Source organism: Vanessa cardui, chromosome 21 (assembly GCF_905220365.1).
Source record: "Vanessa cardui chromosome 21, ilVanCard2.1, whole genome shotgun sequence".
NCBI classification, from domain to species: Eukaryota; Metazoa; Arthropoda; class Insecta; order Lepidoptera; family Nymphalidae; genus Vanessa; species Vanessa cardui.
The window spans coordinates 958,583-1,019,160 of record NC_061143.1 but is presented as its reverse complement, the minus strand read 5'-3'; the positions used below and the strand labels follow the sequence as shown (position 1 = coordinate 1,019,160).

Sequence of the window (60,578 nt, the reverse complement as noted above, 5' to 3'; positions counted from 1 at the left end):
TAATGCTACAGACAGTGAAGAAGATCCAACTCCACAATTGGTTTCGTAATAACACAAAGTTTCTACGCCTTCCAGATGATGATAATAATGAACATCCACGGAAGACCATTACTATTGATTTTCATGAATGTGATTTTAAATAGCAACGGTGCAAAATAGAAAGTTTCTCCACGGCTATGTGCGGGGATAGCGAAGATTCTGGATGTTCTGCATTACTTAGTGATGTAAGGTCCGAATAATTGTACTTTATGCACTAATTTATTAGTGCAGAATCGATGGTACATTTTTTCACTTGATTACTATCAAGCTGTTTCGTTAAACAACATTTTTGGGCGTCTTATCATAGTTCAATATAATAAGACGGCCAAAAATTATTACTAATTGGGTTTTATGTGTTATGTCTCAAATTAATTATCTAAATTATTTGAAAAAAACATTTAGCCTACAAAATGTATGCTTTTATTAAGAAGTCCTTACAATATGAATCGATGACGAAGTCAAGAATGATTACTAACTAGCTGATTATTTTATATTACTTAGTTCATACCCATAATTTACTCGGTGGTAGGGCTTTGTGCAAGCCCGTCAGGGTAGGTACCACCCACTCATCAGTTATTTTTCCGCCAAATAACAGTACTCAGTATTGTTGTGTTCTTATACTCTCTATATATATACTCAGTATTGTTGGCACAAGGGACTTAACATCTTAGTTGCCAAGGTTGGTGGCACATTGACGATGTAAAGAATAGTTAATATTTCTTACAGCATCATTGTCTATGGGTGATGGTAACCACTTACCATCAGGTGGCCCATATGTTCGTCCGCCAACCTATACCATTACAAGGCATAATGCCCTTTAAATCTCGTGGTACGTTTTCAAAGATTTCGTAAGGAAATTTTTGGTCGTCATAATAAAGAAGCTACTCACAAAACATTAACTTAATAAAAAGTGAAAGAAAGGACCAGGGCTAGGGATTATATTACCTATAAGCCCGTAATTATATTGACGTATTATTAAATGTACCTTGACAATATCCAGTTCGTTGAAGCCGTAACCCCAAAGGGCAGCCGCCAGAAGGCTCATTGCGAACATTTGTGTCATCGCCACAGAGTTGTTCAACACGCGCCCAACGCTCATGAAGAAACCTTTATTTGAATAAGAGAAATATTATATTAATTACTAAATAAATTACAATCAATACTATTCTAACATTTTAGACATAAATTCATTACCGCAAGCCTGTACTAATTGTGAAGCTTATCAAATAATGGCTAAATAAATAACAGTTTGTATATTTCTAATCTAATGAAGTATAATAAAATTATTTTTATGCGGTTTAACTGTAAATATAATTTTAAACGAAAAGTAGGAAGTGGGAAATTAAGTTAAAAATTCTTACTTAAACTGGCTTGTTTCACAAAAGTACTATTTTAGCGTTATATCTAATGATGATATATAATTGTATATAAATAATTTACTGTTTTCCTTGCCGAACTATATTTATAGATATATCTTATCCGAATAATTACTTGTAAGAGCCTACTCGATTAAAATATAATTCGTTGTTTTTATTTTTAATCAGTATCAATAAGGCTACTTACTTCTATCATGTAAAGGCACGGCTACTCTCTGTATTCCATCCACTATGGGCACTGTTTTTGGTACAAAGAAAAATAGCTGTATTAGGTTCACTAGAAACCCTATTACTATTCCAGCGGTCTGCAGCGGCATGTTGTCATCGATCGCGCCCGTCAACGTCTTGTAACCCAAAACAAGTGGTACCACTCTAGAAATCAAGAGAGCACCTGGAATAAAAAGACAAATTTGATAAAGATTAATCGAATTTAATCTACTTTTTTATTCTCTTGTTAAAGGAAACTGGAGTATTAACTCTCAAACTTCTTATTGAACATGCTGTTGGCTTCTATTAAGTTAAATAACCATCTTGAAATGAATGTAAATCGAATTTATTTTAACTAAGAAAACTTTACAATAAAACATTTGGATCGTTGATATTTTAACTCTACAGACTTTACTCAGATAGCCTACAACGAGAAAATAAAAACGGACGTGCATTTTTGGACATTGAATTGATTATATTTCGGTCTCTTATTCTATTATTCTTATTATTCTGTATCCAAGCAGAAAGAAGGTGTTACAAGTTTGTCTTTACTTCTTGTATTAATAGTACATCAGTTTTTATGGAACATATTTATACATTATTTATTTAAATTGTATGAACATCTATATTATGTGACGCATTCAGAGAACTGTTTGAAGAGCATTTGCCTGCAGTATAAATACAATGTCAGTGTCTTCTACTGGTGACCAGTAACTAATGATACGTCAGTGGCACCGAAAATATCACACCTGTTACGTTGTAATAACAAAACAGCCTGTAAATTGCCACTGCTGGGCTAAAGGTCTCCTCTCCCTTTGAGGAGAAGGTTTGGAACATATTCCACCACGCTGTTCCAATGCGGGTTGGTGGAATACACATGTGGCAGAATTTCTATGAAATTTGTTACATGCAGGTTTCCTCACGATGTTTTCCTTCACCGATGAGCACGAGATGAATTATAAAGACAAATTAAGCACTTGAATCAGCGGTCCTTACCTGGCTTTGATTCCGCAATCATCGGTTAAGATGCACGCGTTCTAACCACTGGGCTATCTCGACTCTAACAACACTATGCTAACTTAAAATATAATGTACACTTACCGTAATGGACACTGGCGCGAGCCGGGGCATATTCGTCGGAGTAAGCAACACTGTGGCTCCAACAAGCCACACGGGAGAGCACGAAGGCCACGCATGAGATTATAACGATCACGAGACGGATTATGGAGCGAGCTGATGTTCCACGAAACGCAACACTGTTGTTTGAATTTGCCGCATCACACAGCTCTGAAAACATATAATAAATAATAAATAAATAAATATGGGACAAAATCACATACATTACTCTGATCCCAATGTAAGTAGCTAAAGCACTTGTGTTATGGAAAATCAGAAGTAACGACGGTACCACTATATATATGATAAAATACATTATCAACTAATAAACTCTAAAACTAAACTATAAACTGTAGTTTTCAGATAATATGACCTAGATGGAACCAGTGCTGTCCTAGAGCGTACCAAACGATGCAATAGAATCTGGTAGCCAGCAGGGATTGCCAAAATTCGCAATTAAAGTATTAAATATACATTACTCTGATCCCAACGTCAGTAGCTAAAGCACTTGTGTTGTGGGAAATCAGAAGTAACAACGATACCACAAACACCCAGTGTCATCAAATTATTTTTTCCGTTGTTTAAATACTTAAAACATATAAAAAAAATCAAACACCTCATAAATCTTTTATATCATTTTAACTTGATCTAATTATTTATCTACAGACTAATTAGGATTATGTTTAATGACTCCATTATTAATTACATGGACGAATAATTGAAATAAATTTTAGTTCAATAAAATTGTCTTGAATCGTCCATATTTTTTAGTCCAAAATTATTAGAAATATTACCTGATTCCTGTCTCTCTAATTTCGATGGCAGAAACCACCATGTTACACAGGTCAATGTGACAGCAGATGTGTAGCTGATCAGCAGAGTGCGTCGCTTCCTAAATCCGCACCAGGAAATGAACGGCGCCACAATCGCTTCGAATATCGAAAACACTATTATCATGAGATCTGAAAAATACATTTAGCTTGAGTTTATCCGTTTAGCGTGACCCAGATTCAAAGGGCACTATTGTTTCTAATCGTAGTTTAGTTGATCAGACAAAACCAAATGACCTTTCAGGTCAAAACTAAAAGTTAACGAAACTTTGATCGGCGTTTCAGCCACGAGAATAAGTAATTCGTGCAAGACTTTAAAAAAAAGCATGTCTTCTTCCATACTTCTCTGTCTAACTTCATCTCACAAGTAAGTAAGTCTTTCTTTCGGTTTTCACACAATTCATCCATCGTTTCTTTGGTCATCCCCTTACTCTCTATATATTTATTTATATTTATCACAAGCTAACAAATACAGTTAGCTAGCATATTTCAAAATTTCAAAAATCAAAATCAAAATAAACTTTATTCAAGTAGGCTTTTATAAGCACTTTTGAATCGTCATTTTACAACTAAGTGAAGCAAAGCATTAGCTATTAGCCAATGAAAGTCCCGACAAAAACGGTCCAGCTATTCCAGAGATTAGCCGGAACAAACAGACTAAAAACTGTTATTTTCTTACACGTACCATATTATACCCATGCATTTAATAAAAAGCATAATTTTAATATTACGCAAAGACACTTCAATTTTATTATAGGTATAATTTATTATTAATAATAATTAATATTTACCACCGAGATAGGAAGGTAGTTCTCCAGCCTTTATATCCTGCTTGATGATTTTGTAAGAGCACACCTCTCCAAGTGTGGCGGTGAGCGTGATCCCCAAGATTATACCTCTTAATTTTTGAGGATTAAAATTCTTCCCATTACACCAAGAGGCTATGCGACTCCGCACTGAAAAAATACCTTAAATATTCGATATATTTGAAATTATTTGTCCATACTATTAAAATAATTGAATTTGAATGTAAAGTTTTATAAAAAAAATTATGGACGAGTCAATACAAAATATGTAGCATTTAAGAAATTCAAGAAAATCGATATAATGAGGAAATGCTAACATTCTTGCCACCATTCCACGCGGTCAAGATCTATACAGTAATTATTTTTAATTCATATTTGTATATTTAGATAAATAAGCATTTAATGTTGTTAACTTTATGCATTCTAAGCTATGATGGTATCCATGTTCCATTGGAGATCACCTTTGTCTTATCCCAGTCGGAATCTCTAGTGCTCAAGTCTACTACTATGTTTGGTTGCTTTTAGATCAAAGATCACCCAATTTAACTATGGGCACATGAGAAATAACATCTTAGTTTCCAAGATTGGTAGCGCTTCACCGATGTAAGGAATGGTCAATATTTCTTGCATTACCAATATTTATGGCTGTGTACTGATCATTAAGTTTCCCACTAGCCCTATCTTTTATACCTAATATAGAAAGAAAAATATTTGGAAAACTAAATCCATTATTGATATTTACCCGATGGACGTTCGAATATTCTCTGTTGCTCCATTTTTTCGTTATCTTGTTAGTTTTTTCAAGCTCAGTCTTGTTTGTTCAGGTGTTATAAACTTTTAGTTTACTTGGTAAATTTATTTCGTTTTTCCTAAAACAATGAAAATAATCTTCGTTAATTCTTCGTTTTTGTAGAATTAATTTATAACAATGGCAGTAAGCAACAGTTACAGTTAACAGAAATGACATCTTCCTACTCTACGAAACACGAAAGTCTATGCAATACTAACTTTAAAGCTACTAAGAATAACACAATACCTTTTCTTTGCAAGTCAAAGTATAGTATATGTGATAATTTTTCTATCATGTATAATATTATGGATAATCCATAATTATTCATAACAGGAGATCCCCATGCAGGGATTTGCCCAACAGTGGCCTTTACAGATTGTTTCTGTAATACTTGTTGTAAAAGTTCTTTATCTACCAAATCAAGTTTTTATTCCGTAGCTATTGTTATCAGAGCATATCATTTTTAATAATAAATAGATATGTAGGTTGGAAATGGAAAACAATTAGATATAGGTACTGAAATTTGGTCAATGTTTGCTTCTTTCGATGAAGTAATGCGGAAAGTTTGTTTCCATCGTCAAAAAGTAGTACATTCCAATTGATAATCGATTATGAACTAATTACAATATCTTTCTTAAATATTCGAATAAAGTATATTTTCCACTGGACTAGGGCTTCCTCTCCCTTTGAGGAGAAGGTTTTTGGAACATATTCCACGCTGCTCCAATGCGGTTTGGTAAATTCGCATGTGGCAGAAATTCATTGAAATAACATGCAGTTTTCACAAATTGAGTACATGAAAATTTATTGGTGCTCGCCTGGGTTTGAACCCGCAATCATCGGTTAGGATGTACGCGTTCTAACTACCGGGTCATCTTGGCTCTTAAAAGTTTATTTTGAATTTTTATTCAACATCATAACATAACAAGTGCTTTAGCTACTTACATTGGGATCAGAGTAATGTATGTGATGTTGTCCAATATTTATTATTTATTTATCTCTTCATGTGCTCATAATTATTTTTAAAACAATTATCGACAACGAATTCAAATACGTTTTCTGTTTCATGTTCGTATGAGTCATACAAAAATTTATCTGCATACATAATAATTATAATTGTCATTAAGCAAATTTATATAAATATGAGCAAGTCATGACAATCTTATTTACAATCATGACCGCGTGAAATAGTGAAATTAATGTTATCTTTTCACACATTTAATCGCAATTCCAAAACTTCATGACAGAAAAGGCACCCAGGGGTAATATTCAGTAAATGTGTAATAAAGGTTTGGTTTTTTTTATGTTATAGTTTGACGGTCGAGCTTACGGGTCACCTGATAGAGAGTGGTCACCATCACCCATAGACAATGACGCTGTAAGAAACTTTAACAATTTCTTACATCGTCAATGTGCCACCAACCTTAGGAACTAAGATGTTATGTCCCTTGTGCCTGTAGTTACACTGGCTCACTCACCCTTCAAACCGGAACACAACAATACTCCGTACTGTTATTTGGCGGTAGAATAATTGATGAGTGGGTGGTACCTACCCAGACGGGCTTGCCCTACCACCAAGAACATTACTTCAAGGTACAACTTTTATAACTGCAAATGATATTCAACGACACTTTCCAAGCCTTTATAAGATAGATAAAGCGAGGTAACGCCAATTATAACAATACTAGTAATCGCCCGCGGCTTCGCTTGTGTTTTAGGGTGTTGGTTGTCATGTGTTAGGCAAATAAAAGTAGTCTTTGTCTTTTCTTTGAGCTCAAGTTTGCTTCATACCAAATTTCATTAAATTCAAATTAGCGGTTTGGTGGTATAAAATCGTCGAACAAAGTTACTTTCACATAATATTAATTCTGATTATATTAAAGTTGAATTCAGCTTTGAAATCTTATAAAGAAATATTACTATTAAATTTTCGTCTTTTATGAAAAAGCCGAAGTTATTTTTAAGCTGTAGGTCATCCTGATCCTTTAAGACTCCGGCCTTATTCAAAAAAGATTCTGATTTTTTTATTTCGGGCTATCGACCCAATACAAAAAAAAAATTAATAATAAGTAATGAAAGCCGATTACTGTACCAGCTATTTCTTATTCTATTTCCTGAACCCTTAGCCCTATCTCATCTTCACGTCAGTCAGAACTTTATCTTGATTGATTTCAAGAATGAATGAGATGTAAATAGATATACGAAAATCTGTGGCAAATATATTTGAATAATATTTATGACATAACATGAGTAATATTGGTCATACACGAGATACGACTTGATATGTAAGTAAAAACTTATGTTCTATTCCAACTATAACAGGAAAAAGGCCAAATATCCAACATTTGACAATAAATTATCATTCGTCGAGATTCGATTTCGATAGAGGTACTTTTTCTGTAGAATCTTTGAATGTTGAACCGTTTTTGGAACATCTCGTTAAATCTCTAAACATAAAATTATTCAAACATTTGTGTGTGTGGTTTTTATTTGTGCCAAAAGGGCGCAGATTAATTTGCAAACGCGAGAAGCCGTGTATATTCCATTCCAATATTAACAAAAGCCAAATAAACAGCATTTGACATTAAATTGACCCAATATTTTTGGTCGAGAGCTTAATTAATATACAATATCCACTATGGATTTGCGAAAAAAATTTAGAACGTCGTCGAAACTGTAATCAGAATTTTCGAAGTAAAATTAAAGTGGAAATAAGTGCTTAAGTGCACTAGTGTTGCATTATATATACCATAATCTATTTATACGGCACTATATATCTAAGTTAGTAAAAAAAACGTATGAAATACATAAACCTAAGGTTCTATTTGTCAGTTTTTATCTTTTTTTCTACTTCCATTATAGGTTATAATATGTGCTTGTCAAAATAATCAAATCCAAGCAACAGCTTTTTTTTAAGTAGGCTTTTAGCCTTAGCTCTTTTGAATCATCATTTAATAACTATATTAAATGAAGCCATCGGTTCGGAATGTGGATTCTACTGAGTAGAACCGACATATATACCGAAACTCAGTAGTTACTCTTTTTCAATATTTAAAAACACAAAATCAACCTTGGAACCCTTTTCAAGCGCGTAACAACTCTTTCATGTACAAAATGTAACCGATAGACGATGGATCTCTTCTACTTAATTACTTAGACCGTGAAGACCAAACTACTTAAAATTTATTTATTAACTACGATCAGAATTTATTAGTCGTGGATCCATTATGATATAGGGCCGGACACGCATCCGGTTCCCAGTTTATATTCGACCTAGGACAGACATAGCCCCCAGGACCCGAATGGTTTCTGGTTCTAAGACTAACTTTGAACTTTCCGGGGAACAAATCGGAAAGTTTGATCGAGGATCTATCGATAAGGGATAGCTTAAGGGTATAGAGAACTTATACTAATGCCGGCATTGGTCCCAGAAGTGTTGACATCAATAATAGTGCCGAATCTAGAGAAAAAAAAACTCAAAATAAATAGGCTAAGACCAATCAAAGGAAAAAAATAACCAGCTTGAAGAAAAACAGCACCTATTCATATCAATACTGAATAAATTCGAAGCGATTTCTAAGCCGAAACCATGGTGACTGTCCGTCGTGGTAAGGTTGTAAATTCGACTCGAACGCAAACACGAATAAATACAAAAATATAAGATTTTATAATAACATGGTTATTTTCATTATTTCAGCTATTAATAACGGTATATTTACCATGTTTTTTATTTTTGTTTGAGACGAGAGGAGACGTTTTGTGAACAAGACATTCGTAGATAATGTCGAAATATCGAACACCACCGAACAAAAATACAAAAACATGGTAAATATCCCGTAATTAATAACTGTAAATCCAAAAATATTCCCAAAGAAAGACTTATGAATTGAATGACATTTTATCGAAAGCAGTTTTGCGATTACTTGAGCGTCAATACAATCTGTGTCTGATTAGACAACAAAACGCAATGACTCAATTCAATATGACGCTGCTGGCTGCCAATCAAAAATATGAAGATACTATTGATCAAAGGAGCTGGCTTTAACATTCACAAAGGCATATAAAATAACTTTAACAAGTGGGCCTAAATATAAAAGCCTTCGATTATAGGGGCTCGAATTAAGATGCTGACAATTGTTTAATTACGATAATACACGAGACTTTGTTTCACTTATAAATACACACACACACAGACATCCTACTAAATATATAAATTTATATGATGTCTGTATTATTTTATTTCATTTATTTATCATTTTGTATAATGAATCAATGTTAAAGCACAAAAATGTAATGGAAATGAAGCATAAATATGATAAAAATTGACTTTTTTACAATAAGTTTAAAATTGTTTCCATCATAAAAAAGCCATTTTTATATGTTTACTTGGTAGGTCTAAAATCAAGATTATCATTTTTATAATTAATTATTATTTCACTAAGAATTGGAATTGAAATTTAATAGGAAATCATCATCATTGTCCTTATAATGTTAGCACCATAATACCGGAACAATGTTACTTTTTTTTTACTCTTAGACCGATAAACATAATTCATTAGTCCACAATCACTGCATGATTTTAAAAAATTAAAAGTATCAGTATTTTCTTATATTTAATATGACGATTTAAGCTTTTTAAGAACTAAGAATGAGCTTCGATAAATTAGCTAATTTTCTCTTTATAAAGAAAGTATTATATATACACATGAGTGGCTCGAGAAATACTCAATTATAAAATTAAAAAAAAAACTACGATTTTCTCAAACGTGAAACATTTCTATCAAATATGTAGTTTTTCTTTTTATTAAAAAAATTACGTATAAAAACTCACCGTCCATATTCTATGTACAAAATAATTCCAAAGTTGTTTACATGCTCTATAATCACAGACTATAAAAAAAGTGTCGTAGAAAAAAAAAACTTGTACAGTCGTTGTCTCGATTCCGTTATTAAATGAGCCTCAGTCGAAGACACAACACGTGTTATACTAAACACCAGACTGATAACAGTGCTGTTACTTTCGGATAGATTGTGGAATTATTTATCAACATTTTTTTTTTTATTTAATAACTTTCAGCCATTTCTACGAATCAACGCCACACTGACAGACGCGTTATAAAGTTTATCTCACTTGCAATCATGTAAATAAACCCTATATTATCCGCGTTGTAATTATCGTGAAATTATCGTTAACAATAATATTATCTAATTAAAAGCTTAAAATTATTAGCTGTTTATTAGAAATGGCGAAATTAGGAACTATTATCAAAATTTACATTACAATTTCTTTTTTCATTTTTAGCCTTTGTATTACTATGAAAAAAAAGATAAACTAATTAAGATAAACACATGCATATGCAAGGATTAAAATACATTAACTCTAGATACGCGGGTGTACTTAACCGACATAACCTCAACGAATAAAGTAGGTACGTTAAACTTAATACTTACTTATAGTCATCATCCTCCTGCCCTTATCCCAATATTATTTGGGGTCGGCGCAGCATGTCTTCTCCTTCCATACTTCTCTGTCAGACGTCATCTCACAAGTAACATCCTTTCTAACCATATCCTCTTTCACACGATTAATACTTACTGACTCCATACTATAAGTAATACTTACTTATAGTATGGAGTCAAATACAAAAATCTAGATTTAGATTGTGTAATATGCTGATTATAGACATATTTCAAATTGCAGAAATTTATGCGAAAAAAAAAACATTTCGAAACGTAGAACAGACTAAACAAAGACTCAATTTGCTGATACGTACGTGAGAGTACATTTTACGCATATTTGTAGATATTTCAACCTTTTTAATGCAATCTATATTGGAAACTATATTTAACAAATATTATATGGTAACTTTTTGCTAGAACCTCATTTATTTTTCGCCAATAAAAAACAAATTTAGCAGAATAAAGTGCAGAAACACCGATGCACTCTCTATTCCCTTACTTTCAAAATTCTACGGGACGTCATATAATTGGACCGGAAAGAGTTCAAGCGTTAGAACTACGACCTCCTTTCTAAGGCTCCCAAGACTTTCAAACTATAACTGAATTTTTTCCTAAAGAATAACTTTCTATCAGCCTGAATGAAATTCGGAAACTCTGAATCTGCGACATTATGTCTACTATCTGTAGACTAATATATCTGACAACATTTAACGGGGGTATGCTAATATATTTACTAACGCGAAAAGCATAAGGTTTATGTTATTACTGGAACTGCTATCAGCACCGGATTAACTACGTAGCAAGAGTAACAAGTGCTACACGCCCCGCACGAAATGGGGCCCATTGTAACCCATTCATCTCTGCATGAGCGTATTTTTTTTAATAATCTATATACTATCATCGGCTTTCGATTGTTTATTTCTTATCAATATTATTTATTGACAGGTAACCCCATATTAAGCTTTTGTAGTTATCAGAACCCAGCAGGGTCTATAGTAATCTACAAATAAATGAACTATTAATTATCCACCAAAATGTATAATTGGCAAATATGAACTGAGTATTGATTTGTTTTCTTAACACCATATACTGAAGAAGACACAGCAGATAAGACTCTATTCCAGACTTGACTTTATATCTTATACATCTTTATACCTTCAAGAATAAAGCGTACTTCTTCCTTAAAGGCTGGCAACGCACCTGCAAGCCCCCTGGTGCTACATTAGTCCATGGGTGGTGGTAGTCACTTTCCAACTGAGTCTCCTGCTCATTTAGTATAATTTAGAAAACATACTGTGATAAGCGATTTTGATGCTTCTTTATTTCGACTATTGTAACTATTATAGTAATTGTCGCATACTATTTTCTAATATTTCACAATCACGTTCTGCGGTGAGGTTCAGTTATCTTTATCATTCGAAAATTATCAAAATTACTCATTTAGTTACACAGACTTATAAAGATAAATGACATTGTTATAAATGCTTTGGTAATTTATATTAAGAATGACTTCATAATTTTTGTAACTGGAAAAACTATTAAACCAAAACAAATACCAAAATTTCACTATTTAATAGTAACAGCCCGTAAATTTACCACTGCTGGGATAAGGCCTCCTCTTCCATTAAGGAGAGGGTTTGGAATATATTCCACCACGCTGATCCAATACGGGTTGGTGGAATGCATATGGGGCAGAATTTCGATGAAATTGGACACATGCAGGTTTCCTCACGATATTTTCCTTCACCGCCGAGCTCGAGATGAATTATAAACACAAGTTAAGCACAAATATATAGTAGTGCTGGCCTGGGTTTGAACCCGAAATCATCAAACTTTAGGTTTTATCTACTCGGCAATAAGTCTTTTTTTTATTGCCTTTTTGCATCATCACTTCATTTTGATGTATTCAATTTGAGTTTTTAATTCAACATCCCAAATCAAAAGTATTTATAACCAAGTTAAAAATGATATGTTTTGAGATACCATGTATTTATATGAATTTAAGTATCGAAGAAATAGAAGATAGGTATTTCAAAAAAGGTCATTTTATCAATTCTAATTATAATATATCAGAATGTTTTAAAAACAATCAATTATATTAAATCGGATCGGAATTGCGATTCAACGGGGAAATGCTGCTAGCATTCTTGCCACCATTCCACGCGGTCAAGATTTATACAGTAACTAGTTTTAGTTCATATTTGTATATATTTAAGCATTTAATGTTATTAATTCTTATGTTATTAAAATATTATATTAAAGAATTACTTATATATGGATTGGCTTTATAAATGAAGAAAAATCCTCGGATACACCAACATAACCTACATATTTCAAATTATTAGCAGCGTTTTACCTGAAATAAAACGCATATTAAAATACTTACCTATACTGGAAGCTTTAGTATGAGATAGCATATCCGTTTCCGTCGAATTCGTACCAGTTTCCGGGCACTTTTTACCCCTAGTGGCGCCGCCTGGTGGTCGTGTGGCAGGTATAGTTTACGTTTATTTCTGCCACGCCATATTTTATCATTGGCTAATTATAACCAGGCAGAGATATACTTAAAGCTTCCAGTATAGGTAAGTATTTTAATATGCGTTTTATTTCAGGTAAAACGCTGCTATTAAATTACTTGACCGTAACTGGAAGCTTTAGTATGAGATTTGTTTGTTATCGCCTGGTGGTGCCACTATTAATTAACATATAATTTATTTTAAAGTATATAACGCCAATGTGACAATAAATAAAAACAAAATTATTGTGATACTTTATTTAATTAGTAACAAAATAAAATCAATTAAATAAGTAAAATCATTTATAAAGGTAAATTATCACTTAATCAACAATTGGTTCAAATAATTCACTCACATTATTAGGGGTATTAGTAACAATAACTTCACGTTTATAGAATTTCTGGAATGCTTTATCTGACTTCCAATTTCCGCGGGCTAGAATTTGCTCTATAGGATGATTTTCCAACCAACTTTTTGAAGCGACCGCAGAACGAACACTTCCAGGCGTGGCAGTTATGTCGGCTTCTTTAAATAAGGATTTAATCCAACCTGCAATTACTGTGCGTGAAGCAGGTTTTGCTTTACCTCTAACTGTAACAAAGAGATTAAATGATTTTGCATTATTGCGTTTTTCACTCAATAAGTCTATTGTTCTTTCCACCCAAAAAATAGGATTGAGGTTATTATTATCAGAGTTTAAAAGTAGTTTCCATCCCGACTGTCTGTATTTACTATTATCGGTTTTTGAACCAAAATGAGGCCAATATACTATACTTTGATCGGATTTTATATAATGTTTTTGATCTATTCGCAGTAAAGTTAGGTCGTGTATGCGTCTACCGGAACAACAACAACAAAATAGCAGTATGGCGGGACGTTTGAAAAAGATTGTTACAGTCTATTCTATAGTTAGTTAGGTATGAAGTGAGTTTACTGACATCCCATACACTGGCTTGGATGGCACTGGATTTTTTAAAGAAATTGATTTTAAAATATGTTTAACTAATACATTTGAACTTAACTACTTGATGATTCTTTATTACATAGAGTTGATACAACTGATTTGTGTAAAAGAATTGTATTGTAAGATAAGTTATGAATCAAATACAGATCTGATAAGAATTGAGCTAATTGCGCACCTGTAGGGTTTTGCATATCGATGTTCTTAGCAACAGACCATGAACACCAACGATTCCAAGCTACTTCGTACGTCTTTTGCGTAGACTTTCGCCAAGAATTTTTAAATAATAATAATTGTTCTGAATTCCATGTACTTACCGCCTCGGACCACCTCCACATTTCCAGACCTCCAGGATGATGTTCTCGACTTGGGGAGGTGGAAGTCCCGTCGATGTGTCGACTAGATTTTCCTGTAGGTTCCTCAGTATTATTGGTGTTGTTAATGCTCGCGCTTTGAGGTCTGGACGCCAAAATACTTTCTCCCATCGAGGATCTACAATTAGAAATATTCCTGTCGACTGGTTTAATTGCATTAGAACTTTCGGGATCAGAAATGGTGGCGGAAACACCCACGCGAGTGGGTAATTCCACGGAGAACTGAATGCGTCGTGAAATAGGGCTTGTTTGTCTGTCAGATCTCGAGACACATAGTTGTGGACTATGTGAGCTTTTGGAGAGGCAAACAGATCTACAACAGGGGTTCCCCATTTTGCAAATATGAACTCCACTGAGGCTGGTAACAGGTGCCATTCTGGTAGGCGTCGATGGCGTGAAAGGTGATCGGCATGATTGTTGTATTTCCCTGTTATGTAATGAATGCTGAAATGTTAAAAAAAATGAAATGAAAAAGCTGGTTCTGATCTAAAAGACTCAAAATTTGATGTGTGATTTCTGTTAGCTGTAGTGATTTTGTCCCTCCTTCGTTCCGTAGATAACAAACAGTTGTTCTGTTGTCGCTTTGAATGAGTACATAACTGTGTTTTAATAATTGAATCTGGCTTTGGATTGAGTAGAGTATGGCTAGCATCTCTTTTGAGTTGCAATGCATTGTCTGTTCCTCGTTTGACCAAGTGCCCGAGAGAGTCATATTGTTGAGTTGTGCGCCCCATCCCTGGTCTGACGCGTCCGTTGTCAAGAAGTTTGTCGGAGGCGGGTAATGGATAGCCGTGGATAAATGACAATTTTGAGTCCACCAAGTCAGTTCGCTTAAGGCATTTTGAGTGAGCGAATATCTTTTGATTGAAAGTTTTTGTATTGAATGTATGGACCTTAGCAGTTGCCGATAATTTAGTCGACCTCGTGGTACTACAAAACTGGCAAAATTTAGTAGTCCCACTATTCTTTGAAGATCTTTTAATTTTATCGTCATATTTTTGATGGCTGATTTTGTCATTTTGACTATTGTGGCAATCTTGTCCCTTGGAAGGGATTTTAGATTTATCCATTGGTCCCACAGGATACCCAAGTAGACCAGACTTTTTACGGGATGAAGAATCGATTTCTGAAAGTTTATCTGCCAACCCAGATTTTGTAATATTTCTACTGTTTGTTGCATATGATTGCAAAGTTTGTGAACATTTTGATGTACGATTATAAAATCGTCTAGGTACACTAATATTCTCATACTGTATCTTTGTCGGAGTATCTGGGCCACCCAAATCGTGAGTATTGAGAAAGTTTTGGGTGCTGTGTTCAATCCGAATGGCAGGCATGTCATTTCCAAGTGTTCGTGGTCGTACACTAGACGTAGATAGCGTCTGTGTGACCTGGCCACGTTGACATGGAAATATGCTTGGGATAAATCCACTTTGCACATCCAGTCTCGAGGTTGCAAGAAGTCGGGTATTCGGTACATATTTATCAATTGAAATGGCTCGGTGACTACATAGTCGTTTAATCGTTTTATATTGACAATTGGTCGAGCAGATCCGTCAGGTTTCGGAACTAAAAATAGGGGGGAGACAAAACTTGGCGAAATTTGAACTACTTTGAGTATACCCTGCTCTTTCATTTTGCAAATAATTGTGGACATTTCTTTTGTTACTTGGGTCTGGAAATGGATATCTTTTAAATTCGGAAACAAGAGTGGTGGTTTTTGAACAAAGGGGATTCGATAGCCTTGAATTAGTTTTAAAATTATTTTTGTCGCACCCATTTCCTTCCACTGTAGAAGAAAATACCTCAACTGACCTGCTCGAAAGGGACCCGAGTCATTGTTTGTACCGTTTTTGTCCCCTTGAACCTCGTGTAATTGTACGTCCTCTATTATATCCACGATCGGGCCGCGAGCCTCGGCTGGGAAATAACTCTCTTGGTTGGTTCGAGACAGTGGAGAATTCGTTAGAATTTTGACCACTTACAGGAATATTAAATCTGGCATCCCGCGAGAATGCATTATTACAATGAATTTGCGAATCATTGTGTGTGTCACGAGTAGTAAAGACTGACTCATGAAATTACGATTATATAATGTAGTTATAATTATTGCTATATTTGGAGTCGGTGTCAGCCAACCTATACTATATCTATCAAAAAACAATACGAGAATACTTTAAGAAATATGTTTCTTACAAATTACCTTTTATACGAATTACCTTTTATACTGGGTCAATCAAAAGGGCTCGTATCGCTTCTTTCTTTTGATTGTTGAAGCGTGTACCCGTGGCTGACACCGGCTCCAAATATAACAATAATTATAACTACATTATATAATCGTAAATCGACTTTTAAGTAGTCTAATATTTTTCATTTCATTTTACCTAGGAGGACTCTCAAAAATATGTTGAATATGCAATTATTTTTATTACTTTTTAGTACATTTTTTATTTGTTTTAAAATAGTGTTTTGTTTGAAGTCGGTTTTTCTTGTTGTTAAAATTTTATTTATTACAGGCCAAAAGGCTTTACGAACACCCCCAGCCTTTTCTAATGCATTTGTAAAAGGTTCAGAATCAAAAATGTACTTATTAGAAGGTGGAATTCTATTAAGCGATGCTTTGAGCAATGGATCTTTAGCTTGGCTTGTTATGGATTCGCGGCGCATTTGAATAGTTTCTGCCCTATGACCACAAACTAATTGCAAAAGATCAGATGAAACTTTATTTAAATCACCTTTTTGGAATAGTTCATCAACTTTAATATTCAAATTATCAAAATTAACTTCGGTATTTTTAGCCCACAAAAGAAGATTATGAATACTTTCTTGCAAACATTCCTTTTGTTTTAATATAGAATAGGTAATAGCTGCATAGGATCTGTCAGCTAATGCTAAATAGCGAAGGGAGTCGTATATTTTAACCTCCTCATTCGTCTCTAAATCAACGAAACCGGGAGTATGATTGTACATTTTTTGTGTTTCTGCGTATCTTATTTCTGACCAAGATGGAGAACCTAAATGCTGCACATCGCTTAACATTTTCAAAAAAATTTCTGATGTTCTGGGAACAGGTGGTTCTTTTAACTTTGTCTCGATATCGAACGTAAAGTTTTGATTCGAATTTTGACATTCATTATTAATACATCTTTCATTGCTTATATCTCGGTGCTCAAAAAGATTTCCACTTATTCCAGAACAAATTGAAACATGGTCCATGTCATTACAATTTGCCTCAATGTTTGTTGCTTCGACGGAATACGAAACGCCAATGATAAAATATGGCGTGGCAGAAATAAACGTAAACTATACCTGCCACACGACCACCAGGCGGCGCCACTACGGGTAAAAAGTGACCGGAAACTGGTAGAAATTCGACGGAAACGGATATGCTATCTCATACTAAAGCTTCCAGTTACGGTCAAGTAATTTAATAGTCTCTATACAGGTATTTTTCTTTAAACAAACGGAATTTATAGGACAAATGTATAAACAATATTTTGGGTTAGTTATTCAATGTCCGTGTGATACGAGTGTAAGGCTATCGTCATCCTTGTCGCGCACAGAACCCTTATGGTCTAATAGCCTGTATATTTACTCTTCGCGAAATTAAGAGTACGAGAGTCAAATAATGCACTTCATTAGGACAGCTAAGAAGCTATTATGTGGTCTGCCTGCATCTTAGAACCTACATCTGCTTTTGTAGATATACATATGTGTATAATTATACATACTATACACTAGAATATATTATACATTCTAGAGTGGAGACCGCGTCTCGGCAAACGTGGTGTAGGTTATCCTCAGGCACGGTGGAGTGACGATTTGCGCAAGGCGTCAGGCAGGAGCTGGATGCGAGTAGCCGGAGAAAGACCACAGTGGCGTGCACTTGGAGAGGCCTATGTCCAGCAGTGGACGGGTACGGGCTGATGATGATGATGATTATGATGATGATATATACATATATTTAGCTGAAATAACGTAAATTTTGTATCAAATATAAGTAGCTTTGAAATTATAAAAAAATATGGTAGAAACCGGAATAATTGTCTGCCATTATTTTTTTCTATATTATTTCTAATATATTTTCAGAGATCAAAACGGCAGACATACTGCGATCACGTTTTGAAAGTCAATTTTTATTCATTTCGACTCCATGGCACACTGAAAGGAACCCTCGATGGGAACAGTTAACCTTCGTTTCCCCAACAGGATGTGAAGCAGTATTTTTTTATGGTATGGTATTATAAGTTGGCGGACGAGCATATGGGCCACCTGATGGTAAGTCGTCACCATCACCCATAGACAATGACGCTGTAAGAAATATTAACAATTCCTTACATCGTCAATGTGCCACCAACCTTGGGAACTGAGATGTTATGTCCCTTGTGTCTGTAGTGACATTGAAGTATACTTGGTATCTTCAATTAATTGTTAAACGACGATTCAAAAGTGCTTGTACATAAAAGCCTACTTGAATAAAGTTTATTTTGCTTTGTTTTGATTTGATACCTGGCAGTAATATGGAGTATGCTACTATACCGTAAGTCTGCCAATCACTGGCTCTCTGTTAGATCGCAGTAATCATTGCAAGATCTGAGGGGGAATTAAAGTAACTTATAATGAATGGTACATTCCCAAATATAATTCGATCCACCTTGGACTGTGCCCTAAATAAATTACCCCATCTTAATTGGAACTAAAGACCAATTCAGCTTATTTATATAAGTAAATACATGATTTTTTAAAAATACATATAGAATTTTAATTGAAAAAGTAATATTTAGTACGGCTTTGATTTTGACATACGTTTTTTAATTGAAATAACCTGTATTCGTATGATTTTATTGATTCGGTTATCGACACCGTATTGTGGGACTCCCGTCACTTGCTCTCGTGGCGTGGTGCGGTGAGCTGGTACTGTTTGGCACGAGAAAAACAAAAGGCGGTTGATTTCGAACGGGGAGTGGAGAAGAAAACTAGATACGGAGGTGGGCGGTAAAAGGTTAATTATATACAATGAGGACAATCAATAAAATGCATTAAATAAATATGAGACAACATCACATACATTACTCTGATCCCAATGTAAGTAGTTGAAGCATTTGTATTATGGAAATCAGAAGTAACGACGGTACCACAAACACCCAAACTCAAAACAACATAGAAAACTAATGGTAATCTACATCGACTCGGTCGGGAATCGAACCCGGGACTTCAGAGTGGAGTACCCAAGAAAACGATGTACACACCACTCGACCATGGAGGTCGTCAAATGCATGCATTGATTGGTAAATTCATATAGTGACATAAATTTATATTATGTGAGGAGTATTATTACAGATACGATCCAAATTTGACCGAACGGTAATTTGATCGTACTTTTTGTAGATTAAGTACAAGGCTGCAGCACTCATACCGTTTCACTTGGATTGCGATAAGCTGTCAATTCGTTAATAGTGTTAGAGCCCCGTATGTAACATCATAGCTACGAGTTAGCCTGTTACAATTGAAGAAAGAATAAAGACAGACAGACAAATACCACAGTCTTAAGAATAACGGCAAGAATTACATATTCCTCGCGCCAATGGCTCAGCTACATTGTACACTAACAGCTCTTGATAAGAATATTTTTTGTTACTATACATACATAACAATAATAAAGCCTTTTTTATTTCCTATATTGTGAACATATTTTATAAAAGAAAATACTTATATCTACGTTAGTTTTGTATTATTTCAGTTTTTTTTTTTTTAAATAAAACTATAGGAACCCCTTCGTAGGGTATAGGCCTCCTCCAACTTTAAAACGATACATAAATACCATACTTTCTTCACATCAACATCAACTTTAATTTAATATAAACGTTCACAATAGCTTTGTCAAAGTAGTAAAATTTATTTTTTAAAAAATATCACGTGTCAATACGCCAAATATTGTTTATTTGGCGTTTGTTCCTCTTGAGAACGGGATAAGCTATAGATGCATTTGTTTGCGAAGGCACGCATACTAATTCAATATACTATGACGTACATTAGTATGAGTAACGCTCGTGGTTACAAGATTGTCTTAGTCTGAAAGCAAGCAGCAAAAAATACAAAGTACCCTATATTCATTAAAATAATTTTACAAAAACGCCAATAAGCTAACGTAAAGGAGTAAGCCGTCAGAATGAATAGATCGTACACATTAATTTTCATGTGCTTATATGTTTTTGTGACTAATATGGTGCCCAAGATATCGAGAGCAAACCTGAATGAAAGGTTTAACCTGAACATTGTTATTCATCGTCTAATCAGCCACGAACGAGATGAAAAAACAAATGAGTCAATGTATTACTCAGATAACTATCTTTAAGATACACAACACAGTTGATATTGTGAGCATCTGCCTCATCATTCATGTACTTATGATTACTATGTAATAAATTATTTATAAGAATTACGTAACTCTAGGAGTCATTTTGAATTTCGCTATGGGGCACCAATAAACAACAACAACGACAGCCTCAAAATTTCCCACTGCTGGGCTAAGGCCTCCTCTCCCATTAAGGAGAAGGTTTGGAACACATCACGCTGTCCAATAGGTTTAATTTGTAGGTTTCCTCACGATGTTTTCCTTCACCGCCGAGCACGAGATGAATTATAAACATCGGAATATTCGTTAGTAGTTTCTGACATGTGTTCATGACTAGGTACGAAGTAGGAGGATGCAAGGAGGCGTACTTGCAGTCACTTGTCATGGAAGAGAATAAGCGAAATATATTAAGATTTTTTCAAGATTATGTTAGAGTTATTTTTTGTTACACATTGTATAACTATATTTTATTAGAATAATTTAGTTAATAACATGTCCATTGACTATTTTTAGAATATGTTGTAATGTAATATTTAAATTTTTCACGATTAATACTGGCCGATTGTCTGACACTGGCCGGTAAGAAAGAGAATGTTAAGAAATCGAATGAGGCGGCAATGTTTGGTGATATTTTATTTTATTAATTTGAAAATAATGAGAATGAGAGGCTAAATTTAGATATAAAATACGGGATGTATTGTATAACACGAATTAGCGGATAAAATGAATGTGAAAAAAGTGCTAATAAATGAATCTGGAAGAATATCGTTGTTTAAACTAGTGACCATCCTAAAAATTAGATATCTTTTGAATAAACCTTAAGGTATGTCCATGAATATAGTAATAAATACGCCAGTAGAATGTATAGTATTTATTTATTGTTGGTTTTATTTTTATATTAATGCCCTGATGTTAACAAATCGAATCTTTACAATAATTTTGAAATATCGTTTCATGCGCGACTCTCCTTTATTTTTTTAATAATCCGTTTGCGCGGAAAAAACATCTTGTACAGCCATACCAATGACGTTCTAAAATCGATTACAATTTTACGAAAACGGATACACTAAGATAATATGAGTTTATTAATTATATAATTATAATATAAATGTATGTATTAGCATAAATAAGTATTTCTAACAATAGTATCTATAATTACCTGTTGTTAGCATAAGCTGCTAAGTAAAGTCTCTTAAGTCTCATAGGCCTACCTAAAATTGATGGATGCACTCTAGTGTATGATATTTTATTCGCGCACACAACGTGAAGATGCACAGCCTCCGCGAAAAAAGTCCTAAGTCCGGCAAAGCATGCATTATATAATTTAACAAGTTTTGATTCGGTTTTAAATTCCACCACTTCGGATTAATATGTATGTATTACAAATTTTTTTATATATTTTTTTTTATTTTTTTTTTATGGTATAGGTTGGCGGACGAGCATATGGGCCACCTGATGGTAAGTGGTCACCATCGCCCATAGACATTAACGCTGTAAGAATTATTAAGTATTCCTTACATCGTCAATGTGCCACCAACCTTGGGAACTAAGATGTTATGTCCCTTGTGCCTGTAGTTACACTGGCTCACTCACCCTTCAGACCGGAACACAACAATACTGAATACTGTTGTTTGGCGGTAGAATAACTGATGAGTGGGTGGTACCTACCCAGACGGGCTTGCACAAAGCCCTACCACCAAGTACTTAATATCTATTATTACAATGCAAACAAAAAAATTACATAACATTTATTAACATTAAGTCCTTACATATGTACAAATATTAATTTAAAATACGTGCTGTATAAATCTTGACCGAGTAGAATGATGGCAAGAATATTAGCAGCATTTAGTCAAAGCAAAAAGCAAAACTAGCCATCCTGTCACAAGTGGAGGCATGGTGTTATACTTTTAATTTAAAGCTTTTGGTACCACTACTCCAAGTGCTAAGTCTTTCGACAGCAAATGGGATAAAAAAGTAATTTGACATTTGACACGAATATTTGGATCAGCAAAAATGTCATGCCTATGCAGGGATCTTCAACCTGGGAGCTGTGAGCCACACCAGCACGTGATCTTCTACAAATATTTGCTCTTAGTATATTTATTTCTTACCGGGAGTCTTTGAAAATATTATTATTACATATTCGCTCTGGAACTTTCCTTAAAAAGGAATGATTTCGAACCATGAAGGAATTAGGTACTTTATTAGTGTAATTGTTTAATTGGTTTCCTTGGATATCTTCGATAATTAAATAGACACTAAACATTTTAATTGCATTCATATACATAACTAGTGGCTCTAAGACGATTTATCGTTATTTTTAAACCGACTTATAAAAAAGAAGATTATCAGTTCGACATGTATGTATGTAACATTGTTAGACTTTAATTATATATGAGTATAACGAACCATTTAGGCTTCCAAGCATGTGTGCTAAATATCGTTAGTGTATCTATGTTTGTATTGTTAGTGTATGTTTGAACTGAGATGGCCCAGTGGTTAAAACGCGTGCATCTGAACGGGTGATTGCGAGATCAAACCCAGGCAAGCACCGCTATATATATGTGCTTAATTTGTGTTTATAATTCATCTCGTGCTCGGCGTTGAAGGAAACCTGCATGTGTCTAATTTCATCGAAATTCTGCCACATGTGCATTCCACCAACCCGCATTGGAACAGCGTGGTGGAATATGTTCCAAAACCCTCTCCTTATTGGAAGAGGAGCCCTTATCCCAGCAGTGGGAAACTTACAGGCTGTTACTTTACTTTACTTTACTTTACTTTATGTTTTGTTACAACAGTGTTAGTTTAATTGAAATCGATGAAGTCGTATTTTTTTTTTGGTATACATATAATACTAAGATGTTATGTCCCTTGTGCCTGTATTTACACTGGCTCAGTCACCCTTCAAACCGGAACACAACAATACTGAGTACTGTTATGTGGCGGTAGAATAACTGATGAGTGGGTGGTACCGAACCAGAGGGGCTTGCACAAAGCCCTACCACCATGTAACAGACATATATATATATTTATTTTTAATTCACTTATATTACTGTACTGTTTAAGGAATATGGCGTTCGGTATATATTGATATTTGTTTTTAATGTTCTCTTATCATAGATTTTATGATGTCATTTGTATTTCTGTGTGTTAACTGTATACTATCTATCCATTATTCTTTATTAATAAATTACAATGTTTATCTGTATGATTGTCTATGCGTTCCTAAACAATTACTTAATTACTCCTAAACAATTCCTCCGATTATGGTGATATTTTCACCTGTTATTCGACTTAAGCCTTCGCAGGTTCCTGGACCAATTTCAGAGTGAAAGGTTTATGAATCGTCAATAATTAAACACTGCCACTTTCAGGCAGGTAGCTTACTATTAGGGAATTTTATTGGCAGTGATCGACTTACGTCTTTTCGAAGTTAAGTCGAACAATGTTTTGACACTAGTCCTCAAGCATACGCCAATTGTTTCGGTTTCCGCCTTAGGCGCCATAGAATAAATAAATAAATAATAAATAGCAGTTGAGAGCAAGGGGGAGGCTAATGAACAGTTTGGACATAGCAAGGCTTTCGATTGCGTATGACACAAAGAACATATTTCGAAGCTCCCTTCCTACGGGCTTCCTTACCTCATACACCGGCCGGACTAATATTTCTCGGGAGAATGTCGAAGGAAACCGGAACAAATTGTGTCTGAAATCGTGTTTTCATTAAACAAAGTCTCGGACTGGGGCCGGCTAAACTTAGTCCATTTTAACCCCAAAAAGACGCAAATTTGCGCGTTAACAACTAAAAAATTACGTTTTGTCGTAACTCCACAATTTTAGAATATCCGATAGCCGCCACTGCTAGTATTGGAATAGTTGGCGTGGATATTTCGAGCCTCGTTCGGTTCCGCAGTCAATTGAAACGCAAAGCCAAATTGGCATAAAAAAAGCTCAATATGCTCAGCAAGGCAAGGCAGTATTTCACGTCGGCCCATCGCCTAAGACAAGGCGCACATTCTGCCCCACATGAATTACTACTCTCACTCTTGTGTGGGTGCCCCTCAGTACCAGCTCCTTCCTTTTGACCCTTTTGATTTTTAAGACATTTTCTGACTCGCACAATCATTCTGTGGAACCAGCTTTCGCTGGCAATTTTTCTGAGCCGACACGACTTCGGAATCTTAAAAAAAGAGCGTACTCCTTCCTTAAAGGCCGGCAACGCACCTACAAGCCCCCTGGTGTTGAAAATGTCTATAGGCGGTGGTAATCACTGTCCATCAGGGAGCCCCCTGCTGGTTTGCCCCCTATAAAATAAAAAAAGTCGTCGGTTGTCTTTTCTGGTTGTCGGTTTACAATAAAACTGGTACTTTATATTTCTGGAGTTCGAAGCAAAATGAAATCCTGGCTACGGCCCTGATGTCAATCTATATACTAGTATAATTACATAACATCTCTATTCTTTATTTCCTCATAAATTCATACAATAGTTTTAAATATTCAAGTGGCACTACACAGAGGATGTTATTGTCAATAATGTTGACGATAAGATAAATCAAGACGCTATTATAGTAGTCATTTCTGTTATATTAGATAGAGGCTGTTTTAATTTGAAACAGTGTACAAGATCGTCATACATCAAAAATATATCTCCACTTAAATGTCATTTCATTGATTAGACAACAATATGTGATCATTCGGTAAAACACAAGATAAGATTAGACGAAGGAAAAAATCTGATAATAAAAGTTTATATCGGCTTAGCCCAGAAATGAATCACCGATTTCTGATTTGACTTATGTAAAACTACCCTTATTTTTTGTTACGTCTTGCAAGCCCATCTTCACAATTCCCTCATTAAATATTCATACTACGAGTAATCTAGTTTAATTACACCCAGTGGCGCAAATAGGGCGGTGTTACCGATGCCCAGGCACAGGGTGTAGATTCCCGGGGGCGCAAGAATAGACAGACTCGGCAGGACTGTTTGTATTTTCGTTTTGCTCTTGTTAAGATTCCGCTGAGCCCCTAGTACTCGATTCCAATACAAACGTACTTACATGCTAGTATCATTAAAAACGTACATCGCGCTCATTTGTGCAGCGCACGAGTGTATTTGTGTTTAGTGTTTATCGTTTATGGGCAACGCATTTGCAGTAGTGAACCTACCTTTAAGTTTAAGTGACTGAGACATTAAAATAGGCAAAAGGGCCTGCTTAAATAGGACGCTGCTATAGAAGATCGCACAGGGCGCAGAAAAGGCTATTTACGGCACTGATTACATTTACAAGATACATTTCTTAGTTGCCACGATCAAATCCCTTTATAAACCTATAGGAACCCTGGTCACTGATCACATCGGTTCCGCGATCGATAGATCATATAAAAGTCCCTAATCCCTGCCAGGCCACCAAATGATAACCAATATTTATTACCAACTAGCTGTGCCCGCGATCTTGTACGCGTTTAAAGTTAACAAAAAAAAAATGTAGCCTAATTTACTCCTAATTATATCAGTTATCTGCCAGCGAAAGTCCCGTCAAAATCGGCCCAGCCGTTCCAGAGATTAGCCAGAACAAACGGATAGACGGACAAAAATTGTAAATGTTAATTCATAAATATGCGTTGAGTAAAAAAAGGCTATTTGAATATTACAAACAGACACTCCAATTTTATTATATGTATAGGTAAATTTATATAATTCGTAGAAATCGAACCTAAATTACTGACTATGATATCCATGTACTAATTTTTACATAGGCCCTAAAATTAGGCTTTCCGATATCAGCACGCTTATATAAAAACACAATATCAATAGTGTACTAAGCGACACACATTTTAAAGAAAATTTATCAGTACACACATCAATGTTACTCGCCAAATTGAAATTAAGCGAATGAAGCTAGTTTGAATTAACCAATTATTTTAATTCAATACTAGCGACCCGCCGCTTCGCACGGATTCAATACTGATACTAAACATTCTACAGAATTTGTTTATTTACGACATCACATTAGAAACTTCTAAAATTATCAGTGTTTCTTTACTATATTGTCCATGTGTTATATACGAAAACCTTCTTCTCGAATTATTCTCTATCCCTCCTAATAAAAAACCGCATCAAAATCCGTTAGGTAGTTTTAAAGATTTAAGCTACTTTATTTTATGGTATGTAAAAAGTACATAGAAAATAGGAAGAAAATGTTTGTTCGCGCCTGTGATATTTATTTTAATAATATCTATATCTATAAATTCAATTTTAATTTACATTATTTCATTATACATAAAACCTTTTTTTTACAATATTTTAATAGAAAAAGTAATGCGTAAAATCGAATGTTCTGTGATCTCCTTCTTTTGTTTTTTTTATTCACTTACTAACTATTAATGATAACGTATCAATGTACAATTATATTGCAAGAATATTAATATAAACTAGTTTAAAAGGCTCTAAATAATAGACAATGTTTAAAGTAAAGTAATAATTAAAAAAACTATTTTATTATTACTTCCGTATATTTTACATTAAAACAATAATTTGTCAACTAATTGAGAATCTTTTTAAACATGATGGTAACTTACTGGAGTACGTAACACTTCTTCTCCAAATTGAAAAGAATTACAAATGAATTGATGAGAACAATGCTTTAAGAGAGAACTATGACAGTCTGTCGCTGATATTCATAGCATCTGATGTGCTAAAAACATACATTTTAAAGAACTAACATTTAAACACTAAACGCTACTTCTGTGGACTATATTACATTTATCTATCCCTCGAATGTTTATAAAATATTTCGATTATAAGATTTTTGTGCATATGTGTCGACTAAAGAAATCATTAGGTATTTTTGAACGATCTACAATTGTGGATAGATTTCGAACGATTCTATAGAAGACTTGCACGGAATTATTAATATATGTCGGAACAGGATGTCGAACCGCTTTGGCTGTTGATCCGACATTTGGAAAACTGTATGAACAAAATGGGTTTGGAAGTGACCATCGCATTCGAGATTCGAGAGGTGGACCACGGCCCCGGAGATCAGGGGGCCCTCTGAACTAAACCTTAAGCTTCTCAAGCTAGAAAAACACGACCCAGCGCACAAGTTTACTATTTGGTATCTATAGTTTTAAAGGGTAATTATTAGATGGAGATGGCCAAGATAGCCCAGTGGTTAGAACGCGTGCATCTCAACCGATGATTGCGGGTTCAAACCCAGGCAAGCACCGCTGATTCATGTGCTTAATTTGTCTTTATAATTCATCTCGTGCTCAGCGGTGAAGGAAAACATCGTGAGGAAACCTGCATGTGACAAATTTCATAGAAATTCTGCCACATGTGTATTCCACCAACCCGCATTGGAACAGCGTGGTGGAATATGTTCCAAAATCTTCTCCTCAAAGGGAGAGGAGGCCTTTAGCCCAGCAATGGGAATTTACAGGCTGTTGTTGTTGTTGTTGTATTAGTTAAAGAGGGATGGGAAGGAGGGAGTGAGGGCCCGATTATTTTTCTATGCACCCCTTCCTCACCTAGCTACGCCTCTGAACACTGACAAATAAAGCGCGCCGATACAAAGATTATATTGTATATATAATTGAAGTCCGTGTTGTTGTTTATTTTTATTCTATCTTTATATCTTAAGACAGGCTTATATTAAGTCAACGACTGGTGTCGTCGCCACGCTCACGGTCACCAGACTAACAGATTGACACGTTATCAAAATCGAAACGTGACTTTATTTATGTTTAAGCCTTTTTTGTTCTATAATACTAATACAACGATTTGCGAAACCCTTATTAGTAAAATTATCCCCATTTATATACTTTTTTAATTGAATCCAGTGCTTTTTGTTATGTATATTTCTTATGTAAATTCGTATATAGTTGTGCCGAGAACAGGCGTTACGTTTATTACGTTATGTTTGTGTAAAATGGTATCGTTAGTCGCACTTAACACAGTCTCGTATAGTACGAAGCAACTTAGATGTAGGTTTTCTCGGCAATAAAACCGATTACTGCCGATTTACACAACCAATAGAAATAGATCCATATAGCACCATTCGACGCTATTCGTCGCTATAGATTCCCGCGTCAGTTCGACCCGAGAAAGCGAGTGCATGTGAATCGACGTAGCGAATTGACGAATATATTAGGTCATATGATATTACAAGTTATTACGTTTGTGTAAAGATCATATTCACATAAGAAATAGATATCGATAATTTGAGATAGCGTACTTAATTCGGATGTGAACGGTTTTATGAATTATGCCGATGCTATACATCTAAGTTGTGCCGTACTATACATTGTAAAAATGTTCAGTTTAACAAAACTGTCGCTGACGAAGATTGTTCCTCCCTAATCTCCGATTGAATATTGATTACAACGAAGGAATTAAAGGATAGATAAGTGTTAACATTCTGCTCATATAACTTCAATAAATAGACAAATATGAGACAACATCACATACATTACTCTGATCCCAATGAAGTAGCTAAAGCACTTGTGTTATGGAAAATTAGAAGTAACGACGGTACCACAAACACTCAGACCAAAGACAACGTAGAAAACTTATGATAATCTACATTGACTCTAACATTAAAACCGGTGTACACACCACTCGACCACAGAGGTCGTCTTAAATCAATGTAATCTTACTTCTTTGTGTTTTTTCCTGATTTTGTGCCAAGAAGCTCGCGTAGTTGGAGTCTTCCTGGGCGGTGAATGGCGCCAATCCTAAGGACATCTCAATGGTCGGTTGAGGAGAACGCTTATGCTCGTAGCACTTCGATTGCGTCACTTCTTCAAAGGAACTATACAGGATCATTATTTTGTATAAGTATATTGTGAGTTAGTGTAATGTTTACCCTATAAAGAAGGTATAATATGTATATCTTTTTGTCATAGACCACAGTCTTGTCGGACGCGCACAGGACTTATAAGTTTAATCGACGATTAACTTCAAGTGAGTAATACTTTGTTTGCAAATGTTTTTCTCTTTACTTATATACATGCCTATATACTAGTGTAAATAGTCATTTTTTTTTTGCTTTTAATTGTATCAAAAAGACAGATTATTTCGCCAATATCACGTGCGATGGTGTTAAAAAAAAGAAAGATGTCAATGTCAGCTGTCAAAAAGATGACAGATGGTGTCGTGACCTATGAAAGAGTGTAAAAAACAAGAATATACAAGAATCCAGTTATCGATTAGTATTATATATTGAATGTAAAGAAGATGCTGTCCTCGAATCAATCTTGCCGGCTTCCTAAAGATGAGAACTCGTCAAAAATAATAATGGCCATTATTTTTCATCAGTTTTACTTGGTGGTAGGGCTTTGTGCAAGCCCGTCTGGGTAGGTACCACCAACTCATCAGCTATACTACCGCCAAATAACAGTACTCAGTATTGTTGTATTCCGGTTTGAAGGGTGAGTGAGCCAGTGTAACTACAGGCACAAGGGACATAACATCTGAGTTTCCAAGGTTGGTGGCACATTGACGATGTAAGGAATAGTTATTATTGCTTACAGCGTCATTGTCTATAGGTAATGGTGACCACTTACCATCAGGTGGCCCATATGCTCGTCCGCCAACCTATATCATAAAAAAGGCCATAAAGTACACTTGTAAAGTAGTATAATATATGGCCAATGTCAAGTGTAGCTGTTAAGCGCACCAAGATAATGAAGATGACTCGTTTGTTTCAGTACTTATACAGTATGTAGTCTAAATAATTTAAGGTTTTCTTATTTACCAAGTAGAAAACAACTAGCCGCTGTGATTCCTATAAACGTGATCTTAAAAACGCCATCCAGCGAGGCAGTGTTGCCACTTACATTAATAGAAACACAAATTACTTTTAGGTAATCCTGATCTCTAGTGAGTCACTTTTGGTCTTACTGATTAACGGCATCGGCAGGGGGTATGAGTACAGAGACAGCTGGGAACGTGATTGCTGAGAGATGATGACCAAAATATCATATGGGTGAAATCTATAATTATTATTTTTTGGTATATATTGCCGGTGGTCCTAATGGCCTCTACAGTGTCACCGGTAGGTAGGCGAGTTAAGCTACTCAATCCTTGATGTTGGGAACTCAATTAAGGGCTCATTATACACGCGTTCTTAGGGTTGTCCTGTGAGGGTTTGATGATTGAAGCGACAGCCTCATAGAGAGAGATATACTTGTATTCAATCAAATCAAATCAATTTCATTAAAGTAAACTTCACAAGCGTTTTTGAATTGTCACTAATAAAATACTACCATCGCTTCGGAAAGCAGCCTCTAGTGAGAAGAAACGGCAAGGATTTCGCATAGTTGCTCTTTTCAAATAAACAGATTTACAGTGCTATTCTTTACCATAATTACATAATTGCCCAAAAATGTTCTCTGTACCGTATGCAAACGGAAACTAGGGGTTACAAGTTTATTCTAATTTCTTGGATTAAAAGTATGTACAGTTTTACTTGGTGGTAGGGCTTTGTGCTAGCCCGTCTGGGTAGGTACCACCCACTCATCAGTTATTCTACCGCCAAATAACGTGAGAAAGTGTAACTACAGGCACAAGGGACATACCATCTTAGTTCCCAAAGTTTGTGGCACATTGACGATGTAAGGAATAGTTAATATTTCTTACAGCGTCATTGTCTATGGGTGATGGTGACCACTTACCATCAGGTGGCCCAAAAGCTCGTCCGCCAACCTATAACATAAAAAAAACAACAGCTTCTATGGAATACTTTTGTATAAACATTTTATTGTCATAAATACAAATATTATGTTATTGTGTTTGGAGACATTCTCCAGTCGGTATCTTCTTTTCAAAGAATTTCCTGAAAACGTCACAATCGTTGTATTTAAAACATCAGCCGACATTGGCCTTCGTTGATAACAGAAGTAATATGATTAATACATTAAAGCCTCATATATAATAGCTTTATAAAACATATTTGAGCACTTAAGTCGTAAATCTAACATATTATAAAAATATAATAACTTCTGTCCGTGCAGAAGCGCAGCTTTAGTAATAGTATACACAGAAACATACGTATATTTTTATATACATACATACAATGTACGATGATTATATTATTATAGGCTATTTGACAATGCGAAAAATAAATTGTGAATTATTGTAATCAGTGTATATTATGAGTTTAATATAAGTATAAAGTTTAGTTTGAAAACGATACTTAATTTATTCAAAAATCAATAAATAAAAATGGATTTTTTCAAACGTTTTTCACGTGACAAAAAACGCAGGAGCGTTTTTTGTCACATTGGCCGGGCTTATGATGAAGTCACTTTCTTGTAAACCTTGCTTTTCTACTATATATACCACAGATTAAAATACAGCAAAGTGACGTCACCGACCCCATTGCAGCGCCATATTGTCCAAGTAGCGTTTTCGCGCGTTATTTAAATATGGAAATTTTAATATGATATTTTTCGACAAATATGTACTAGAAATAAAAAACACAACTCTTACTGCGTTCCTTAACTTCTACTAAATAATATAAAGTGGATTTTTAAAACCAGTCAAATAGCCTATTATGATATTCGTAGAATCGCCGGTAGACTGTGGATGAGGAAAGCTGAGGACAGAGCAACGTCGCGCGCTCTGGTGGAGGTGCCTAAGTTCAGCAGTGAACAGGAATAGGCTACTGATGATTATGATGGCATACAATGTGCCTGTGACGAAACCGCACTAAATGATACTAATATAATAATCTGTGGCGTTAAATACTAAAAACAATAAAAAATACATTTAAATCACATGCATTTATTAACTTAGCCACAGGACATTATATTATTTCATTAATTTACAAAATCCTTTAACGTTACCGGATGTGTTGTTACATAAATAACAATATGAACTTAACGTTTGTTTATAACTACAGCTCATATTTAAACCATCACGCAAATAACAGCCGAGTTTAAGTTTACCGATGTAAATAAATCATAAAATTTTAAATTAACAATTATGTTTATATATATTTTGTGCATTTCGAAAATAGCTCTTACGATGTGACTGATACCTAATATTACATCAAAACAAAATATGACGAATTTATAATAACCACTCAAAACAGTTATAAATGGTTTTAAATATCGCATACCATGAAATCAGTGCGTCAGGCGTCTACTCATTATTTAATGTTGCTAGTACGGAAAAATAACGTCCTGTTGCTTTAAAACTGCCAGCAATTTCATCACTAAATTACGAATATACATATTTTATGTAAACGATACCTTTTGCGGTTGAACCAAATATTTCTTATAAAATTCACAAAAATAATACACCAAAATCTATCGTTCATACAATCAAAGCCGTAGGATAAAACAAGTCTTGAACAAAACTAAATAAAGACGCAGTTACAAATCGAAAACAAAAACATAAAAATAGCACTATACTAAATCTTTCTTATCAAAACAATAAAATGCTAATTCTGTTTGTTTTCAATTTTATCTTAACTGAAACAAAGAATATAGATAATTTCCATTCAACTAATAAACGCCCTCCATAACTTTGACAGCCGGTTGTCAAGCGAACCTGAAGATATGGACTACACAAAATTATACATGGGGTGATTGAATGTGGTAATCTTCTACATAAGCTCAATATCAATGTTCCTTCTCGCTTGCCTCGTTTAAAAGCATATAAAATTTTAAATATTCCGACATTTCATTCAAACCAAGGACATAACGCTGCTGTTCCAAGGCTCTGCAGACAATATAACAAACTTTCTAGATGTAACATCGAACTCGATATTCATCGTTACAGCTTGTCCAAATTCAGAGTGTGTCTCAATAAAATTTTAACGTGATATTATTAATACAATAATAAAAAGTTTAGTTTATAAGCTTTTTCCTAATTTTAAGATTTTAATTTGTATTTGTATTTTTACTTCCATTTATTACTTTTTCACTTTTATTTTCTTTATGTTTAAAATATTTTTTTCCTGTGCATGCTGTGGTCTCCTATAATTGAATGAGCGCATAACTTGTGTAACCTTTATACCGTTTTATTTTGAATGTGTAATTAGTGTGTATCCTTTGTTGTGGACTCATAAATAAATAAATAAATGGAAAAACAATAATGTCTGGCTTTGAAAAACGAGAGTTTATGGTCTTATCAAAATGTTTTTCCCGAATTGCTTTTAACGCACAACCAAAATTATTTTGTCTAGAAAACTTAAATTTGGAACGATTTTTGTAAATTAAACTTTTAAGTACCTAAATATACACTTACTTGAAACTGTTATAAAATGTATTAAATGAAACATTACATCACTGTAATTTATATATTGCTTACATAATTTTAATATTGCTTTTTTGTGAAATTTAAAGAAATTAAACAGTATTAATAGTTTGTTTTCGTTCTTAAACGGAATCTATACAATAAATCCTAAGTTTTGTTGCTTGGTATTAATATAACATGAGTGGGTAATTAGAATTTTTTTTAGAATTAATGTTTTTAATAACACCGTACAGGTTCTTTTTTCAATTTTGATCAATGATTGAGTCGCCTTTTACTCATAATGCCGTTCTGAAAATTACATCACCGCGTTGAAAAAACCTTACAGGTGTGTTTGTATGTAATATAATACTAAGAATCGTGATATCTCGGAAATGGTTAGTTTCGTAGAAAAAATTATAAGAAAAATTTTGAAGAGCTACAAATTTGGTCTGAGTTACTTTAGGCGGGCCGACCGTCAGGGCGTCACGGTAGCATGCATAAGCGATCCCATGGCGTCTGCCGAAAAACGGAGAGGGTACCGCTGGTTTTTTAGTGGGTAAACCCGGTGAGCTTGGGCGCACTCGGCGTTCGGGGCTCCGGGGAGTCCCACACACCCCCCCATGGTCTGAGGTACTTTTTTTAAAAAACTCACAATGAAGAATGTTCTGTCAAAAATATTGACAGAAAATATAGAGTGCTAATAATCAAAATTATTAGTAAGTAACAGTGAAAGAATTAATTCGATACGTCAATTAGTTTACGAGTTATAAGTAAAACATGGTGTTACGCACGACGCGGGCTGCCGGTGACGGTGTGACGTCATTGTACAACACGCTCAGTCTGTCGAAATTATACCTAAATACTTTTAAAAATGTCCAATCTAAATATTAGGAAATCATGTGTTGTGCCTAAATGAAAAAATTAAACTATTTATTCGCCGGAAAAGTTGTTTTTTATAGTTCCAAAAGATGTTAAAATGCGAAAAAAATTGATAAAAGCTATGAAACGATTAGGTCGATTCCAGTAGCGTATTCAGGGCATATTTGATCTCGTTGCAGCAGCAACTCGGTACCATCAATGTATTTCTCATCTATTAGGTTGGGGAAAAAGTCTTTTCGCATATAGTATGTATGAACTAGTAATAAAATCTCTTTGGCTATACCATTTGTATCTGGCTGGTTTTGGTATCATTAAAAAGTTTTAATTTTAAAGAAGGCACTTCCAAATTCAAATTAGGAATTTGTGTGATTTTCATTTGTTTTTGTTGATGTTAAAATGAGTGAATCTAAAGAAGAAATTCGATACATTTTAAAATTTTACTATAAAAAAGGTAAAAATGCAACTCAAGCCGCGAAAAAAATTTGTGATGTTTATGGATCTAATGCAGTATCTGTGAGAGTAGCGCAAGTTTGGTTTAAGCGTTTTCAAGCCGGAAATTTTGATATCAAAGATGCATCTCGCCCTGTTACGGACCAAATTGATGCCATTTTTGAAAAAGTGGAGCAAGATCGGCATATTAGTAGTTACGATGTAGCTGAAGAACTGGCAATTGACCACAAAACGGTTTTGACTCATTTGAATAAAGCTGGGTACACAAAAAAGCCCCAAAATTTTTACAGCAATGGGATCATGTCACTACCAACAAGATGGCAAAAAGTTATGAAACAAAATGGCACCTACATACTTTAGTCAAATGTAAATAAACTATAAAAAAAACTTTTTGAATTTTCATATAAAATACGAAGAAACTTTTTCCCCAACCTATTATATCATGCACTACCTAAGGACGACTTACGGGGACAAAGTAGGCGAGGCGTTGGAGGTAAATTGCCTCCATCGCCTCCTTTCTGAAAGAAATGTCAATTTTCTATTAGCGAGTTAATGAACCAATAAAATGGACATCGATCCTGACATCAGAACGCTTAAAAAACATTTGCAAGAGAAGTATGGAGACGAGATTCTCATAATAGAAAAACAAGGGCGTGATTTCGTGGTGTACTTTCGAAATACCAGTTTCAAAAAATTCTTGGAGAAATGGTACGAAGACAAAAAAAGGATAATCATGAAGAAAGATTATGAGTTATTCGCGAAGGTGCTGCGATAATCCGTGAAAACAACGAAAACCGCGTGACAGAAATTAGCACGTGTAATTATTATTTTTAATGCATATCAATTATTTGATTAATAATTTTTTATGTGTTTAATCTATAATTTGGCTAGTTTATTCATTTATTTTGTACAGCAATAATTATTTGAACAACCATTCATCCATTTTTATGTGTGGATACAATCGTTGTGGCTAAATCGAAATCGGGCAAAGTCTTACTAACTTTGCGGCGCGCTGAGGTAACTTCTCTTGAAAATGAAAAATAAAAAAAAACGAATTTGTAGGTCTGAACACACTCTACAATTAAATTCCAATCATTATCTTTCACGAGAAAAAAGGAAATAGCGTAAAACCACTTTTTTCCAAAATTTGTGTTTTTTTTATCGATGTATCGATAACCATGATCGATACATGAAAAATGGATAGGACCTTAATTTTAGATCGTTCTTAAAAAAAATTAGTAATCTATAAAAAAAATTTCTTAATTCAAATGTAAATATTTACTGGACTATAAATTATTGGTAGTATGAATACAAACTTAGGGCTGTCTGTAAAGCTTAAAATTATTTGTCATTATATATACGTACACGCGTTTTAAGAATAACGAATTTGGAATATTCATTGAACTTATAAAAAATTACAACTATGTTATCACAATAAAATAATAATTATTTTACATTTTCATGCTAGAGCAATTATCCAAACAGATGAATATTGTTTGACAGTTATTTGTTTTTTTTATAATGGCAACACATTTCAAAAGCCAAAATTTGAATTTACTTAAACGAAGATTTGTAACGACTCACCCAAACATCCAACGAATATCTGTTGATGAGTTCAAATTATTTTAGCTTTTTTTAGTGGTTTTGTAAGGATAATTGTTGAAACTATTAGGAAATTTGTGTGATAATTGTGAAAATAACTTTAGTGAATTGTATGTGTGTTATATCAAGATGACGTCCGAAAAAGGATGCAGGAAGGAAAAAAATCAAAATATCCAAGTGTTCGTGAGGCTCAGGTACATTTAAAACCAACAAAGTATATATTAACAATTTCACCTTTAGTAAATGTTCATAATAAATGGTCCAAATATGGATTTTTAAGCTTATTAATCTTATGTATCTTCTCATTGATTAAGCCTAAACCTGGTTAGACAGTATGAAAAGAATAAGCTTCCAACCTTTTGATAATTGGGCTAATCATCTTAAGTTACCATTAATTTATAATAATTGATATTATGACTCATATCTTAAGTCCTCTTTCATCATATTTCAGTGAACTTGCATAACTTGCTATAATTTTAAAATATGCCTCGTTTTATTAAGTTAAATGAATAGTCTAACTGACTCTAATAAGTCTAGTGACTCATTCATAAAATATAGATACTATTTAATATTTAAAGTACCAGCAGTTATAATGAATGTTTATTATAATGGTATTGAGATATTTATTCAGTAATGGTTAACTTTTATAAGATTTATTCAATTATAAAGTATTAAAATTCTTATTTATAACTGTTATTTCAGTAAGTTCTTAAAATATATTATTGTATTTAATGAACACATCTATGTTATTTAATTAGTAAGAAAGAATATCTCAGACCATTCTTTTTGGATTATTTGATTTTATAATCTTTTTTCACAAGTAGAACTTAATTTCAAAACTTTGTAAGGTTCTACTATAATGTATAGTAAAATTGTTTTATTTAACTTATGTTTTGTAACTGAATTCTTTAATAAAAGTTGAGTCATTGTCTATCATGTCTAAATTGAATTGTTTAAAAATAAAATTCATAATAGGATAGTATTTAAGCTTTGTATAAAAAAATCCTATGCTCTACATTCTTATTTGTAAAATACTACTGTAACTTATTAGAATGAATAGGAGGTGTTTTAATTTTCGTATGATTGATGATTGACCGAGAATTTTGCCAAGAGAATGGGTCAGGTGTGAGATCTAGTGACTAATCTTTTGAATTGTAACATTAGAGAAAAATGTTAAACTTATATTTATAATTTGATTATTGTATTAATTTACATAATTCCTGGTACTTTTGCTTAGTAAATTATTATTTGGATTTTATGGCCGAGGTAAAGAGACGAGTTGAAACTAAGCTGTACAGAGATTCTTCCGCCTCACAATGTCTTTCTATCATTGTTATTGTAATCATATCTTTCACATCAAGTATGTGTAATAATATTTTATGTGATTCTAAAATGATTGTATTTTAGGCCTCTGAACCAACGGGAGCGCGACATCAAGTCTCTCGGTGTTGTGGAAGTGGTAAATGGAAGGGAGGTGGTCGTGCGTCAGTCTCAGCAGAGCATGCACACTAAGAGATTTACCTTCGACCGTGCCTTCCCTCCCCTATCTAAGCAGGTACCTTGTTTTAACAATACTTATTAAGATTACTAGCATTGATTCATATTAACAAAGATTTTTCTGAGTGATAGGTTTTTATATTATTATTAGTCTATATACTATTGTTTGAAATGAAAATTAATGTTACTTTAATATTATTTTCATAATAAGTCATTTTGAAATTGAGTAGTTTTTTATAAATTTCACATGACTATTTAATGTTATGTTACATTGTTGTTGACTATATAAATTTCAGGTAGAGATTTACCAAGAAGTAGTCAGTCCGCTGATCGAGGAAGTGTTGGCTGGTTACAACTGCACAGTTTTTGCATATGGTCAGACTGGTACGGGCAAAACACATACCATGGTCGGCGAGGCTGCTGCTGATGAAACCACTTGGCAGAGTGTAAGGATATATTCTAATTTATTAAGTTTTTATAATAAAATAAATTTTATTTATTATTGTTACATTTTCAAACTAAGTATGACATTTTAAAAGACTTTTATATTATAGTATAGGAAAGTTTGGTAGACTGGCTCTCAAATAGTAGTGTCCATATATATTAGCCAATTATAAATAACCATTCCATAAATCAATAATGGGCCACTCACCATAGGAGCGAGAATGTAGTCCACAATAATTTAAATGTTCATTATTGTTTTGAATACTTTAAACAGTAATACAGACAATGTAATTTTCATATAGCGTACTTACACTTAGATTTTCTGCATGATATGAAGTGATAACTAAATAAATAATTGTTTTTAATTTCTATTTTAATTCAGGATCCACTAGCTGGTATAATTCCCCGTGCACTCAGCCAGATCTTTGACGAGCTTCGTATATCGAACACAGAGTACACGGTCCGAGTGTCATACTTAGAGCTCTACAATGAGGAACTTTTTGACTTACTCTCAACATCAGAAGACAACTCTAAACTGAGGATCTACGAAGATGTCACCAGGAAGGGTGCCAATATAGTGAATGGCTTGGAGGAGATCACTGTAAGTGTAAAATATTTTTATTTAATAATATGATGTAAATAAATAAAATTAAATAAATATTATTTATTTAATAATTCCTACAAGGTTTTTAACAGTGTAACATAAAAGTCTCCTTTTAGGTATGGTAACCACTGTGCCAAACATTAGCAATTTTTTAATAATAATAATCTTTAAAGTACTTAAGTTGTATTTCAATGCAATTAAATTTCATGAATGTAGATTCTGGTAATAATAACTGTGTATTGAAGTATTTGTACATGTTTTTCATAATTCAATTACAATGATTATACAAATTACTATTTATTTCTTTCTTCATAAATTTGGTGCATATAAAGACTCAAAGAAATAGAGCAGCGCTAATATTGGATTCAACAAACAATAAGACAAGCTGAGAACTAGATTAATGTGGTTTAACAATATGTTTTTGTCTACAGGTTTACAACAAGAATGAGGTTTACAAGATCATGGCTCAGGGGCAGGAACGGAAGAGGGTAGCCTCCACTCTAATGAATGCTCAATCTAGGTAAATATCTAATGCAAGTACAGTATGAGCATCTAAGTGACCTGAAGCGAGATGCTTCGAGACATTCACAAATGTTTAGTGATTTGTTTCTCTGATTTATGAAGTTAAAGAAAGAGTTTTTGGACTTGTTTGTTACTCCCTAGGTTTGAACGAAAAATATATGAAATTCTTCATAATACCCTAGAGTCTACTGTTCGCAGTGTTAATACTCTTGCCTCAGAATACATCAAAAGCCTTTCATTATGAGTTTAATGGATAAATGTATTTGTGTCTCGGTCAGGATAACGTCATTGTCATCATCGTCACCATGCAATAATTTCGCATCTCTAGGCTTAGATACCATACTCAACAAAAAATATTTATTAATGTTCTCCCATGTAGACTAATTAAGCAGTCCCTACTGATATTGTTTTCTACTGATAGACATCAATACTTAGCTGATAAGCTATACTTATATCGCCATATAAAGACTGAATAGGCCAGTATTAAAAAAGGAATTTATTATTCTAATCCCTTGTTTCAACATTGCCAGTGTCAGGACTAATTATTTATTATTATGTAGCTTTTAATTTTACTCATCTGATTTCTTATTGTAATTTCAAATATATATCTGAGCAGTGGTTACATAGTTATATAATGAAGGTAATATTGCAGGAACTGTGGCGGTTGTTACAAAGTTCCCTTGTAAGTTTACTACTACTGTTTGTATGATGTATGCACCTGTAGACTGACACACAAACAATCAATCATTCAATTCACAAACAATCTTCAAGCTAGTTGAGCGAAGTGTTTTGAACATATATATTCAATTGGTATATATGTATTGTTAAGATCTCTTTGAGGTTTCGTTGATATGGGTATATTTGCAAATAAATGTGACCTAATTTGACTTGATAATATAGCTTTGTACGAGACTCTTGAGTAGTAGTATTTATTTGACTTTCATCAGCAGCTCATTTCGTCCACTGCTGGCCATAGGCCTTTCTTTATTTGACTTTGCAAAGTCGGATACTTGGCGTTATAGGCTTGTAACAACTGCGATAAATTATCACTGAATCAAAGTGTTACTGTGAATTGTTATACTTTAATATAACTAATGTTTTAACATAACAAATAATTGCTTTCCAGCCGATCGCACACTGTGTTCACGATAGTGATCCACATGAAGGAGAACAGCCCGGAGGGCGAGGAGCTCGTGAAGATCGGGAAGCTGAATCTCGTGGACCTGGCCGGCTCGGAGAACATCAGCAAGGCGGGCTCCGACAACCCCGCCAAGCGCGAGCGCGCCCGCGAGTGCGTCAACATCAACCAGTCGCTGCTCACGCTCGGCCGCGTCATCACGGCGCTCGTCGAGCGGCACCCGCACATCCCCTACCGGTACGCTGCTGTGACGTCACAAGCTGCTTCAATAACGGTTTACAAGAATCCTTGACTATATCACAACAACAACAACAGCCTGTAAATACCCATTGCTGGGCTAAAGGCCTCCTCTCCCTTTGAGGAGGTGTGGAACATATGGCAGTATGGGGTATACACATGTGGCAGAATTTCTATGAAATTTGTCACATGCAGGTTTCCTCACGATGTTTTCCTTCACCGCTGAGCACGAGATGAATTATAAAGACAAATTAAGCACATGAATCAGCGGTGCTTGCCTGGGTTTGAACCCGCAATCATCGGTTAAGTTGCACGCGTTCTAACCACTGGCCCATCTCGACAGCAAACCGCCTCGGCACAGGTGCAATGCTAATACTAAATAAACTGCAGAATATGTTTATTTACGACATCACTTTAGAAACTAAAATTATAAGTGTTTGTTTGTAAATGTATGATTTACAAAAACTTTCTTCTTGAATACCATCTATTATATAAAAAAATCACATCAAAATCCATTGTGTAAAACTAAAGATCTACGCATACATAGGGACAGACCGTTTTAAACGACTTTGATTTATACTCTGTCATCAATTTAGCACATTTACCTTAGCACAGGGCAACCTAGTTTGGGCTCCTGTCTCGCACACACAATTGTACTTGTTATTAAGATGCGTTTAAACTGTAATGTATGTAATGTGGGAGAGAATAAATAATATTAAATTAAATTATTATTATAATTATCATTAATCATTCATAGCATGGATTAAACAGAATCGTAGCGTGCTTTGATGGGGCCCCCTATAAATAATTGTTTGGGACCCTTAGGAACAGGAAAGAGTTCTCACAAAAGTAATTGCATAATATTTAAATAAATATTTATTTATCATAATTATCTGTTATCATCATGATTATCCGTGTGTGTTAATAATATCTGTCATGTGTCAATTACCTACGTGCGTTTGGGGCCCTCGTAGCCCGGGGGCCCCGGTAGCTACGCCTCTGGGATTAAAGTCACCATATAAAATTTTGCAAAATACTTCTTCCAGAGAGTCAAAATTAACAAGAATCTTACAAGAGTCTCTCGGCGGTCGGACGAAGACGTCCATAATAGCGACCATATCGCCCGGCCACAAGGACCTCGAGGAGACCATGAGCACGCTGGAGTACGCCAACCGAGCCAAGAACATCCAGAATAAGCCGGAAGTCAACCAGAAGATGACGAAGAAGGCGATCCTCAAAGACTACGCCGAGGAGATAGATAGGCTTAAGAGGGACTTACACGCAGCCAGGGAAAAGAATGGTAAATACTGTATTTTCTTATATTCTAACTGAACTGAGTGCGGTTTTGCCTCCTCACTATTAACTCTGACTTCAGGGTTTCAGATTCTGTTAATGAACAGAATCTATACTACTATTATGAAGAGGTAAAATTGTGTGAGGAGGCAGGAGGCTTGGTGGTAGGGTTTTGTGCCCGTCTGGGTAGGTACCACCCACACATCAGTTATTCTACCGCCGAACAACAGTACGCAGTATTGTTGTGTTCCGGTTTGAAGGGTGAGTGAGCCATTGTAACTACTGGCACAAGGGACATAACATCATAGTTCCCAAGGTTGGTGGTATATAGACGATGTAAGGAATAGTTAATATTTCTTACAGCGTCATTGTCTATGGGTGATGGTGACCACTTACCATCAGGTGGCCCATACGCTCGCCTGCCTACCTAAAACATAAAAAAGAAATCTTGGGAACTAATAATCTGATTGAATTTATTTCACTGGTTTAAGGTACATTTTTTATGAGTACTATAATATGTTATATTTATATTGAAAGTAAGTTTGAAAGTTATTCATTATCTGCTTCCAATGTGATTGACTGCAATCAAATTCTCTTTATTTCCTCTTTGTATGTGTCATCATTCACTTGGTTCATTGGCCTGTTGGGTCTTACACTTAACTCTGTAATATAATATTCAATCCTCACAATATTTTTCCAGGTGTATACTTAGCGAACGAGACGTTCGCTGAAATGACGCTTAAACAAGAAGAACAGCGCAAGGAAATCCAGGAGTTACTGCTGAAGAAGCGCGCGATGGAGGAGGAGCGGGAGCGCATGGAGTCAGTGTTCAAGGAGCTCAACTGCTCGCTTGAGGAGCATAAGCAGCAGCTTAACTCCACCGTAAGCAAGCTGTGCTCGACGGAGAACATGCTCGCTAATACTACCAATGTAAGATCTTAATGTTACCTTAATGTTGCTGAAGCTTAAATAACTTTAGTGATTATGTCCTCTTGACTAACTTAACCATCTCAGCCATTCCCAGAAGGGAATAGCTAGAGAGCTAAGCTGTTCCCTATTACAATCGAAGAATCCATGCATCTGCTGTCGGGCCACAACAGTGTATTACCGACTTCGTAACTTTATTATCCAGCGTTTTCTTTTCTTTACATTTTTCCTTTAAAGATTTGCCTCAAAATAAAGTGTTTTATCAGCAGATATTGTTATACTCCTGTTAACATTTTAAATTGTATATAATATTTTAAGCATAATTATGTCAGTAGTGCGATTTGAATAATAATTTTACAATTATCCAGGATTCAAAAAATGTCAAAGGTAAAAGTTAGACATATAAAATTGATTACAGATGTTAAAAACTACAAAAATGCACTATGAAGAGCAGCGCTACCTCGTCAGCAAGCAGATGGAGACTGAGAAAGTGCTTTCGTCGCAAGCCAAGCAGCTGCTAGAGGTCGCTGATGCAGCTTCCACTGACGCTGCAAAGCTGCTGGATTCAATTGATAAGAGAAAGTATGCATATCATATGGTAGTCTCTGCATATATCAGTACAACAACAACAACAGCCTGTAAATTCCCACTGCTGGGCTAAAGGCCTCCTCTCCCTTTAAGGAGAAGGTTTGGAACATATTCCACCACGCTGTTCCAATGCGGGTGGGTTGGTGGAATACACATGTGGCAGAATTTTTATGGAATTTGTCATATGCAGGTTTCCTCACGATGTTTTCCTTCACCGCCGAGCACGAGATGAATTATAAAGACAAATTACATGAATGCACATGAATCAGCGGTGCTTGCCTGGGTTTGAACCCGCAATCATCGGTTAAGATGCACGCGTTCTAACCACTGGGCCATCTCGACTCGATATATCAGTATTTTTTTTAAATGGTGTCTTTTAACTTGCACAACATCACATACATTACTCTGATCCTAATGTAAGTAGCTAAAACATTTGTGTTGGGTCTTCAATCCGTCTAGTGCTATTATGCTTTCAAAATTAATTTGAGCATGTAATCTCGACCGAACCGATCAATCTCCATCGTGTCTTCTCCATCGCACGCGACATTGGCGAAATAATCTATGCCTTTTTGGCGCAAATAAAAGCCACAAAAAAAAAAGCACTTGTGTTATGGAAAATCAGAAATCACAACGGTACCACAAACACCCAGTTAAGACAACATAGAAAAAAAAATTAATAATGTAAGGACTTATGTTACGGTGTTCGGAGAAAGACTTTTTAAAAAAGTATTTATTTATTTAAAATTAACAAAATTATATATTTTATTAATTAATTACATTTGACTTATCTATCTATTACAAGACTGATTTTAAATTCTAATATTAATTATTTACGAAAACAATATGGAATGTGCGTGTAAGCAGTTTGATTGTGTTCTATATTCCATCGTCAGCGGTATGTGCGGGGTTACTGCACTATAACTAAGGTCGTTAAAAAGTATTTAACTATAATATAATTTTTTTATTTTTGTCCCAGAACAGTGGAATCAACTAATCTAGAAATAACGCGGACGTACCGCGAGATATCTGCCCAGCACCGGAACAACATAACGGGCGGCACCGAGAACTTCGTCGGGGCCCTCACTCAGGCCCTCGCTGATGTCCAGACCGCTATGGGTGAGATATTGTTGTGATGTATATGTAGTATTAGAGCTGAGATGGCCCAGTGGTTAGAACGCGTGCATCTTAACCGATGATTACGGGTTCAAACCCAGGCAAGCACCACTATATATATGTGCTTAATTGTGTTTATAATTCATCTCGTGCTCGGCGGTGAAGGAAAACATCGTGAGGAAACCTGCATGTGTCTAATTTCATCGAAATTCTGCCACATGTGCATTCCACCAACCCGCATTGGAACAGCGTGGTGGAATACGTTCCAAACCCTCTCCTTAACGGAAGAGGAGGCCTTATCTCAGCAGTGGGAAATTTACAGGCTGTTACTTTACTTTTTTTTTTTTTACTAGTGTTAAGTTTGGAGTTGATGGGAGGGCTTTGTGCAAGCCCCTTTAGGTACCATGCACTCATGTATAGTTGTAATATATATTCTACTGCCAAGTGGCAATACAATTTTTGAAAGCTGAATGAGCCAGTTTACAGATGTAAGGAATATGCCTTGTATTGCCAAGGTTGGTGACGCTATAACGCCGTAAAGAATGGTTGAATGTTCTGGTGTCTGTAGGGAGCTGCCTACCACTTACCATCAGGTGGCCTATTTGCCTGCCCATTTATGACTTTTTTATTTACATCATCAACGTCATACATTAGGTTCCCGTCACAGATTACAAGATTCTAGGTCCAAATATTGGGACGGTCAATTCAATTCTTATGTTTGGCATATCTTGTGAAAACTCTTATTAATAATCGACTTTCAAGTATTATATCAATCTTCCCAATTCAAGTATTATTAATGTTTGATTGAATGGTTACTTGCTTACTGTTTGTATGAACATGTAAAAATAATTATATTTCTATTTTATTTACTATTTCAGATTCATACACACAGGACAGCACTCAAATGCAAAATCAGAGCAAACAAAGACTTGACGATTTGGTCCAACAAGCTATGGAGACCATGAATAAGGTATTATTAATCCATTTCAATTCTATTTACATTCTTGTATAACATATTATAATATACTTCAGCTGATATTTAATAACCATAGTTTTCTTATGTATAAGAGAAATAATTAAAGTATGATTTGTACGCTTTGAGTGTGAAGCTGAATTTTGTAAGAAGTGTTAATAAAGAACTTCTGAACATTATATAGAATAGTTTGATCTATACACATTTTCAGTGGTGAAGCAAAATATATGTAGGGTGACTGTCTTACTCATGGGTGAATTTTACATGCAGAAAGTTATGGTATGGTTATTTTCAAGTGATTTAGTTGAGAAAGGAAATCTTCAACATCCCGATTTATTTCTTAACTTTGTAGTATTTTTTTTTTGTTTATTTAATATTTCGTTGGCCATATTCAAATAGGTCATTCCAACTTTTATTTCAAAATGATTGCCATACTGATAGGTGAATTTTACATGCAGAAAGTTAAGGTATAGTTAGTTTCAAGTGATTTAGTTGAGAAAGGAAATCTCCAACATCACGATTTATTTCTTGCCTTTTTAGTATTTTAATATTTCGTTGTCCATATTTAAACAGCGAGCGTGCCGAGTCTTATATGAAAAACTAATGATTATATGCTTTTCCAGATGACAGTATTGAGAAATGCGATGTACAGCGAAATCAACTCGGGCGCTGACGTCAGCGCCGCGCGCATGCGCAGCGCCGCGCACGCGCACGCGCAGCGCTTGCAAGCCGCACTGCAGCGCCTCGCCGCCGCCGTGCTTACCTGCTTGCAGAACGCCGGCAGGATCGACCTCACATCCAACATGGCGACTTTCCTTAGGGAATGGGTGAGTTTCATATGCTTGCACGCCGCCGGCACCGCCGACTTGACCTCCAATATGACGACTTTTCTTAAGGAATGGGTGAGACGATCATATTTAGTGAGCGGCAGTAACCTTCATATATGTAAAAAGAAAAATGTTTCCGTGGATCTGATCCGGTGTTGGCTCTGGGAGGATGATATCGCCACCGGTCACTAGTAATTATAGTCTGTTCGCGTTAAGAATGCAGTGAGTTGTCATTGTTCATCGGCACCATTGACCAATCAAATCTTTTCAAATTACAAAGTCAAGTTCACATTGAACAGGTAAAGACATAAGTTCGAACGTGACGATTGTGGATTTGATTTATTATTAACTGATATTTTTATAATTTAAATTAAATTTTTATTATTATTAACTGATATTAAAAAAATGAATACACACCACTTTGTAAAAATAAAAGTGCGAGAAATGCTGCGACCACGTCTTACAAGATGAAATTGCCATGTGGGATTTAGATAATGTTATGGAACTCGCTGCAGAAAATTATTTTATTATAAACACTAACGACGACAGTAATAGTGTAAGTAATAGTGATTAAAATATTATTGACTTAATTACGATTTTTTTACGTAAATGTGTGCTTTTTAAATTAATTACACTTAGTCTTTAAAACAAATATAATTCGTTGGAATTTTAACACAAATGTACATACACCTTTACCCTTCTTTAAATAAGATTCGATTGGTCAAACAATGACAACTCATTGCATTCTTAACGCGAACAGACTATAGATAATTTTATTTTAAGAAAGAAATGTGTCATGTAGTTGACTGATGACCTTTCCGTGTCAGCAATCGTCGGGTGCGTCGTTGCTAGGGCGGCTGCAGCAGTCCAGCGCGGGGCTGGCGGGCGTGGCGCGCCAGGGGGCGGAGCGCCTGCGCCACGCGAGTGCGGCTCAGCGTACGGCCCGGGAGGCCCGCGCCGAGCGCCTTGCCGCGCACATACTCCAGCGCATACACGTCAGTACCTGATTACTTCCTATAATTATTTTGAGTATTTACTATGTTTAAACAACACCTCAAATAAGCGTATAGTACGACACAAATTAGATGTAGCATCGGACAATGCAATGGATTGAAAATAAAACCGATTACTGCCGATTTACGCAACCAATAGAAATAGCTCCCTATCGCGCCATTCGACGCTATTCGTCGCTATAGATTCACGCATCAGAGAAAGCAAGTGCATGTAAATCGACGCGTCAAATTGACGAATATATTAGGTCATATGATATAACTAGTTATTACGTTTGTGTAAAGATCATATCCGCATGAGAAATAAATATGGATAGTTTAGGATAGCGTGCTTAATTCGGATGTGATCGGTTTTACGAATTTTGCCGATGCTACATCTAAGTTGTGTCGTACTATACATTATTCATTCATTATCATGCATGTACCATAGTTACCATAGACCACATGCTTTAGGCATAGGCTTAGGCATAGGTCAGTTTTTTTTTTTTTTTAATTGTAAAATATGTTTTAATTTCAACTTTAAACAAATATGTTGACACGATACACTATGAATGTTATGTACACTTGTAATCGATGTACATATCAGAAGTTGTTTTTCTTTTTTTTGGATGTTGTGTAAGCCATCAATTAATATGTATATTGTCAGTGTACTTATTAAATAAATAAAAAAAAAACAGTAGCTACTGTTATTCTTGTCGGTACCTTCCTCTGAAATCTAAAGTGCAAATTGGTAGCTTTTCAGTTTAAAAAACATAAAATCCTACTTAAGGAGGCGCTTGAGACCCTACTCCAATAAAAAACGTTTGAATTTTTTGAATTATTCTTTATAATTCTAGTCAATCACAGAAGAGAAGGAACGTACAGAAAAATACCTAGCCGAGCAAGTGACGAGCATAGAGAGAGAAAAGTCGGAGTACGAGTCGCGTCTTCTACAGTGGGCGGAAGAGGAAAGAAGGCTTCTAGAGGAACGCATCGAGCGTCACATGGCTGCCGAGAGAAGCTTCTTAGAGAAGAACATGCAACAGAAACTTAGAGATATAGAAAATCAAAGGACTATTTTTGAGCAACGGACCGCTGAAAATGTCGAACAACTTAACAGTATGTTGAAAGTTAATCAGGAAACGATAGCGCAAATAGGAGAAGATTTATTGGAACAAGAGAATGAGTTGGAGAAGTGTTTGAATGAATTGAAGGTGTTTGTAGAAGATTATGAAAAGGGTATAATCATGTTTTGTTCTATTATAATATTATTCTGCCATTGCCATTATTTTGTTCTAATATGCTAAGCTAATTTACAACAACAACAACAGCCTGTAAATTCCCACTGCTCGGCTAAAGGCCGCCTCTCCCTTTGAGGAGAAGGTTTGGAACATCCACCACACTGTTCCAATGCGAGTTGGTGGAATACACATGTGGCAGTATTTCTATGAAATTTGTCACATGCAGGTCTCCTCACGATGAGCATGAGATGAATTATAAAGAAAAATTAATCACATGAAACAGCGGTGCTTGCCTGGGTTTGAACCCGCAATCATCGGTTAAGATGCACGCGTTCTAACCACTGAGCCATCTCGACTCTAATTTATTAAGGGGACGTTTTATTGGTATTATTAAAAATTTTAAATGCAAATTTGACTTGCTAAATTTTGCAATACTGGTCAATGGTCGGCTCAACTAAAGTTTAGGTATTTGTTCCATGTTACGCCATTGCAGCTTAGATAACATTGAGGTAGAATTCCATCTGACATATGCAGGTTTCCTTGATATGAATTATAAACTCAAGCCATAAAATTCATTGAATACCATAGCGGTTTCATTATATAAGGGGGGTTGCAGATCGGAAAGAGAGCTGCACAATTACCTTTGAAATTTATCCTTAAAATCTTCATTAATAGTGCACACAAATCTAACAGTTGTATACATTTCAGATCATACAGTTATGGCGTCAAATATCAACAGCTTGAGTGACGGCGCTCTGCAAGTGGTAGAGACGATAAAAACAGATTTAATACAAAATCTCCAAAAGACACAGTCACATATTCAGGTAACCTATATCACTTTAAATAATATGACACAGATATATACACAGTAAAGCTGTCTACGGGACCATAGTGCCCAGGCTTGCCTACCATGGCACAGAGTAGGAAGGTGGTGTGGAGTGTATAGGAAAGCCACACGCATGGTGGTTACGACCCTCAGTAATGAGGCAACGACTGGGAAGAAGATGAAATAATGTGACACAGTATCCAGTTATCTTGTGGATGTAAAAGAAATATACATTAAACAATACTAATAAACTTGGTGGTAGGGCTTTGTGCAAGCCCGTCTGGGTAGGTACCACCCACTCATCAGTTATTCTACCGCCAACTAACTCAGTATTGTTGTGTTCTGGTTTGAAGGGTGAGTGAGTGAGCCAGTGTAACTACCGGCACAAGGGACATAACATCTTAGTTCCCAAGGTTGGTGGCGCATTGAAGATGTAAGGAAAAGTTAATATTTCTTACAGCGTCATTGTCTGTGGGTGATGGTGACCACTTACCATCAGGCGGCCCATATCCTCGTCCGCCACTTTATTCTATAATAAAAAAAAATTAAATAAGGTTTATTTCACTGTAATTGTACATTAAACAAACAAATTGTATATTTGTAAATGTGTTTAAATATTTATTCATACTTCGAAAATTCAATATTCAACATTTTTTTATATTAAAATTTCAGGATGAATCAAGGGAATTGATTAGTAAATATATTTAAATATTTATTCATATTTCGAAAATTCAATATTCAACATTTTTTTATATTAAATTTCAGGATGAATCAAGGGAATTGATTAGTAAATATATTTAAATATTTATTCATACTTCGAAAATTCAATATTCAACATTTTTTTATATTAAAATTTTAGGATGAATCAAGGGAATTGATAGAACAGAATCAAGAAGCAGCCACCTGTCTCGTGAATGAATCTAATTATGTGATCGAATCGATGGTGCAAGCGTGCCAGCGGACGTTGGATAACATTGTCGGAGAAGTAAATGTAAGTTTATTAATTTTTCATCTACATATCCATTATAGTTCATTATCGTACTCGTCAGATAAGATTTGTTTTATACTCGGCATCTTTTCAAAGAAAATATATTGATTTAAAAATTTCGAAATAAAAAAATCAAATCAAAATAAACTTTATTCAAGTAGGCTTTTACAAGCACTTTTGAATTGTAATATCACAATTAAGTGAAGCTACCACCGGTTCGGAAAGTAGATTCTACCGAGAAGAACCGGCAAGAAACTCAGTAGTTACCCTTTTTTAACATTTAAAAAATACATGTAAAAGTCATGTTAGTTAAATACAATTATTTAAATTAATATATCCCGCTTGGAAGTCAACAGGTATTAGCTCCACGCTTTTTTATCGTGTATAAAATCTTGTATCGAAAAATAAAATATAATCTAAATAATGCTGATGCTTCAACAAAGCATCAAACTAATGCTTCAATTAGGCTAAGACAGTAAGTGGTAGGTCTCATATAATACCATACATAGCAGTCAGCACAAACTAAGGATGATATACACAAAGAAAGCACATGAATACTGAAAGGTGTTTGTCCAGATTTAAACAAAAATTTTCTTAAAACCAAAATTGCTATATGAAAGATTCACAAATAAAGTGTGATGTTTGTCCTAAAGATGAGTTTCCTATAAAGCCAAATTATTGACGTACCCTTATAAATGGAAATGGTTTTTTTTTTCTTGCATAGTTATTTATAACTTTTCAAATTGATTGTAATTTAATAACTATGTATTAAATGAGTTATATATGTGATTAGATATATTAATAACTGGAAAGAGTAGGCTATTTGACTATTTGGTGGTTAAAATCCATTTTATATTATTTAGTAGAAGTTAAGGAACCCAGTAAAAGTTGATATTTTTATTTCTAGTAATTCTAATTTTTCATATTTAAATTCCATATTTAAACAGCGCACAAAAACGCTACTTGGACAATATGGCAATGCAATAAGGTGGGTGATGTCACTTTCCTGTATTTTAATCTGTGGTACATACAGTAGAAAAGAAAGGTTTACAAGAAAGTGACTTCATCATAAGCCCGGCCAATCAAGACCGTTTTGTGTCACGTGACAAACGTTTGAAAAAATGCATTTTTATTTATGGATTTTTGAATAAATTAAGTATTATTTTCAACTTTCGTTAGTAAATAACCATTTTTAAACTCATAATATACACAGATTACAATAATTCACAATTTATTTTTCGCATTGTCAAATAGCCTATTGGTGGAAAAAATACAGAGTAATAATATATACTATAATCTACTATTCACAAAAATACTATTAACAAACAAACACAATTATATTTAATAAAAATAACAACAATATAAAACAATACTTTAAACATGCAACTGAAATCCATCTTTTTATCCTCTCTCTCAACTAATATGGCCGTCGCCTGCCCGCCTGTCAGATATCTTCTGTAACGTTTCGTCGTATGTCCGGTGACGTCACTTCATTTTCGTTCAACAATACTATAAAAATAATTTCAGGTAACGACAACATCCACAAAGGAGGAGCTCTCATCATTGTCATCAGTCGCGTCAAATATCACCAGCATGAGTCAGACGCATCACGACGCCCAGACTCTGACCCTGGCCACCGTGCAACGGGAAGTGGAGCAGTTCTATGGCAGTCTGCGTGAGGAGGTATCTCGGCTCGAGGAATTGGAAAGTCGGTGTCTCAATCAGGAGTATGCTGTGTACTGTCCAACTGGTAAGTAATTAGTACTTTTTATCATAAATCTGATCCCATAGATATTAATATTAGTTTTAAGTCAAGACAGTAATATGTTACCGAGATTTTTTAAAGAAACAATCAGTCTAAAGAAGTCTAAAGTGTGATAGATGTCAGTGAATGATTAACTGGTGGTAATTTGGGAGTGAAGCTACCAAGAGTCACTGGCTTTACCCTCACACTTCTCGAATTACCTGTATAGACTTCAGACACTGACATTCAATTCATAATTTGTTTCTAATAAGCAATCACCACCGCGTCGCACGTGTTATAAGTTCCATCCGCTTCGTTGAGATTTTACCGGTGTCCATCGGATACGAGATGAAATATACAAACACAGTAACCCCGCTAACCCCAGTCTCCCCCCCTCAGGCAGCACCCCGCTGCGCGCGCAGTACCGCTACCCGCGCGCGCTGGCAGCGTCGTCGCCCCCCGCGCGCCTGCTGGCCGCCTTCCGCGCCGCCCACACCCGCGACGACGTAAGTGCCCCCTGTGGTGTCTCTTAGAGGTGTAAAAGTAACGGAAAAAAACATACCCGCATGTATTCGTTACTATAGCAATCAGTACTCGTTACTTTCGTATCGTTACTAGTTACTTCTGATGTCTCATGTCATGCTGTGTTATGTTAGAGCAACGAATCGATTCATATTGCGTATGTAATTCGTATACTGTATATGATGTTTATGGTTTACATTACGTACATTTGAGTTAATCTAAATTTACTTTGATTTAATAGGTAAAGGTTAGAACTACAAGTGAACTGTTGATGGAATCTAGTTGAATCTATCAAATTTTCAATGATACTCGGTTTACTATTTTGATTTTTTTCACCGTGAACTTATGTTATATTTCAATAACAGCACAATCGTTTATTTATAATGAAAATGCAAAAAGTTGGTATTGAAAATTATGAATTGACAATAAAATTTAAACAATAAGCTAATAATAAATTAACCATATTCACCAAAAACTGGCATGTTTCGTATCATACGAAACATACGAGTAACGAAATGTATTTCTGAGTAACGTTTCGGTATTCGGTACTAGATGGCGTACCCGTTACTCAGTAACGAATACATACGGTTTGCTACAGCTTTAGTGTCTCTTACTATTGTACTTTATTGCTTTACGAGCGTATTTCCATTCTATACAAGGTCAGAACGCAGCCATAGAAAATTCCTCGCGTATTTATTGTAATGCTGTTTTTAACTCTGTTCTTACAATGTATACACGAATTTTGCGTACAGATCGTGTATAGTTTGTATCGTGGATGCTCGCGTCTTTATTCCCAACTATACTACACACAAAAAGTTATTTCCAATCTATACGTGATTAGTTTCATACCCTTGCGTTCTGGCCTTGTACAGAATGGAAAGTCGCTACGCTTAATGAGCTATATACGTTCCCCACATATCGCTCGTCCAGAACGAAATCGTCACAATTGCAAAAATCTCTAAAATGACTATTTCATTCCAAACGATCTCATTTCGTACATACTTTCTATTTTAATATTGTCAGAATTGTATATAGATGTCAATCAAAAATTATTGAAACAGAAAGTGTGTACGAAATAAGACCGTTTGGAATGAAAAAGTCATTTTAGAGATTATTGCAATTGTGACGATGTCGTTCTGGATAAATATGTAGAAAAGTCTTCTGTAACTGGTCTCTTAGTATGGGTGTTCCGCAGGGAGCAATTTTAGATGATTTTTTGTTTTTGACATTTATAAATGAACTTCGAATTTCTCAAAGTGTTTGGGATATCGAATTGATTATATAATAATTCTTTATCATAACATTTTTGACTTGCAGGTAATATAATTTCAGATACAAAAATCAACATTAAAATAACATTATATGTGTACTAAACGAATATCTTAATATAAACCGTTGATTTAGCCTTAGTTATAAATATATAAATAATTAAATTTCCCTTTTTAAATCCCACGACTTACATCTTCACAAACTATCTAAAGAGGGTTATCTTGCTAATTAATGTCTACGAAAGTTGGGACTATTTAATTGACTATTCATATATCCTTAAATAATAATAAAACGTCGCTATTAATCTGTTTGTCTGCAACCTAGTATACTATAAGTAATATAAAATGTGTGTGCAATGTGCAGGATTGTATCTTAGTGGAGAATGACAGTGAAGCCAGAAGCGACAGTGAGTCGTCCGCTTCCGAAGACTCCGCCGTGGTGTTCGCAGCCCCCTCGCCGCCGGACTCCGTCAAGCACCAACCTGCCATCATGAAATGTACCTCAGAAACAGATATTTATTTAAGACGAGTAAGTATTGATTGAATGATAAAACAACTTAATTAAATATATTTTTAACTCCAGTCAAGTGGCCTCACTTTGATGGTCTATAAGGTTATGAGTGTAAATGTGCGGTATTTCTAAGTACTGATGTTTGAGTTGGAATATCTGATGAGGGTGACAGCAAGCGAAACATAAAACCTTTCTTGTCTTTGAGCCCATGCTTAAGCACTGTAATATCTGAATATTTGGACATTCCCTTCCGAGATGGGACAATACTAATGACATCAGTCTCAAAATGTGTCTGATTTTTAAAATTGTCATGTTATAATTCAAATCAAATCAAAATAAACTTTATTCAAGTAGGCTTTTACAAGCACTTTTGAATCGTCATTTTACAATAAAGTGAAACTACCACCGTTTCGGAAAGTAGATTCTACTAAGAAGAACTGGCAAGAAACTCAGTACTTACTCTTTTTTATCATTTAAAAAATACAAAGTCATGTTAGTTAAATACAATTATTTAAATTAATATATCCTGCTTGGAAGTCAACAGGTATTAGCTCCACGCTTTTTAAAGTAAAAGTAAAGTAAAGTAACAGCCTGTAAATTTCCCACTGCTGAGATAAGGCCTCCTCTTCCATATAGGAGAAGATTTCGAACATATTCCACCATGTGGCAGAATTTCGATGAAATTAGACACATGCAGGTTTCCTCACGATATTTTCCTTCACCGCCGAGCACGAGATTAATTATAAACACAAATTAAGCACACATATATATTGTGGTGCTTGCCTATGTTGAACCCGCAATCATCGGTTAAGATGCACGAGTTCTAACCACTGGGCCATCTCAGCTCTTTATCTACACTAATATTATAAAGAGCAAAACTTTGTTTGTTTGGTTGTAATGAATAGGCTCAAAAACTACTGGACCGATTTTAAAAATTCTTTCACCATTCGAAAGCTAAATTAATCCCGCATAACATAGGCTAAATTTTATTTTTTAAAAAAATAGGGTTCCTTAAGATATTTTGGGTTTTTCGGACAAAAAAGGAAAAAATCTAGCAAAAAAGTTGATTTTTTGCGTATGATGCCTAAACTATAAAAGATAGAACTATAAAATGTTCTAACTCCGGTCCTTAGAGCATAATGGCCGACCCTAAGAATCTCATCAGATTCTGGGCTGATGTTGGTCTGGCTGAGGTTTTGTGATCACGAATTTGAGGTTTATCACAATAAATCCAAGCGCCGGTTGCAGTAATTCTTCAAATGTGACCGTGCCTCAGCAGTAGGGATATTAGAAGGCTGATTATGAACCGTTATCTACGCGGGCGAAGACGCGGGCGACCGCTAGTCATTTATAAAGTCTTGTATTGAATAATATTCTTTTTCTACCAGCGACAGCAGGATCAACAAGGTAAAGAGAATGTGAACCGTTCGATGTCTTTCAAGAAGCCCTCCCGCCTTCCAGCGCCCGCCTCGCACAAGAAGCCTCTGTACGAGCGAAACGCAGACTGATACAACTCGCACTGAAGCCGCTTGCTTGCTCTGCAAACTGTTGGACTCATTGCTCTGCGTGTGATTGTAATATACATCAACAGAAGAGCCGAGATGGCCATGATTTCGGGTTCAAACCCAGGCAAGCACCACTATATATATGTGCTTAATTTGTGTTTATAATTCATCTCGTGCTCGGCGGTGAAGGAAAACATCGTGAGGAAACCTGCATGTGTCTAATTTCATCGAAATTCTGCCACATGTGCATTCCACCAACCCGCATTGGATCAGCGTGGTGGAATATGTTCCAAGCCCTCTCCTTAATGGAAGAGGAGGCCTTATCCCAGCAGTGGGAAATTTACAGGCTATTAATTTACTTTACTTTACTTTATACATCAACAGCCTGTAAATTCCCACTGCTAAAGGCCTCGTCTCCCTTTGAGGAGAAGGTTTGGAACATCCACCACGCTGTTCCAATGCGGGTTGGTGGAATACACATGTGGCAGAATTTCTATGAAATTTGTCACATGCAGGTTTCCTCACGATGTTTTCCTTCACCGCTGAGCACGAGATGAATTATAAAGACAAATTAAGCACATGAATCAGCGGTGCTCGCCTGGGTTTGATCCCGCAATCATCGGTTAAGATGCACGCGTTCTAACCACTGGGCTATCTCGACTCTTGATTGTAATTTGTATTCATTTAATCAAATCAATGTTAGTAACGATATTTAGGTTTAGAGATCTTTATTTCCAAAGATCTCTAAACCTAAATAATAATAGTAACGATATTTTATTCTATATAATGTATTATAGTTTTCGAGAGATATATTGATTATCATATAATTATATATTGCGAAAGGACAGTGCAAGTGGACACAAGATTGTTTAAGGAAATTGTTAAAAAAGAAAATCTGTTTAAAATATTTAGTATTTAACATATATGTTCTTCTATATTTTCTTATAATTCCAATTGGTCGTAAATGTATATTTACGTGGAAAACTTCTTTTTGAGTCAGTGAGGTGTTCGCAGAGCAAGCGAGCGGTGCGTCTATAGCTTATAGAATTAATTTCAATCGATAAAGATTGTTTTAGGACATGAATACATTGATATAGTATTCGATTAAATATTTAAAATTATAATCGTTAATTCTTTTAACTTTCAACCTTAAAAGAACAGCAACTTTGTAGTCTGGTGCTGAAAGGTTCCAAGTATAATTTTGATTAAAATATGTACCAAATGTTGCCATTATCCAAATTCTTAAAATATTTGTGATAAAATGCCATAAACTTAACATAGTAAATAAATAAATAAATATAAATAAATATTGGACAACATCACATACATTACTCTGATCCCAATTTAAGTAGCTAAAGTATAAGTAAGAAGGTACGACGAATACCAAGATTAGAATTAGAATACCAAACCCAAGACGACATAGAAAGCTAATAAAAGGTTTATACTACTACATCGACTCAGCCGGGAATCGATCCCGGGACCTCAGAGTGGCGTACCCAAACCGGTGTATACACCACTCGACTACGGAGGTCGTCAAAAGTTTAATAATATCACACAAAATAACATACATTATATATCAATGTTATTCTGGTTATTAAAAGTAAGTATATTAGTCCTTTTAGCACCAGAATACAGATTTACAAAGGCTATGAACATCTAAACGTCAAACAGCCTCAAAATTATTCAGTTGCGTTCGAACCACCGACCGTATAAGACGTCTTTTAGGTGTCAAAAGAAATTTAGTATTAGATATTAGTATCAAAGATGGCGTATATGTCGCAAGGTACAAACTACACTACTAATATAGGATGTATCGTTTTATTAAATTCAAAATATTATTATTGTTTTATTTAATAATTTTGTTTAAGGAAATAATCTCCCAAAAATATATTAGTTTATAAGAAGCTTTGTCCGGTTAGATGTGTGATTACAAATGTGTTTGGGTATAAATGCATTTGTATATGTCATTGGTGTGATCTCAACGGATTTATCAATTAATAATTACTATGATTATCTAGCTTCACAAAAGCATAGAGAAACCTCTGATAAATAATACGAGTGTTAACATTTTGAATTAACATGGTTATTTTTGTTATAAGTTATTGATAATATAGAGTCTCGTGAACAAGACATTCGTAGATAATGTCGAAATATCGAGCTCCACCGAACAAAAATAAAAAAAAACATGGTAAATATCCCGAAATCAATAACTTTCATAATGAGTCTTAACATTTTGTTTAGTATTAAAATTGTCAGTACTCATTGACCAATCAGCAATCATGATACTTTGTCCTGATTGGTGGATATTAAACACAGTGCTGTCATGAATTTGTAGTTTTGAATAATTAATTACAAACAATACTTCACAACACGACAGATTTAAATATAATCGTTTGAAATGCACGAAGCCCACATCTTAAAATGCTTTTATTAATTTGAAACCCTAGAATTATAGTTACAAAAATTAATTGTTAGACGTTTGGCGGTAACTGATGGCGACTTTTTCAAGATTGTCTTGGATAAATTAAATGCTTATACATCAATTAACTACAAAATGTAGATATACATATACTTACTACTTGGTATAAATATTAAATGGATTATGACAATAGACTATTTGACAATACGACCTTGACTACTATATGTACCACAGATTAAAATACAGGCAAGTGACGTCACCGACCCCATTACAGCTCCATATTGTCCAAGTAGCGTTTTCGCGCGCTATTTAAATATGGAATCTGATGTGATATTTTTCGACACGTATGTACTAGAAATAAAAAAAAAAAAACTTTTACTGGGTTCCTTAAACTTACTAAATAATATAAAATGTGTTTTAAAAACCAATCAAATAGCCTATTGGACTCTTAATATGGTACTGACACTATAGCAGGTGTATTAAATGTAAAATACAGTATTACAGAAAGCAAGAACAATAGAATAATATCGATTCTATACTTAGTCTCAGACAATAAGAGGCAGACAGAGTATAGTACGACACAACTTAGATGTCGCATCGGCAAAATTCGTAAAACCGATCACATCCGAATTGAGTACTATCCCAAATTATCAATATTTATTTCTCATGCGAATATGATCTTTGCACAAACGTAATAACTTATAATACCATATGACCTAATATATTCGTCAATTTGACACGTGGATTTACATGCACTTTCTTTCTCTGACGCGTTAATCTATAGCGACGAATAGCGTCGAATGGCGCGACAGGGAGCTATTTCTATTGGTTGTATAAGTCGTCAGTAATCGGTTTTAATTTCATTCCATTGCATTTTCCGATGCTACATCTAATTTGTGTCCTACTATACGTGGAATATTGTAGAGCAACGATAGCGAATACAAAATGAAAAGCGAATACAAATGCTGAGTAGTTTTATTAATACTACGATTATTAATAAGTATTTAAATTCAACGAAAATTAATATTGATATACTTTGATTTGTGACGTATAACTTTTGATTTTAGGGTTGCCAACCTGTTTTATTGATAATTATTTCAGTATTGCAAACAGCAAAACAAATTTAAGAAACTTAATTTAAAAAACGCGTTTTGTGTATGTATGTATTCTGTCGTATATATTTTTCCGATTTGCAAATTTTTTTTCATCAAATTATATTTAGGTAGGTACTATCATTAATGCCTACCTATTTAATATTTATTTAGGTTACATGTAATTTGATTATAATAAATATTTAAGCATGTAATTATTGTTTTATTTTATCTGACTCCTACATAAATATAGTGATGAAACAGTTCATCCCATCGCATTTTTTTTGTATTTCACATG

At 34.8% G+C, this 60,578-nt stretch overlaps 2 protein-coding genes across 3 annotated transcripts in view; one reads left to right on the top strand and one right to left on the bottom strand.

Moving 5' to 3' along the window:
- LOC124538938 (solute carrier organic anion transporter family member 4C1-like) overlaps window positions 1-10,247 on the bottom strand; it is a 15,781-nt gene extending 5,534 nt beyond the window's left edge. The window contains exons 1-7 of one of the 2 annotated variants that reach the window (XM_047116211.1): window positions 9,996-10,247; window positions 5,117-5,243; window positions 4,360-4,536; window positions 3,533-3,700; window positions 2,724-2,909; window positions 1,603-1,806; window positions 1,025-1,146 (exon numbers count right to left, since the gene is read on the bottom strand). In XM_047116211.1, the coding sequence (XP_046972167.1) occupies window positions 1,025-1,146; window positions 1,603-1,806; window positions 2,724-2,909; window positions 3,533-3,700; window positions 4,360-4,536; window positions 5,117-5,150 (891 nt within the window). In that variant the 5' untranslated portion in view covers window positions 5,151-5,243; window positions 9,996-10,247. The remainder of the gene's footprint in view (window positions 1-1,024; window positions 1,147-1,602; window positions 1,807-2,723; window positions 2,910-3,532; window positions 3,701-4,359; window positions 4,537-5,116; window positions 5,244-9,995) is intronic. The other variant, XM_047116212.1, reaches the window with a different exon arrangement.
- Window positions 10,248-36,953: 26,706 nt separating this feature from the next.
- On the top strand, window positions 36,954-56,859 carry LOC124539074 (kinesin-like protein Klp61F). The gene is made up of 20 exons (XM_047116397.1): window positions 36,954-37,207; window positions 38,421-38,568; window positions 38,807-38,956; window positions 39,337-39,555; window positions 39,990-40,078; window positions 41,207-41,455; window positions 42,502-42,755; window positions 43,449-43,678; window positions 44,094-44,257; window positions 45,240-45,379; window positions 46,255-46,346; window positions 46,973-47,176; window positions 48,004-48,171; window positions 49,023-49,404; window positions 50,115-50,230; window positions 51,092-51,223; window positions 52,748-52,970; window positions 53,364-53,470; window positions 55,119-55,283; window positions 56,654-56,859. Exons 1-20 carry the CDS (start codon window positions 37,143-37,145, stop codon window positions 56,771-56,773), a joined length of 3,417 nt encoding a protein of 1,138 aa, XP_046972353.1. The 5' UTR covers window positions 36,954-37,142; the 3' UTR covers window positions 56,774-56,859.
- Window positions 56,860-60,578: the final 3,719 nt, after the last annotated feature.

Coding starts and splice junctions, on each gene's coding strand:
- LOC124539074 (XM_047116397.1), top strand. CDS start 37,143: ATGACGTCCGAAAAAGGATGCAGGAAGGAAAAAAATCAAAATATCCAA. Junction 37,208..38,420: donor CAAGTGTTCGTGAGGCTCAG/GTACATTTAAAA, acceptor ATTGTATTTTAG/GCCTCTGAACCAACGGGAGC. Junction 44,258..45,239: donor GATTCAATTGATAAGAGAAA/GTATGCATATCA, acceptor TTTTTGTCCCAG/AACAGTGGAATCAACTAATC.